Source organism: Anomaloglossus baeobatrachus, chromosome 11, assembly GCF_048569485.1.
Source record: "Anomaloglossus baeobatrachus isolate aAnoBae1 chromosome 11, aAnoBae1.hap1, whole genome shotgun sequence".
In the NCBI taxonomy this organism is placed as follows: Eukaryota; Metazoa; Chordata; class Amphibia; order Anura; family Aromobatidae; genus Anomaloglossus; species Anomaloglossus baeobatrachus.
Genome location: NC_134363.1, coordinates 154,855,115 through 154,927,203, shown reverse-complemented (window position 1 = coordinate 154,927,203; position 72,089 = coordinate 154,855,115).

The window sequence follows — 72,089 nt, the reverse complement described above, 5'->3', positions numbered from 1 at the left end:
TCAAAACTATGAATTAACACATGTGGAATGAAATACTTATCAAACAAGTGTAAAACAACTGAAAATATGTCTTATATTTTAGGTTCTTCAAAGTAGCCACCTTTTGCTTTGATTACTGCTTTGCACACTCTTGGCATTCTCTAGATGAGCTTCAAGAGGTAGTCACCGGAAATGGTTTTCCAACAGTCTTGAAGGAGTTCCCAGAGATGTTTAGCACTTGTTGGCCCTTTTGCCTTCACTCTGCAGTCCAGCTCACCCCAAACCATCTCGATTGGGTTCAGGTCTGGTGACTGTGGAGACCAGGTTATCTGGCGTAGCACCCCATCACTCTGCTTCTTAGTCAAGTAGCCCATACGCAGCCTGGAGGTGTGTTTGGGGTCATTGTCCTGTTGAAAAATAAATGATGGTCCCACGAAAACGCAAGCCGGATGGAATAGCATGCCGCTGCAAGATGCTGTGGTAGCCATGCTGGTTCTGTATGCCTTCAATTTTGAATAAATCCCCAACAGTGTCACCAGCAAAGCACCCCCACACCATCACACCTCCTCCATGCTTCACGGTGGGAACCAGGCATGTAGAGTCCATCCGTTCATCTTTTCTGTGTCGCACAAAGACACGGTGGTTGGATGCAAAGATCTCAAATTTGGACTCATCAGACCAAAGCACAGATTTCCACTGATCTAATGTCCATTCCTTGTGTTCTTTAGCCCAAACAAGTCTCTTCTGCTTGTTGCCTGTCCTTAGCAGTGGTTTCCTAGCAGCTATTTTACCATGAAGGCCTACTGCACAAAGTGTCCTCTTAACAGTTGTTCTAGAGATGTGTCTGCTGCTAGAACTTTGTGTGGCATTGACCTGGTTTCTAATCTGAGCTGCTGTTAACCTGCGATTTCTGAGGCTGGTGACTCGGATAAACTTATCCTCCGCAGCAGAGGTGACTCCTGGTCTTCCTTTCCTGGGACGGTCCTCCTGTAAGTCTGTCTCTTTGTAGCGTTTGATGGTTTTTGTCACTGCATTTGGGGACACTTTCAAAGTTTTCCAAATTTTTTGGACTGACTGACCTTCATTTTTTAAAGTAATGATGGCCACTCGTTTTTCTTTACTTAGCTGCTTTTTTCTTGCCATAATACAAATTCTAACAGTCTATTCAGTAGGACTATCAGCTGTGTATCCACCAGACTTCTGCACAACACAACTGATGGTCCCAACCCCATTTACAAGGCAAGAAATCCCACTTATTAAACCTGACAGGGCACACCTGTGAAGTGAAGACCATTTCCGGTGACTACCTCTTGAAGCTCATCAAGAGAATGCCAAGAGTGTGCAAAGCAGTAATCAAAGCAAAAGGTGGCTACTTTGAAGAACCTAGAATATAAGACATTTTTTCAGTTCTTTTACACTTTTTTAAGTATTTTATTCCACATGTGTTAATTCATAGTTTTGATGCCTTCAATGTGAATCTACAATTTTCAGAGTCATTAAAGTAAAGAAAACTCTTTGAATGACAAGGTGTGTCCAAACATTTGGTCTGTACTGTGTGTGTATATATATATATACACAAATTCATTCCTACTGTAACAATTCAATGAGATTTTTCCAGGAACTGTCTCACCTCCCTCACTGTGGTCGGTCTTGGCCAGTCTGGGGGGGCCATTGGTGTCTACTCCTGAGAATTGGCCCTTGGCCCCAGGGGTTGCTCGTTTAACGGGCATCGCCTAGAGTAGTGGCCAGGCTTGCTGCACCTGTAACAAATAGGAGGCCCATACCGTGAGTCATTGGTCCTTCTCTGCTGCATCCAGGGGACGTCCTCTGGGCTGTCGGCGAGCTGGATCCTCCCTGGGGGCTTGACTCTTGTCGGGAGCTGGAGTGCGGCGAGGATCTTGGCTAGGTCTCCATCCATACGGCGGACCAGGGCAGCTAGCTCCTCCATCATCCCGACAGGCGCTGCAGGGGCCGGTAGAGCCAGGAGAGGAGGTGCCACCATGATGGGAGCGGTTTCAGCCGGCCATGGGGCCGCCTCATGAGCGTCGGGCGTTGGGGCCTGCAGGGCCTTGATGGCCCGCTCCTTCAATACTGCAAAGTCCAAATTGGGGTGTTCCAGGGCCCACAGCCGTAGTTGTTTGCCGTCTTCCGCAGACCCCAGCCCTTGCAGGAATTGCTCCACTAGCATCTTATTGCTGTCCGCATCATTGATAGTGTCCACCCGCTTCAGCGTACGGAGGGCTGTTTGCAGACGCAGGGCATAGTCTCTTATATTGGCCGCAGGCCACTGTCGACACTGATAAAACTGCATCCGCAATTCCGCTTCCGTGCGGGTCTCAAAAGCGATTTGGAGTTTCTCAAAAATGGTAGTCACTGAGGCCCGGTCCGCGTCGGTCCAGGTCTCCGTTTCCTGCTCAGCCGCGCCAGTTAGCTGCCCTAGCACTACCGCTGCCCGTTGCCTATCAGTCAAGGGATATAAATCAAGGACCGGGCTAATCTTTTTCCGGAACACCTGCAAAGCATCAGGCTTCCCATCGTACTGCGGTAGCCAGGTAGCACCGGGCACATAGGGCAAGGAGAACGGCATCACCTGAGTGACCGCTGGGCCCGCGACCTCCCCCGCTCTTGCGGCCGGAGCACGGGCTATCCCATTTCCATCTATGGGCCTCTGCACAGACATCCTTTTCCCATCCCCCCTTGGTTCTTTCCAGCACTTCCGCTTGTTGGGGGCGGGGCTTAGCTTTTGCGCCTTCCCTGCTCGGGGAGGACGCTCGAGTGGGAAATCTCCACGCCAAAGATGGCGGCGCTTCAAATTTTTCACCTCTACCGGTAGGTAGATCGGTTCAATCCTGTTCGCTGATGCCAAGTTGTCGTGGGCGGAGGAGACGCGCTCGCCACGCTCGGGTCCGGGGCTTCTGCTGCTGCTGCTTGGTGGCTCGAGTGGTGGACCGGACCCAGGGACTCAAGCAGCGCTCCTCACCCATGAGTGAAAAGGGGTGGTATGTTTAGGGAGATTGTTCGTGACGCCACCCACGGGATGTGGTGATGATAGCACCACCGCTGCTGATAACGGGGATCCCGGGAGAGATGGTAGGGTGCAGCTGGAATGTTGTCCCCTCCGTGGGTAGGGGGGTTGGTGATCCCAGGGCCCGGTGGTGTAACGGGGAGGCTGGATGACTGGGGTGCAGGGTTGCAGGGACAGCGCGGCGCGGGGCCGGGCGGCACTGGTGTACTCACTCAGACAATCACTGACAGAGTCTCTGGTAAACCAAAACGGCCGGATGGACGGGTCCCACAGCCAGCTGCAGTGTTGTTGTTGTGCTCTCCCCGGACGGCTGATGGTGGCTGTCTTTCCCTGCACCTTTTAGAATGTTCTGACTCCTGTGGTTGCCCACCGGTAGTCCGCTCTCCGGTGTATAGGTGCCGTAGGAGCCCGTTTGCCCGCAGGCGCTGGCCCTTGTATCTCTAGCCTGTGGCGGTGGCTGTATATCCTCTCTGGGTGGACTATTGCTTTCAATCGGGACTTGGTTGTTAGGAAACCCCTGAGGTTCCTGTCACATTCGGATTTGACTATTGACAGCGGCTCCAAGCCTGGTCGGGGTCCGATGGCCCTGCCTGTGTGCTTAGCTTCACTCCGTTCCCCGGTCCGGTACCGGCGGGCCGACGCCCGACCCCGGTCCTTACGGCTCTGCGGAGTTCCACCACTCCTGCAGACGGCCACCACCGTCTGCCAACCTTGCTGTCAGTGCCTGGGCTCCTACCCAGACACCTCAAGTGTTTAATCCTCTCACTTTCACCTCCAAAAACTGATCTGACACTTTTCCCGCCTCCAGGCCTGTGAACTCCTCGGTGGGTGGGGCCAACCGCCTGGCTCCGCCCCACCTGGTGTGGACATCAGACCCTGGAGGGAGGCAACAAGGGTTTTTGTCTGACTGTTGTAACTGTCTAGGGTGGGTGTGTGTGTGTTGGTATGTATGTGACTACCTGGCTAGTCCAGGCGTCACACTATGTACAGTGCTATCCCTTTTTATATAGGATCATCTCTTGTTATGTATAGTACCATCCCTAAAAGAGTCTATTCTCTTGTTTTTTTTCTTATTTATAGCGCTCTTTCTTTATTACATACCATCCTCTTTTATTATTCATAGTCTGCTCTTATTTACTGTGCCATCCCTTATTATGTAGCATCATCTCTTGCTATGTATAGCACCATCCCTTATTACATAGCACCTCTTCTGCTATGTACAGTGCTGTCCCTTATTATATAGGATCATCTCTTATGTATAGTACCATTACTTAAAGAGTGTATTCTCTTGTTATTTTTCTTAGTCATAGCACTCTCTCTTTATTACTTACCATCCTCTCTTATTATTCATAGTCCTCTATTATTATTTACTGTGCCATCCCTTATTATGTAGCATCATCTCTTGCTATGTATAGCACCCTCCCTTATTACATAACACCTCTATGTACAGTACTTTCCCTGTGCAGTACTTTCTCTTATTATATTGGATCATGTCTTGCTATATATAGCATCATTCCTTATTACATAGCACCTCTTCTGTTATGTACAGTGCTTTCCCTTATTATATAGGATCATCTCTTGTTATGTATAGTACCGTCCCTTAAAGAGTAATTTCTCTTATTTTTCTTATTCATAGCAATCCCTCTTTATCACATACTCTCTTATTATTCTTAGTCCTCTCTTGTTATTTACTCTGCCATCCTTTATTATGTAGCATCTTCTCTTGCTATGTATAGCACCCTCCCTTATTACATAGCACCTTTTCTATTAAGTACAGTACTTTCCCTTATTATATAGAATCATGTCTTGTTATGTATAGCACTGTCCCTTCCCTTATTACATAGCACCTCTTCTGTTATGTACAGTGCTTTCCCTTATTATATAGGATCATCTCTTGTTATCTATAGCACTGTTCCTTATTACATAGCACCTCTTCTGCTATGTACAGTGCTTTCCCTTATTATATAGGATCATCTCTTGTTATCTATAGCACCGTGCCTTATTACATAGCATCTCTTCCGCTATGTACAGTGCTTTCCCTTATTATATAGGATCATCTCTTGTTATCTATAGCACCGTGCCTTATTACATAGCATCTCTTCTGCTATGTACAGTGCTTTCCCTTATTATATAGGATCATCTCTTGTTATCTATAGCACCGTCCCTTATTACATAGCACCTCTTCTGCAATGTACAGTGCTTTCCCTTTTAATATAGGATCATCTCTTGTTATGTATAGTACCGTCCCTTACAGAGTGTATTCTTTTGTTCTTTTTGTTATTCATAGTGCTCTCCCTTTATTACATACCATCCTCTCTTATTATTAATAGTTGTCTCTTGTTATTTATTCTGCCATCCCTTATTATATAGCATCATCGCTTGCTATGTATAGCACCCTCCCTTACCTAGCATATTCTCTTGTTATTTTTGTTATTCATTACACTGTCTCTGTATTTCATAGCATCCTCACTTTTTACTCTTTATTATGACATACTCTTTATTACAATGAGTCCTCTTTTTTATGTACAATGCTAGCCCACCTAACGTAGCATTCTTTCTTGTTATTAATATAGCACCGTCCCTTACATAGCACATTCTCTTGTTATTTTTTAAACCCAAGACGAAACCTATAAGAAGTTATGTACCCGCTATCTAGTCTATATAGCTGTCACCAGATGGCTGTTAAGTAACAAAACATTTGAGAAGAACTAGTGGTCCCTCTCATTGAACTGGTTAGTGTACCGCCCTCGTGGAAGCAGACGAGCCGCTCGGATCCGTGTTCACTCTGGCTCGAGGGTCTCCGGACTCGGGGATCGTGCGCGCACTCGAATGTAAAGGGGGGAGAGTATTTACAGGGGGTTGTAGTTCGTGACGCCACACGTGGTGTGTGATAATTAGGAGTATCACCGCTGCTGTTGGGAGTACCCGGGGATGATGGAACGGGGCAGCAAGGTGTTGGAACCTTCCACGGGTAGGGGATGTCCTGGGACTCGGTGAAAGGGGGGAAGTGCCGTGGAGATGAAGGGGTCACTCTCGTACTCACTCAGTCCATAAACAGACATCCACAACCGGATAAACCAAGTCTCTGGATACCGCTGCCGCTGAGGGGAGCTCGTCCGGGTCCCGTCCCCAAGTGGTGCTGCCTGGTGGTCCGTGACCTGCCTCCTGGCACTTAGTTTAGACTTTAACTAGATGGTCCTGTAGCTTGGAACTAGCCGGGCCCCGCTCCCCACTATGCTAAGTGAGGGAGCTTGCTCTCAGGGCTCACGCTTGGGATTTGCTGGACCGTTTTCGGTTGGAAAGTCCTATCCCCCTCGTTGTGCTAATGCCCCGATTTTGGAGCGGGTGGGAACGGATCGTGAAGACTCCGTTCTCCTCAGGTGAATTGTCGGGCTGCCTGAAGCTACTCTCCTACTTAGCATCAAGTCCTGGACAGCCAAAACCATTGGCAACATGTGCCCTGCGAATGTATCTACTCCCCAACACAAGTCCACACACTCAGCCAGGACTCCCTCTTTCATGTAACGTGCCGGAACGTGAGAGATTACTACCTCGCCCACAACTACCGCCCCGTGTAACATCACATACATAACAGGAGAGGACACTATGTAATAAAGGGCAATACCCAAATAAATAGTTATACCAATATTAAGAACAGATACAGCTGTTGGGTACTGTACAAGGATTGGTTATCAAAATCTTGTGACCAGACAACCCCTTTAAGCTGGCAAAAACACCCAGTTTTGGATAGTACATTAACACTAACCCTTTCAATATTCACCCTTGCCAAACTTGATTAGGTGTCTCCTTAAAACTTTGCTGTCTCAGGCTTGAGCCTTAAGGGGGTGTTACATGCAGCGATATCGTAGGTGAAAGCATCCGTCCCCTTCGTTTGTCCGTCACGGTCAAATCGCTGCCCATGGCGCACAAAATCGTTAGGAGCCGTCACACGTACTTACCTGCCCAGCGACGTCGCTATTGCCAGCGAACCGCCTCCTTTCTAAGGGGGGCGCTTCGTGCGGTGTCACAGCAGCGTCACTAAGAGGCCGCCCAATAGAAGCGGAGGGGCGGAGATGAGCGGGATGTAACATCCCGCCCATCTCCTTCCTTCCGCATTGCCGGCGGCCGCAGGTAAGCTGCAGTTCGTCGTTCCCAAGGTGTCACACGTAGCGATGTGTGCTGTCTCGGGAACGACGAACAACCTCAGTCCTCTACAATCAACGATTTTTTAAAAAGGAACGACATGTCAACGATGGACGATAAGGTGAGTATTTTCCATCATTAACGGTCGTTCCTTGCTGTCACACGCAACGACGTCACTAACGATGAGGGATGTGCATCACGGAATCCGAGACCCCGGCGATATATCATTAGATCCGTCGTTGCGTGTAAAGGGGCCTTTAATGTCTTTGGAAAATCCAACTCTGCATTGATATTCTTCCAAAATAACTTACTTTCCTCCATTTGCTTTCATGAAATATATACTTTATCAATAGATGTTTCTCAAGTCTTACTATTTGTTCTATATTTTTAGAACATGTTTTTTCCTGTAGAGTGCTGAAACTTTTCTAAAGGTCGCAATAATCAGAATTTACGACTCCTCTTCTACCACAAATGCTCAGTTTTGTAAGATTAAATGCATCTATTCCATTCTGCTGTTGGAATTATGTCTTTTTCTCAAGTCATATATTACACTGAGTACTACATTCATCCCCTTTTTTTCAGTTCTGTGTGCAATCAATAACCAAAGACCAAGAAATTTAGAATATAGACTACATCTTGTTATTTCTTTCAAATTTTTGCATTCTGTCATATTAAAAAAAATGATAATGGACTTTGCTCCGAAATTGGAATTTCTCAGTTATACACGGTAGACAAAATTGTTGGTTCCCTTTTGGTGGAGTAAGAAAAATCCATAGTAGTCACTGAAATAATTTAAAAATGACAAAAGTAATTTTAAAATTACCGAATATCAAATAATGAAAATCAGACATTGCATTTGAATTGTGGTTTAACAGAAAAGAAAAGTAATGAAAATGGTTGACAAAAATCATAGAAAAATGTCAAATATTTTGACCATATGGACATGTGAAACTGTGTCCTGGTATTAGCATCACAGGTATCTACAAACTTGTTTCAATCAGTCAATCTGCTTATTTAAAGTGTGAAAAGTAGTCATTGTGCTGTTTGGTATCATGGTGTGTGCCACACAGAATATGGACCAAAGAAAGCTATGGAGAGAGTTGTCTTAGGAAATTGGAAAGAAAATGATAGACAAACAGGTTAAAGGTAAAGGATGTAAGAACATTTAAAAAAAAAACCCACATCCATTTGATATTCCTGTTATTAAAGTTACCCATATTGTTCAGACGTTTAAGGTGTATGGGACTGTAGCCCTTGGGTGTGGCTACAAGAGGAAAATTGATGACAATTTTTTCATTTACTTGGCACTCATCCCATTTGGCACAGGCATTTTTAATTAGCAGGAGACTGCAAGAGGGGTTCTGCCTTTTTTGCTCTCAGTTCACAGTCTGGGAGCTTGTGGAAGGTGAGTTGTCCAGCTCCTTTCACAGAGTGCTGGTGCTGTGTGGCAGCCATTGTTGCGGTGGTTTTGTGTATGTGGGTCCATGTAGCATTAGTGCTCTGAGGCACCAGGTAATCTGCCCTGCCGGTACATTGTCATTGCAGCGGTCGTTATAAGGCATACATAATGTAGGTGACCACTCAGAGGTTCGCAGTGACATGGCAGTGGGCTTCATACAGTCCGATCAGAATGCTAAACTAAGAACCTCATGTTCAGTTATATACATTTTTGCCTAGTGGCACTAGATCAACTGATGATTTTTGGATGTGCAATCCATGCCTTTATCTTCAGCTATTGCAAAGTAGTCATTGTGCTGTTTGGTATTAGGGTGTGTACCACACATAACACGGACAAAAGAAAGCTATGGAGAGAGTTGTCTCAGGAGATTGGAAAGAAAATAATAACCAAGCAGGTTAAAGGTAAAGTCTGTAAGAACATTTTCAAAAAATACATCCATTTGATGCCCCTGTTACTGCAGTTGCCCCTATTGTTCAGAAGTTAAACTGAACCACTCATATCTATATCTTCAATTTGACATCAATTTTCCTCTTGCAGCTACATCAAGTATGGGACTGTAGCAAACCTCCCTGGATGTAGCCGCAAGAGGAAAATTGATGTCAAATTGAAGACATAGATATGACTGGTCACCAAAGTGCCCAGAACAGCTTCCAAAGAGATAACAGATGATCTCCAAGGTAAAGGTCCATTAATGTGCAAGTCTTTCTCCTTACCCTTGTTCAAGATATAATGAAATCTCAAGATTATCAAGGCATTCTAAAGCAAAATGTGCTTCCCATTGTCAGAAAGATTGGTCTGAGTTGGGGTCATGGGTCCTCAAGAAGATAATGACCCATAACTCAGATAAAAACATCCGAAAATGGATGAGAGCAAAGCTCTGGACTATTCTTAAGTGCAGTATATGAGCCCTGATCTAAATTCTATTGAAAATCTGTGGAAGGAGCAGAAATGTGCAGTCTGGAGAAAACACCTCTATACCTGAGCAGTTTGCTGATAAGAAGTGAGCCTAAATACCCAAATTGTATTGGATATTTTGACCCGTTATGTTTCTCTCTGAAAATCTGTCTCTAGAGCTTATTTTCAAAGAAATGAGCATTATAGTGAGACATGTAGGTCAGGAGAGCAGACTGTCAGCCATTATGTCTCACACCTTCATTTAAAATAAACTCTGAAGGCAGATTTCAGGGAGATCTATGTCCGGCCCATAGATCCTAACAGCTCATTTATATATTAAGAAAAATGTGGATTTCTCTGGAATAATACTCAGAACGCAAATATCAGGGTATCATTTTATTTAACATTTTATGCCGTGCATGTTCATATAGACAGCTTAGGTAAGTTGATGCTAAATGCTGGGTTTTAGAGGAATATAGTAATGACAGGCATGGGGGTCTATAGCAGACCCTCAGGTGTTATGGCAACCTATTGGTGCCCTGAGAGCACATGATGGGCGTGCAGATGGGAAAGTGAAATGATGTGCCTACCTGCCTGATTGATAGTGGCATTTAATAGCTTATCAGCACCGCTCCACACATGGCTGTTAAAAGCACATGATGGCTGATTAAATCAGCCATCATCTGCCTGGAAAGGTGCGGACTCAGCTTGTGACCCCACATCAAAGGCAGGGACCCGACCTTTGATGTACATGTATGTGAAAGGTCGTGAATGGGTTAAGAACATGGGAAAGCTGGCACAGGGAGACTTATATGCTATGCAATGCTCTCTTGGAAAATGGTATGCAAAAAGCCTATTCACAGAGGATGTGACCAAAGTGTCTATACGTCCCCTTACAGCAGCTTGGCAGTCTCCTTAAAGGGGTTTGTCATGCTGTACAAAGGGCTGGAAAGAGGTAGTACTCATAATCCCCACTAGGTGGCAGCAGAGTAGTGAAGGAGAGTCAAAGTAACACTGTAACAGGAGTGAGACTGAAGTACAGTAGAGTAACTTCAGCAGAGAGTTCACAGGCAAACCACCAGGGGGCAATAGAGTAGTCAAGCAGTCAGGGTCAAGCTGGTATGTCTCATTAGTGTAGAAGAAGGATTAAGATCAAGTCAGAAAACAGAACCGAGGTCGGATGCCGGGAGATCATGTATGCAGAGGGAAACACAAAGGGCAGGGGAAACAGAAGACAAGACTGGAGGCGAGGAGACACAAACACGGGAAGAGGACGAACCAGGATGGGTGAACAAATGACAGGACCAGGCAGTAAGGGACTGGGACAGACAGGCGAACAGAGGAGGGTACAAGTCAGGGAAAGGTAACTAGGAATCAGATTAAACAGGGAATCTCACCAGAGCCAGTCACAGGCTGCAGGGCAAAACTATAACCAGCACTGGAATGATGCTGCAGCACCCAGATATAGTGTCTCTTGAAAACTGGAACGAGGCCGAGGGGAGCTAACCCCTGACATGACCAGGCCGAGTCTGGGAAACTTTGGAGCCGGGAATACCGGTCCTGGATCATGACAGGGTTGTTGTCGCTACTAATATATTGAAAATGCTTGCCTCCGGAGAAAGGTTCTACAGTAACACTCAGCTGGACTACAAGCAGAGATTTCACATATTGTGCTCCAAAACCAGAGATGTATACCAGAGTATTTTTGCAGTGGAGAGACACGTAGCAAAAAAAAAAAAGCAAAATCAGGGGAACTCAGGAAATTTGACAAGGTATTCCATTCAAACTTTTTAGTGCAAATAACAGATACTTAATAACTACTGTTCCCTATGATATGTTTGCCCTATAGGTACCAAAATGTTAATGGCATGCTTTAAAATAGTGCAACTTTTTCTAAATAGATATAAACTGCACATACGTAGGTATTACAGTAGTTCTTTCCAATCATCTAGAAACCTTTATAATCTGCCTAAACCTGAATAACAGGTACAGTCATAATATTACTGGACAAAAAAAGCTAATGGTTAAAGCAGTGGGAATACAATGATCCACGATGGGAATGACATCTCGGCCCATGAATCATACCGTACCATGAACAACATTTTGTAGCACATGACATTTCCTTGACAGTTCCTTTTACATATAATTTCTGTTTTTATAAATGGATTTTCTGTTACCGGTTGATTCATTTCTATTGAGATTACTAGGGAGGAGAGACAAGTTAATTGATTTCAAACAAATAATTTTTTTTTATCGGATTTTGTACAGTGTTTGTCAGTAGAAATGGGCAATAATTTGTTCTGAAGCTTATTGCACTGAGGAGGTTAAAAAGGCAGGAACATATCTGACCACAGATTCATTACATCAGAGAGTCAGACCAAGGTGTAAGACATGCCCAGGCTTTGTTCACCCGCTCCCTAAAGGCCACTTTACACACAGCGACATCGCTAGCGATATCGCTGGTGAAAGCACCCGCCTCCGTCGGTTGTGCGTCACGGGCAAATCGCTGCCCATGGCGCACAACATCGCTAACACCCGTCACACTATACTTACCTGCCTAGCAATGTTGCTGTGGCCGGTGAACCGCCGTTCGTGCAGCGTCACAGCGGTGTCACTAAGCGACCGCCCAATAGAAGCAGAGGGGCGGAGATGAGCGGGAGAAACATCCCGCCCACCTCCTTCCTTCCTCATTGACGGTGGCCGCAAGTACGATGTTGTTTCTCGTTTCTACGGTGTCACACATAGCGATATGTGCTGCTGCAGGAACGACAAACAACCTGCGTCCAAAAGCAGCAACGATATTTGAGATTAGAACGATGTGTCAACGATCAACGATATGGTGAGTATTTTTGATCGTTAACGGTCGTTCCTGTGTTTCACATGCAACGACGTCGCTAACGAGGCCGGATGTGCGTCACGAATTCCGTGACCCCAACGACATCTCGTTTGACGTTGCGTGTAAAGTGGCGTTTAGGCTATAATAGTGTCCAATATTAGAAGTCACCACTTCCCCAGGAAGCAGTATTACTACTTTGTCGTGTTTGCAATACAGGACAGTGGTTTTGCACATACTTCACAGACTGTCATGGCGGCATTGGACTCTGTTCAGATTGCAGATTCTGACACTTCGCCGATGGTTTCTCTGGTATCTGGGATCAACACAGGCAGACTCAGGTGTCGACCTGCTGTGTGCTGATTCATTGGCAGGCTAACAAGAGTTAATCTCTCCTGGCCTGCTTGCTCCTTTGATCACATGTTGTGGGGAGGCCAATCACATCTGCTCCCCTCCTATTTATGTTATGGTCTGTGTGATGCGGTGTTCCAGACTATCTGGTGACCATTGTGCTCCCTGCTTGGTGTGGTTGTGGAGTTTACCCCTGTTGTTTTGTAGCTTTCTTCCTGTTCTTGTTTTTCCTCCTTACCCACTCATTGTCTTACCTTTTATGTAAGCATGCTGTTACGTCACCACAGGAGTCCGCTCCAGCGACTTCTGCTCCGATCGCCAGGCGACGCCGTGTTCCTGCCGTGGATGGTGCTGGTGATGGGAGAGGAGTAGATGCCAGTGGAACCGGTGGGCGCAGGCTCCGATCATCCACTGAGCTGGGTTATCTTGGGATCTGCAGTACCACTGGCTGACTGTTGGTGGCGTGTGTCTTCCAGCTGAAGTTGCCAGCGTTCAGATACGGCCAATAGGAAGACACCACACCCTTCTTAGCTCCCCTCCTGTCTGCTGACCTCTGCCAGAGAGAGTTCTGATTTCCTGGCTCCTGAAACGCCCTATTCTGTTTTGTGATTCCTGTGTGCTGACTTCTGCGTGTTTTCTGACTACCCTTCTGCCTGCTGTTTTTGTACCTCGCTGCCCGATCCGGATTTGACCTCTGCTACGTTTTCTGATTACGTCCTTGCCTGCCGATTCTGTCCCTGTTCTGCTATTCCTGGTTTGACCCTGCCTGACGACTACTCTCATCGGACTGCAGCCTTCCACAGGTAGTGATATCCAGGGCCCTGTGTAATTCCAAATCCCTGTATAGGGGTTAAAGGGTTTCAGGGTTCTGGGGGTCCTGCTTGGTGAGTGGCTTCCCTCTAGCCTGTCCATTACAGCCTGTCTGAGTCTGTTGATCCAGGCAGGTGTTACACATGCTGTGTGACCGAGTTTTGTTTTTTCCCTGTCTGTCTTTAGTTGTGGGTTTCATCTCACTCCTGCCCCGTCCCTCCCTCTAGAAGAGGAGGTGGAATAAGAGCAGGACTGGTTAGAAGAATTGCCAGGAAAGAGGCTCAGGCCTCTCCATCATAACTAGTATCCCTGAGCTTAGGGATAGCATAGGACCCCCTATCTTGAGGGACAACTTAGAAGCCCTGGTATCATGCAGTGTTCAACTTTGAATTAGCAGGGTGTCATCGTGGCATCGGACTCTATTCACACCACAGAGTCTAACATACAACTTGAGGTTTCTTAGTTACTTAGCCTGACTCGAGCATCAGCTGTATTAGCTTCACTGCTCTCTAGTCCAGCAGGAGTTAATTCCTGCTGGCTTTGTGAACTGCTGCTAGGAGCTCAGGCTGCTTTGACCATTCACAGCCATCTTCACTCTTTATAAGGTACTGGATCCGGTTGCCCATCACCGAATATAATTCAGCAGTGAATACTGGTCCCATTGTAGTGATCCAGAGCCTAGTGATCTGTCGTATGCTTTCCTGAAATATTGTTGTTGTTAGTTTATTTCCTCCATGTGTTTTATTTCCTCCTGGGCACTGATTGTCTCTCCCCTGTGTCTTATTGCAATGGGCATGTGTTTTGGTTTCTCCCCGTCTGTAGTATTTGTGGGATTTGCTTCTCCGGTTCGGGCCCTCTCCTGGGATGAGAGAGAGAGGGTCTTAGATCAGGGTTCGACAGGAGTTAGGGTCATGCTGGCGGTCCAGACCTGTCTACCATCAAGCCTACCTCTGTGATAAAGGACAGTGCAGGGTCCCTATTCTGAAGGCCAGTTTAGAGTTCCCTGCTCCAGTTACCCCTACATTTCCATCACACCTGGTTCTTCACTATCCCATAGTCATCGTGGCACCACTGGTTCATCAGGTGGGATTTTACAGATGAGTAATGTTGTAATTTCCTGCAGCTGGGTTTATTTTTTAATCTCTTTGGACAACCATCTTTAACTTCTATATTTGTGGTTGCAGAAGGAACAAATCCATTGAAGACATTTTTCATAAAATTGGAACTCTTAGGCAGGAAAAGTGGTTGATATTGAACGGGTAAAATTGTGACATGACTGGCAGTAGCTAAGAAGAAGCCGAGAAAGAAAATAAATGACTGGGATGTATGCCATGTACTGTACATGTTTATTCTGCTCTCTCATGCCAACTATTAGTGAAGAGTACTGCTCCATGACAGTGCATACAATGAGCTCGGGTGGCACATTCACATCCTGGGCAGAACTCTGTGCCTGCAGCAGAATTGAAGCTCACACTGTCTTTGTACCTAATTTACAATGAAGACAACAGAGACACATTTGTATGGTTGAGTTCATGATGTTCCTTTGATCTCTTTTCATGTAACATTTGTGTGAATATGATCTAAAACATGGCAGCATTTGTAATGAACATTAACATTATACATCATTGCCAGAAGATTGGCTTTCATATTGCCAAACCCATCAACCTATCAACTAACTAACCTGCCAGACAATCAAAGAGGTTATCTAATGCGGGCTTTACACAAGACGAGCTATCGTGCGATGCATCATCGGGGTCACGGTTTTCGTGACGCACATCCGGCATCGTTTGCAACGTCGTCTCGTGTGACACCTACGAGCGACGCAGAATCGCTGACAAATCGTGAGTCATGTATTCGTCGCTGAGTTTTAAAAAATTGCTTATTTAACATGGTGCCGGTTGTTCATCGTACCCGGGGTAGCACACATTGCTCCGTGTGACACCCCAGGGACGATGAACACAGCTTACCTGTGTCCCGCGGCAACCGCCGGCAATGCGGAAGGAAGGAGGTGGGCGGGATGTTTACGTCCCGCTCATCTCTACGCCCCTCCGCTTCTATTGGCCGGCAGCTGTGTGACGTCGCTGTGACGCCAAACGTCCCTCCCCCTTCAGGAAGAAGATGTTCGCCGCCCACAGCGAGGTTGCTCAGCAGGTAAGTGCGTGTGACGGCGGTTTAACGACTTTGTGCGACACAGGCAGCGATTTGCCCGTACCACACAAACGACGGGGGCGGGTACGATCGATCGTGCAATCGCACGATAGATCGTAACATGTAAAGCCCACATTACATTTATCACCTATCCAACAGTATAGATGAGAAATATAACATTACTTAGGTTCTGACACTTGAGACCCCACTGATCCCAAAATGAGAGGTCCGAAGTTCTCTGTTTAAAGATGAGCAAATCAATTTAAGACAGATCAAAACTGTCCTAAATTTGACCAAAAATTCAGATTTGTCTGAGCATTTTGTAATTCCATTTTTTGCCAAGGCATAAAAAAAATTGTGTGCTAAAATAGATGTGGTTCTGCGCCACCGCTGTATGACCTGTTTTCAATCCTGGGGAGACGTGGATTAGAAGCAGTATTCCCTTAGTAAGGCTCCAGTCCTGGGTGCTCGCTGATGAAACAGGATAGCTGTAGGTGTATGAAACCATATAGAAAAAAGTCCAGCGGCACACCGAATCTCCGGTAAAAAAACTTTTCTTTTTTTATTAAATTAAGCGATGCATATTAAAAGGGCAGTGAAGGAGCCAGGTGCAGGATGAGGGATCCTGCACCTGGCTCCCTCACTGCCCTTTTAATATGCACCGCTTAATTTAATACAAAAAAAAGAAAAGTTTTTTACCGGAGATTCGGTGTGCCGCTGAACTTTTTTTCTATATGGTTCCATAAAAAAAACTGTACTCACTCATCTCTTAACTGTTGCACTGCAGAGACGCTTCATCTTCCTGTTACACTGCAGAGACGCTTCATCTTCCTGTTGCACTGCAGAGACCCTTCATCTTCCTCTTGCACTGCAGATACCTTTTGTTTTCCTGTTGCACTGCGGAGATCCTCCTTTTTGTTGCACTGCAGAGACCCTTCATCTTCCTGTTGCACTGCAGAGACCCTTTGTCTTCCTGTTGCACTGCAGAGACCCTCCTTCTTCCTGTTGCACTGCAGAGACCCTTCGTCTTCCTGTTGCACTGCAGAGACCCTTTGTCTTCCTGTTGCACTGCAGAGACCCTTTGTCTTCCTGTTGCACTTCAGAGACCCTTCGTCTTCCTGTTGCAATGCAGAGACCCTTCATCTTCCTGTTGCATGCAGAGACTCTTCATCTTCCTGTTGCACTGCAGAGACCCTTTGTCTTCCTGTTGCACTGCAGAGACTCTTCATCTTCCTGTTGCACTGCAGAGAGCCTTCATCTTCCTGTTACACTGCAGAGACCCTCCTTCTTCCTGTTGCACTGCAGAGACCCTTCGTCTTCCTGTTGCACTGCAGAGACCCTTCGTCTTCCTGTTGCACTGCAGAGACCCTTTGTCTTCCTGTTGCACTGCAGAGACCCTTTGTTTTCCTGTTGCACTTCAGAGACCCTCCGTCTTCCTGTTGCAATGCAGAGACCCTTCATCTTCCTGTTGCATGCAGAGACTCTTCGTCTTCCTGTTGCACTGCAGAGACCCTTTGTCTTCCTGTTACACTGCAGAGACGCTTCATCTTCCTGTTGCACTGCAGAGACCCTTCATCTTCCTCTTGCACTGCAGATACCTTTTGTTTTCCTGTTGCACTGCGGAGATCCTCCTTTTTGTTGCACTGCAGAGACCCTTCATCTTCCTGTTGCACTGCAGAGACCCTTTGTCTTCCTGTTGCACTGCAGAGACCCTCCTTCTTCCTGTTGCACTGCAGAGACCCTTCGTCTTCCTGTTGCACTGCAGAGACCCTTTGTCTTCCTGTTGCACTGCAGAGACCCTTTGTCTTCCTGTTGCACTTCAGAGACCCTTCGTCTTCCTGTTGCAATGCAGAGACCCTTCATCTTCCTGTTGCATGCAGAGACTCTTCATCTTCCTGTTGCACTGCAGAGACCCTTTGTCTTCCTGTTGCACTGCAGAGACTCTTCATCTTCCTGTTGCACTGCAGAGAGCCTTCATCTTCCTGTTACACTGCAGAGACCCTCCTTCTTCCTGTTGCACTGCAGAGACCCTTCGTCTTCCTGTTGCACTGCAGAGACCCTTCGTCTTCCTGTTGCACTGCAGAGACCCTTTGTCTTCCTGTTGCACTGCAGAGACCCTTTGTTTTCCTGTTGCACTTCAGAGACCCTCCGTCTTCCTGTTGCAATGCAGAGACCCTTCATCTTCCTGTTGCATGCAGAGACTCTTCGTCTTCCTGTTGCACTGCAGAGACCCTTTGTCTTCCTGTTGCACTGCAGAGACTCTTCATCTTCCTGTTGCACTGCAGAGAGCCTTCATCTTCCTGTTGCACTGCTGAGACCCTTTGTCTTCCTGTTGCACTTCAGAGACCCTCCGTCTTCCTGTTGCACTGCAGAAACCCTTCATCTTAATGTTGCACTGCAGAGAATCTTCGTCTTCCTGTTGCACTGCAGAGACCCTTTGTCTTCCTGTTGCACTGCTGCAGAGACTCTTCATCTTCCTCTTGCACTGCAGAGACCCTTCGTCTTCCTGTTGCACTGCAGAGATCCTTCATTTTATTCATTTCAGTCTTCACTGGCAGGTGCTAGAAGATGTTGAAATGGCCCAGTGAAAACAGGGCTAAATAAGACAGTGAAAATGGAGCGAGGCTGCGTGACGGGACAGATGAAGGCTGGTTGAGTAAAATTTGATTTAATTTTGTACCTATATTTATTTGGTTCTAGGATCAGGAGTGAACTCAAAGTATAGTATACAATTTCCATCATATCCACAATAAGTTCAATGGTAAATTACATTTCTGGACAAATTCAAGCAAATCTACTAACTCGAATTTTTGCAGATTTGCTGATTCTAACTCCTGTTGGTTTAAGGGGGTATTGAGCATGTGTGACCACCACTCCTATAGACAGTGCATGAAGCAATAGTGGTCACACCGGCTTACCATCACTCCATTTAGACAGGGGAAGTTGGGACCTTAATTCTCATGATTGCTGATGATTAGACCCTTATCACCAATCGTACAATACATAAAACATGTTGTTTATGGGATAATCCCTTAAAAATTCCATTTGTCTAACACTGATGACTAGAGATTAGAGATGAGCGAACCTGTTGAAGTTCGGTTTGGGGGGTTCAGCCGGACTTTAGATAAAGTTCGGTTTGGTACCCGGACTTGACCGCAACCCCAATGGAAATGATGGAAGTGACTAATTGGGCAGTTCAGGTCTCCGCCCACATGCAGCCACCCATAAACATATCACTTTTGGGGAGGGTGGGTGGGGTTTTTCCTATAATCTAATATATATGGGGTCTCTTGACCCTTATCTGACTTTTGTTGTTGATAAAAAGCAAGAAAGTTGGGTATTCCATATTATATCGATGACCTATCTTGTGGATTGGTCATCAATATCAGACCAGTGGGGGTTCAACATCAAGCACTACCACCAATTGGCTTGCTGATATGCAGTATCCTGCAGCCACTAAACAATGTGATAGAGCTGTGGTTTTCTGCTCCATATTCTGATTACAACCAGCCACTGCTGGGGCTGATTGGTGGTGGTGTTGGTTGTCGGACCCCCTACCAATCTAATATTGATAGTTTGGCCTATGGATAGGTCATCTATATATTGGTAGTGGAAAATCTCTTTAAGTATGATGGATTTTAACATACCATATTCATATTTATCTTGAAGTATAACGCAGAGGAAACCCATGCAAACAACTGGAGAGTATTCAATTCCTTGCAGATGTTGTCCTTGAAGCTGCTAAGTAATAATATGGGTTACTGACCCACCATGGTATTGCAGCCTTAAAGGGGTATTTCCATGTTGTAAAATTTCTTAAGTTATTTTAACAGCAAAAAAATAAGCAAGTATGCAATTGACTTGCCTTTTCTATTGGCTGTCAACCTTTTTCTGTGAGAGCTTTTATCTTACACAGGGCACAGCTCATTTCCATGGAGCTTGGCTACCACAGCCTGTCTATGTATGTGCAATAGTTACATTCCAGAAGTTAACTTTCTCCAGCCCATTGATATTAATGCAGCAGTTAGCTGCTCACCTCTCTCCATGTCATGCGATGTTTGGTTCCAGACTCATTAGATATCATGGCAGCATCAGGCTCTGTTCACACTGTAAAGCCTAACAGCTAACCTGATGTCTCCTACCGGTAGCTGTTCAGCCAGAGCTGGACATCGGCTGTTTCATGTATTGTGTTCCTCAGTCCTGCAGAAGTTAATTCCTGCTGACCTGGGAAACTCTGCTAGGAGATCAGTTGCTAATTACTAATAATAGCAGTCTCCTTCCTATATAAGATTATGGATCCTCTTACTCATACTCAGTGCCGATGATAGCTCGTGTACCGCCCCGTGCTCGGCAGCCGAGCCGCTCGGATCCAGACCTTCAGTGGGTGGCTCGAGGGTCTCCGGACCCGGGGGTCCTGCGGTCACGTCGATCAAAAAGGGGTTGGTGGTTTGGGGACGTAGGTGTACGGCCGGAGCCGTGGTTAAGTTCGTGACGCCACCCACGGGATGTGATGAAGGTGGACACCACCGCTGCAGTTACGGGGCACCCGGGGAAGATGTTGCGAAGCAAGTTGTTAACCCTTCCGTGGGCAGGGATGGTGCCTCAGGACCCGTTGGGGGTTGGTTGGCGGTGCAGGGAGATGGGCGACCGGAGGGCACTGATGTTCTCACTATTAGTAAACATACAAGTCTCTGGTAAACCAAGGTGATGGTGGCCAGTGCCCGCAGCCGGCTGCAGTCTGGTGCCCCACCCAGTTGGTGGTCTCCGTCTTTCTCCTGCACCTGTTTGTGATGGTGGACTACCTGCGCCTGCAACGTCAGGAGTCCGCTCCCGGCTTGTGGTTGCCTGAGGAGCCCTTTTGCCCGCAGACGCTGGCCCATGGGGTCTCTGAGCCGTGGTGGTGGCGTTCTATCCTCCTCGTTGGGCTGTTGTCTTCAGCTGGGACTTTGGGTGGGACAGGACCTCTAGTCCTGGCCGCAATCAGTTAATTAGCTAGCCCCCAGTAGCTTCTGGACCTAGCTTCAGGGTCTGAGTACCCCCCTTTGTGCTTTGTGCTCTGGTTTCCGAGTCGGTTCCCCGGGTCGGTACCGGCGGGCCACTACCCTGTCCCGGTCCACCTCGGTTCCACCGAGCCATGTTCCTGGCTCCTGCAGACGGGGACCACTGTCTGCCTCCTAGTCAGCAGTACCAGGGCTCCTACCCTGGAACCGGTTCAGTTTTGGGGTCTCTCCTCTGCTGGAGCTGCACACAGCTCCAACCCACACACCTCTCCACTTGACCTCTAGAGTTCACTTTCTGAACTAGACTAAACTTTCCTGCCCCAGGCTGTCTGAGACTCCTCGGTGAGCGTCTTCCAACCGCCTGGTTCCGCCCCCTGGTGTGTCCATCAAGCTCTGAGGGAGGTGACTAGGGTTTTATGTGTGTGGCTGCTGTCATCTTGTTAGGGAACGGTGTAGTGCGGGGCCCTATCTGTGACTACCTGGCTGGCCAGGGCGTCACACCAGCTTGTGCAGTGATTCTGGTCTATTGTGGGGATCCAATTCTAGTGATCCGTGGTGTGCTTATTGTGCGGTGTGGAAGTTTCCCGGTTGTCTGTTTACCTCCTCCATTTTATGTTATCTTCCCCTGTGCATACATAGTTGCTCCTTTGTATTTGACTGTCGTGTGTATGAGTTTTGATTTTTCCCCTGTCTGTGTTTAGTTGTGCGGTTTGTGACTATGGTCCCAGCTCACCCCTTGGGTGGAGGAAGGGGAAGGGGAGTTACACCAGGGTTTGGACAGGAGTTAAGGTTATGCTGATGACTCAGACCTCGCTACCATCAAGCTTACCTCTGAGCTAAGGGACAGAGCAGGATCCTCAGTCTAAGGGTCAGCCTAGGTGTCCCTGTCCAGTCATCAAATCCCCGTGACACTCTGCCTCCCTTTCAGCTCCTGACTAAGGTGCTCTTATCAGTCCTTTAGAATCACAATCCCTTAGTACCCATCATGAGAATTTTGTAGAGCAGTTTTACTAATAACGACTCTCTTTCCCAAGCTATGTGCTTGTTCACATGCCCTGTAGTCAATATATGTAAATATAGTGATAACAGTGTAGTGTCACAATGAGGACTGATAGATGCTAGTGTGTATTGACAGAATGAAGCTACTCACCTGAACTGTCACTCAAGAAGAGTGCCCATCCCCCAAGGAACCAAAAAGTAAGGAAACTGTAATGAGACTGCAGAGCTTTGAGCTGCTCAAAAAACAATCTACAAATACCCCTTTAAGGCCCAAACTAAGTAACAAATAATCTGTTTATATGTAGAAGACGTGAAATTCAGGAATTTATGACCAGATTTATATATTCAAAAGAAAAAAAATGGAGTACTTTAAATCTAACACATCAGTCGACATTTCTCATATCTTTAGCCAACATGTAAACTATGCTAAATCCTTATCATCTAAATGCATTCTGTTTGAATTACTCGCTTGGCCCATTTTTCACCCTCTGAGTAATCATTTTTGGACTTTGGAAACTTTCTTTGGTTTCCTTAAACTTTATATTCTTTGATGCCAGTTTCAGTTTATCAGTGAATAAAAAAAGTCAAATGTAAACCAAATGTGCACATTCAGGTTATGGGGTAATTTATGAGCAACGGAATTTGTGAAATCAAAGAATAGGAGACAATGGATGTAGTCCGCACTGCCGGTGATTCAATGGAGTTCTGACCAGAGAGTGGAGAACCTGTGGTTTACTGAAGCCTACGCGCTGCGAAACCAGTGGGTAATGACTTTTTTAGAAATGGGCTGAATATGATGACTCATACAGTATATCTAATATATAAAGCTGAGTGTATGTGTGTGTGTGTATGTATGTGTGTGTGTATGTCCACGAAAGGAATCCGCACCGTTACATTTACAATCACAAAATTTTGCACACACGCCTCATGTGACTCAGGGAACGTCATAGACTATGTTTTGAGGGGAAAAATTAACCCTGCACTTTACAGTTATTCGCCAAAAACCTGTTTACATTAAAGTAAGTGGAGCTACGAGCCACAGATCATTAATAGGAGCTGTGATTGGTTGCTATGGGCAGCAAAGGATATTCATAGTATAAGAAGCGTATGTGTGAGGTAATATGATTTCTGTGGAGAGACAGAGAGAGAAAAAGAGAGAGACAGAGAGAGACAGATGGAGAGACAGAGAGACAGACAGCGAGATAGAGAGAGAAGGAGAGAGACCTACAGAGAGACAGAGGCAGACAGGGAGACAGATAGAGGAAGATAGAGACAAATAGAGACAGAGAGAGAGACAGAGAGCGATGGATAGACAGAGAGACAGACATAGACACAGACAGAGAGACACAGAGAGAGAGACAGAGAGAGATGGATAGAGAGAGAGACAGAGAGACAGAGATAGACACAGACAGAGAGAGACAGAGAGATGGATAGAGAGACAGAGATAGACACAGACAGAGACACAGAGAGAGAGACAGAGAGAGATGGATAGAGAGAGAGACAGAGAGACAGAGATAGACACAGACAGAGAGACACAGAGAGAGAGACAGAGAGAGATGGATAGAGAGAGAGACAGAGAGACAGAGATGGACACAGCCAGAGAGAGACAGAGTGAGAAACAGAGAATGAGACAGAGAGAGGTGGATAGAGAGAGAGACAGAGAAACAGACAGCTAGAGAGACAGAGAGAAAAACAGAATGAGAAAGAGAGAGACGGATAGAGAGAGAGAGAGACAGAGAAAGACAAATAGAGACAGTGGGATAGAGAGAGATGGCTAGAGAGAGACAGACAGAGACATAGAAAGACAGACAGAGAGACAGACAAAGAGAGACAGGCAGAGACATTGACAGAGAGCGAGACAGAGAGTGAGAGAGACAGAGACAGTCTAAGGCCCCCTTCACACGTCCGTGATACACGTGCGTGTTTGGTCCGTTTCCGTATATACCGGAGACACGGCCAAACGTGCACCAATGTTAATCTATGATTGTGGTCACACGTGCGTTATTTCATTATGTCCGTGTGTGCGTGTCCGTGATCTGTATGTGTTTGCGTTTTGCACGGATGCATGTCCGTTATCTGCACGGAGCACGCACACGTGGACACAATGAAAGTCTTTGGGTATGTGCACACACGTTAGTAAACACGTATGCATCTACCTATAGTCCGTGTCCGTTTGGTGTTTTTATTTCTAGTGATGTCGGCTATTCTTTCTATTTCTGTGTATGTCGGTCAATCTCCCTGAGTCCGTCGGTCGGTCTCTCTGTCTCTCTGTCGGTCTCTCTGTCTGTCTGTCCCTCTCTCACAGTCTGTCGGTCAGTTTCCCCCCCTCTCTCATACTTACCGTTCCCCGATCTCCGGCGCGGCTCTGCACGGCATTCACACTGCTGCGGCGGCTTTTACTATTTTGAAAAAGCCGGCCGCTCATTAAACAATCTCCTATTCCCTGCTTTCCCCGCCCACTGGCACCTATGATTGGTTACAGTGAGACACGCCCCCACACTGAGTGACAGGTGCCTCACTGCACCCAATCACAGCAGCCGGTGGGCGTGTCTATACTGTGCAGTAAAATAAATAAATAAATAAAAAAAAACGGCGTGCGGTCCCCCCCAATTTTAATGCCAGCCAGATAAAGCCATACGGCTGAAGGCTGGTATTCTCAGGATGGGGAGCTCCACGTTATGGGGAGCCCCCCACCCTAACAATATCAGTCAGCAGCCGCCCAGAATTGCCGCATACATTATATGCGACAGTTCTGGGGCTGTGCCCGGCTCTTCCCGATTTGCCCTGGTGCTTTGGCAAATCGGGGTAATAAGGAGTTAATGGCAGCCCATAGCTGCCACTAAATCCTAGATTAATCATGTCAGGCGTCTATGAGACACCCTCCATGATTAATCTGTAAATTACAGTAAATAAACACACACACCAGAAAATTTTTTTTATTAGAAATAAAAAACACACACATATACCCTGGTTCACCACTTTAATCAGCCCGAAAAAGCCCTCCATGTCCGGCGTCATCCAGGATGTTCCAGCGTCGCTTCCAGCTCTGCTGCATGGAGGTGACCGGAGCTGCAGCAGACACAGCCGCTCCGGTCACCTCCACGCAGCTAATGAAGACAGCCGCGCGATCAGCTGAGCTGTCACTGAGGTTACCCGCTGTTACTGGATCCAGTGACAGTGGGTAACCTCAGTGACAGCTCAGCTGATCGCGCTACTCACCTCATTTGCTGCGTGGAGGTGACCGGAGCGGCGGTGTCTTCTGCAGCTCCGGTCACCTCCATGCAGCAGCGCTGGATGCGACGCTGGAGCATCCTGGATTCCGGCGGACATGGAGGGCTTTTTGGGGCTGATTAAATTGTTGAACCAGGGTATATGTTTGTGTTTTTTATTTCTAATAAAGGATTTTTTCTGGTGTGTGTGTTTATTTACTGTAATTTACAGATTAATCATGGAAGGTGTCTCGGGGAGACGCCTGACATGATTAATCTAGGACTTATTGGTAGCTATGGGCTGCCATTAACTCCTTATTACCCCGATTTGCCAAAGCACCAGGGCAAATCGGGAAGAGCCGGGTACAGCCCCAGAACTGTCGCATATAATGTATGCGGCAATTCTGGGCGGCTGCTGACTGATATTGTTAGGGTGGGGGGCTCCCCATAACGTGGAGCTCCCCATCCTGAGAATACCAGCCTTCAGCCGTATGGCTTTATCTGGCTGGCATTAAAATTGGGGGGGACCGCACGCCGTTTTTTTTTAAATTATTTATTTATTTATTTTACTGCACTGTATAGACACGCCCACCGGCTGCTGTGATTGGGTGCAGTGAGGCACCTGTCACTCAGTGTGGGGGCGTGTCTCACTGCAACCAATCATAGGCGCCGGTGGGCGGGGAAAGCAGGGAATAGGAGATTGTTTAATGAGCGGCCGGCTTTTTCAAAATAGTAAAAGCCGCCGCAGCAGTGTGAATGCCGTGCAGCGCCGCGCCGGGGATCGAGGAACGGTGAGTATGAGAGAGGGGGGGAAACTTTAGTCACTCGGGGGATTAGCGGTCACCGGTGAATCCTTCACAGGTGACCGCTAATCAGTACTCGACACAGACAGAGCCGCGGTATGAGGATAAAGTCTGGTGAAGTTCACCCGAGTTCATTCTCATCGCGCAACTCTGTCTGCTGTCAGCCGACATTTATAAACGACATTGTGCATCACACACACGGACATTCCACACGGACATTCCACGTACACATACACGTTAATTCCACACGCACACACGGACGTTCTACACACAAACACGGCTAGCATACGCAATTCACACAGGTGCCACACGGACCATAAAAACGGACACAAAAACGGGACACTGACCCGAAAAACGGCCCGTAACACACGTGCGTGTTTTTCACGGACGTGTGAAGGGGGCCTGAGAGAGAGACAGAGAGAGATGGATAGAGAGAGACAGAGAGAAAGAGTTACTCTCCTGGGCAGCACCGAATACTACAGCTAGTGTGTATGTGTGTGTGTGTGTGTATATATATATATATACAGTTAGGTCCAGAAATATTTGGACAGTGACACAAGTTTTGTTATTTTAGCTGTTTACAAAAACATGTTCAGAAATACAATTATATATAATATGGGCTGAAAGTGCACACTCCCAGCTGCAATATGAGAGTTTTCACATCCAGATCGGAGAAAGGGTTTAGGAATCATAGCTCTGTAATGCATAGCGTCCTCTTTTTCAAGGGACCAAAAGTAATTGGACAAGGGACTCTAAGGGCTGCAATTAACTCTGAAGGCGTCTCCCTCGTTAACCTGTAATCAATGAAGTAGTTAAAAGGTCTGGGGTTGATTACAGGTGTGTGGTTTTGCATTTGGAAGCTGTTGCTGTGACCAGACAACATGCGGTCTAAGGAACTCTCAATTGAGGTGAAGCAGAACATCCTGAGGCTGAAAAAAAAGAAAAAATCCATCAGAGAGATAGCAGACATGCTTGGAGTAGCAAAATCAACAGTCGGGTACATTCTGAGAAAAAAGGAATTGACTGGTGAGCTTTGGAACTCAAAAAGGCCTGGGCGTCCACGGATGACAACAGTGGTGGATGATCGCCGCATACTTTCTTTGGTGAAGAAGAACCCGTTCACAACATCAACTGAAGTCCAGAACACTCTCAGTGAAGTAGGTGTATCTGTCTCTAAGTCAACAGTAAAGAGAAGACTCCATGAAAGTAAATACAAAGGGTTCACATCTAGATGCAAACCATTCATCAATTCCAAAAATAGACAGGCCAGAGTTAAATTTGCTGAAAAACACCTCATGAACCCAGCTCAGTTCTGGAAAAGTATTCTATGGACAGATGAGACAAAGATCAACCTGTACCAGAATGATGGGAAGAAAAAAGTTTGGAGAAGAAAGGGAACGGCACATGATCCAAGGCACACCACATCCTCTGTAAAACATGGTGGAGGCAACGTGATGGCATGGGCATGCATGGCTTTCAATGGCACTGGGTCACTTGTGTTTATTGATGACATAACAGTAGACAAGAGTAGCCGGATGAATTCTGAAGTGTACCGGGATATACTTTCAGCCCAGATTCAGCCAAATGCCGCAAAGTTGATCGGACGGCGCTTCATAGTACAGATGGACAATGACCCCAAGCATACAGTCAAGGCTACCCAGGAGTTCATGAGTGCAAAAAAGTGGAACATTCTGCAATGGCCAAGTCAATCACCAGATCTTAACCCAATTGAGCATGCATTTCACTTGCTCAAATCCAGACTTAAGACGGAAAGACCCACAAACAAGCAAGACCTGAAGGCTGCGGCTGTAAAGGCCTGGCAAAGCATTAAGAAGGAGGAAACCCAGCGTTTGGTGATGTCCATGGGTTCCAGACTTAAGGCAGTGATTGCCTCCAAAGGATTCGCAACAAAATATTGAAAATAAAAATATTTTGTTTGGGTTTGGTTTATTTGTCCAATTACTTTTGACCTCCTAAAATGTGGAGTGTTTGTAAAGAAATGTGTACAATTCCTACAATTTCTATCAGATATTTTTGTTCAAACCTTCAAATTAAACGTTACAATCTGCACTTGAATTCTGTTGTAGAGATTTCATTTCAAATCCAATGTGGTGGCATGCAGAGCCCAACTCGCGAAAATTGTGTCACTGTCCAAATATTTCTGGACCTAACTGTATGTATATATATATATATATATATATATATATATATATATATATATATATATATATATATATATAATTTGTTGCAAAATTTGTTGGTAGTCTTCAGACTTCATAATGCAATGCACACGGTCAAGCAGTCCAGTGCCAGAGGCAGCAAAGCAACCCCAAAACATCAGGGAACCTCTGCCATGTTTGACTGTAGGGACCGTGTTCTTTTCTTTGAATGCCTCTCTTTTTTTTCCTGCAAACTCTATGTTGATGACTTTTCCCAAAAAGCTCCACTTTTGTCTCATCTGACCAGAGAACATTCTTCCAAAACATTTTAGGCTTTCTCAGGTAAGTTTTGGCAAACTCTAGCCTGGCTTTTTATGTCTCGGCGTAAGAAGTGGGGTCTTCCTGGGTATCCTACCATACAGACCCTTTTCATTCAGACGCCGACGGATAGTATGGGTTGATACTGTTGTACCCTCAGAGTGCAGGGCAGCTTGAACTTGTTTGGATGTTAGTCGAGGTTCTTTATTCACCATCCGCACAATCTTGCGTTTAAATCTCTCGTCAATTTTTCTTTTCCTTCCACATCTAGGGAGGTTAGCCACAGTGCCATGGGGTTTAAAATTCTTGATGACACAGCGCACCGTAGACACAGGAACTTTCAGGTCTTTGGAGATGGACTTGTAGCCTTGAGATTGCTCATGCTTTCTCACAATTTGGATTCTCAAGTCCTCAGACAGTTCTTTGGTCTTTCTTTTCTTCATGCTCAATGTGGTACACACAAGGACACAGGACAGAGGTTGAGTCAACTTTAATCCATGTCAACTGGCTGCGAGTGTGATTTACTTATTGCCAACACCTGTTAGGTGCCACAGGTAAGTTACAGGGGCTGTTAATTACACAAATTACAGAAGCATCACAGGATTTTTCAAACAGTGCCAATACTTTTGTCCACCCCCTTTTTTATGTTTGGTGTGGAATTATATCCAATTTGGCTTTATGACAATTTTTTTTTTCCATTGAAGACAAATTAAATGAAGATAATACTACCAAAGAATTTGTGATTGCAATCATTTTCATGAAGAAACTTGTTACGGGGGGCTGTCTGATAATAACTTAAAGGAGTATCAGACAGTCAGGGTCCACCGTGCAAAGACTCTGCTGCAGACTATGGCAGAGTGCAATACCTCTGTTAACTCACAGAAGGATATAATAAGTAAGTAAAGCAATTCCTCCCTTACTTGGAGGGTGTGTGGAATGATCTCTGTTAATAATCACAGAGACAAAGGCAATGTGTGCGAAATGGCACCTACCTAGGTCCGCTCTTCTAGTGGTGCAAAAGAGACGAACAGCAGCGTAAGCCGCACAAAGCTCCTACCTGCGTTCGCTCCACTAGTGTGCGAGGACACGAACCACTAGATATGGCACCTGCCTAGGTCCGCTCCTCTAGTGGTGCAAAAGAGACGAACAGCAGCGTAAGCCGCACAAAGCTCCTACCTCTGTTCGCTCCCCTAGTGTGCGAGGATACGAACAACTGCCAGATGCAGTATAAGGAACGTTACCCTAGCGGCAACGTCCACCTACGAGTCGAATCACAAGGCCCAGCCAGACCATGTGCCTCAGGCACCTGCCTATGTCCGCTCCCCTAAGAGGTAAGGATACGGACAGCAGCCGAAGCTGTAAGGTATAAGAACGCTACCCTGCCGGTAGCGCTCACCTTGCATAGACAGAGGAATGCCTAGAGGAACGTGCACAGGGCGTCTACCCTCATGCATGAACCAAGAGGACTGAGCGCCATGCGGCGTGTGTCAGGGTCTTATATAGACTCTGTGCCTCATCCAAGATGGAGGACACCAGAGCCAATCGGCTGCCAGAACGACAAGAGTGACGTCATGCTGGCCTATCACCGAGCAAGGCGTCACAAGCACATGACCAGCGACCAATCGGCATAGAAGGTGTCAGAGACATGTGACCTCGTGTCAGCGATGATGTCACCCGCACATGTGCAATGGCTCCAAGATAGGACTTAGTCTCCAGCGCTCGCACATGTGCAGTAGCAAGAAATCTGGACTTAGTCTCCAGCGCTCGCACATGTGCAGTAGCAAGAAATCTGGACTTAGTCTCCAGCGCTCGCACATGTGCAGTAGCAAGAAATCTGGACATAGTCTCCAGTGCTCGCAGCAACCGTAACAAAACTGAGTATTCTCTGACAAAATTGCAGGGGTGCCAATACTTTTGGCCAGCACTGTATATACAGTACAGACCAAAAGTTTGGACACACCTCATTCCAAGCGTTTTCTTTATTTTCATGATTCTGAAAATTGTAGATTCACATTGAAGGTATCAAAACTATGAATTAAAACATGTGGAATGAAATACTTAAAAAAGTGTGAAACAACTGAAAATATGTCTTATATTCTAGATTCTTCAAAGTAGCCACCTTTTGGTTTGATTACTGCTTTGCACAGTCTTGGCATTCTCTTGATGAGCTTCAAGAGGTAGTCACCGGAAATGGTCTCCCAGCAGTCTTGAAGGAATTCCCAGAAATGCTTAGCACTTGTTGGCCCTTTTGCCTTCACTCTGCGGTCCAGCTCACCCCAAACCATCTCGATTGGGTTCAGGTCTGGTGACTGTGGAGACCAGGTCATCTGGCGTAGCACCCCATCACTCTCCTTCTTAATCAAATAGCCCTTACACAGCCTGGAAGTGTGTTTGGGGTCATTGTCCTGTTGAAAAATAAATGATGGTCCAACTAAACGCAAACCGGATGGAATAGCACGCCGCTGCAAGATGCTGTGGTAGCCATGCTGGTTCTGTATGCCTTCAATTTTGAATAAATCCCCAACAGTGTCACCAGCAAAGCACCCCCACACCATCACACCTCCTCCTCCATGCTTCATGGTGGGAACCAGCCCATGTAGAGTCCATCCGTTCACTTTTTCTACAAAGACACGGTGGTTGGATCCAAAGATCTCAAATTTGGACTCATCAGACCAAAGCACAGATTTCCACTGGTCTAATGTCCATTCCTTGTGTTCTTTAGCCCAAACAAGTCTCTTCTGCTTGTTGCCTGTCCTTAGCAGTGGTTTCCTAGCAGCTATTTTACCATGAAGGCCTGCTGCACAAAGTCTCCTCTTAACAGTTGTTCTGGAAATGAGAAGGTGTGTCCAAACTTTTGGTCTGTACTGTATATATTATTTGATTTTTTGAACTTGCCTGTAATAAAATGTATTTTAGAATTTGTCATGTTTTCTTATATATTCCAGTGATCTTTTTATTTTTTTTTTCTAATCCCTTAGACAGTTTTTGAATTAGAATTTTATTTTTTAATTTTAATGTACTACCATACAGTTACGTGATTAGCCATTGTACACACATGTAGTTGTTAGTGCGTACCTAAGTATGCCCTAAAAATAAGAAATATGGCCAGATCTCCCCAGGGGTGTTTTCAATTGACCTATGGCATGGGTATGTGAAGCCCCACGGGGATAGTGTCAGTGTCGGTGCATTACCTTCAGGGACTCCACGTTGCTGGATCTCCGTCACTGGTAGGAAATCTTCTTGTTTGATCGTGACTAGAGATGAGCGAACCGGTCCCGGTTCGGCTCGAGGCGGTTCGCCGAACGGGGGGTCTGGCTCGAGTTCGGCTCGTCGAACGTTCGACGAACCGAACTCGAGCCCATAGGAAACAATGGCAGGCAATCACAAACACAGTAAAACACCTAGAAAACACCCTGAAAGGTGTCCAAAAGGTGACAAACAACTCACAACATAACACAAACACATGGGAAAGTGACAAGGACATATACTCATGTGAAAACAAAACAGCTGGACAAGGAAAAAGAGGGAGACACACAGATATATGAGTATATGCAAAGAAACATCGATTCCATTATTGTGCAACTTGAGCCCTGCTCATTTTAGGCTTCCAATCTGGATAAATTGCCTGAGCTCGCCACGTACGCCTTGAGGATCTTGTCGTGTCCTGCAGCCAGCGTTCTCTCGGAACCTGTCTTCAGTGCTGCTGGGGGTCTGCTGGCAGATAAGCACACGTGTCTGTCCACTGACAATGTGGACCTGGCTCTCAGAGGACTTTTCTTCCCCTGGGTCAGCCAGGGGAGGCGAAAGGCACGCGTATTTTTGAGAGTGCTTCATGCAAAGCATCTTTTTCTTTGTCAAAAGGGGGGCTCAACCGATGCCAGTCAAGTGGGGTGTGTGTGGCCCAGTTAGTGGCAACGAGGGAGACTGTGGTTGGAGTCCCCTCGCTGTGTCTCTAAAAGAACCAAGATGAACAAGTCATGGCTCTCAGAGGACTTTTCTTCCCCTGGGTCAGCCAGGGGACGGGAAAGGCACGCGTATTTTTGAGAGTGCTTCATGCAAAGCATCTTTTTCTTTTTCAAAAGGGGGCTCAACCGATGCCAGTCAAGTGGGGTGTGTGTGGCCCAGTTAGTGGCAACGAGGGAGACTGTGGTTGGAGTCCCCTCGCTGTGTCTCTAAAAGAACCAAGATGAACAAGTCATGGCTCTCAGAGGACTTTTCTTCCCCTGGGTCAGCCAGGGGACGGGAAAGGCACGCGTATTTTTGAGAGTGCTTCATGCAAAGCATCTTTTTCTTTTTCAAAAGGGGGCTCAACCGATGCCAGTCAAGTGGGGTGTGTGTGGCCCAGTTAGTGGCAACGAGGGAGACTGTGGTTGGAGTCCCCTCGCTGTGTCTCTAAAAGAACCAAGATGAACAAGTCATGGCTCTCAGAGGACTTTTCTTCCCCTGGGTCAGCCAGGGGACGGGAAAGGCACGCGTATTTTTGAGAGTGCTTCATGCAAAGCATCTTTTTCTTTTTCAAAAGGGGGCTCAACCGATGCCAGTCAAGTGGGGTGTGTGTGGCCCAGTTAGTGGCAACGAGGGAGACTGTGGTTGGAGTCCCCTCGCTGTGTCTCTAAAAGAACCAAGATGAACAAGTCATGGCTCTCAGAGGACTTTTCTTCCCCTGGGTCAGCCAGGGGACGGGAAAGGCACGCGTATTTTTGAGAGTGCTTCATGCAAAGCATCTTTTTCTTTTTCAAAAGGGGGCTCAACCGATGCCAGTCAAGTGGGGTGTGTGTGGCCCAGTTAGTGGCAACGAGGGAGACTGTGGTTGGAGTCCCCTCGCTGTGTCTCTAAAAGAACCAAGATGAACAAGTCATGGCTCTCAGAGGACTTTTCTTCCCCTGGGTCAGCCAGGGGACGGGAAAGGCACGCGTATTTTTGAGAGTGCTTCATGCAAAGCATCTTTTTCTTTGTCAAAAGGGGGGGTCAACCGATGCCAGTCAAGTGGGGTGTGTGTGGCCCAGTTAGTGGCAACGAGGGAGACTGTGGTTGGAGTCCCCTCGCTGTGTCTCTAAAAGAACCAAGATGAACAAGTCATGGCTCTCAGAGGACTTTTCTTCCCCTGGGTCAGCCAGGGGACGGGAAAGGCACGCGTATTTTTGAGAGTGCTTCATGCAAAGCATCTTTTTCTTTTTCAAAAGGGGGCTCAACCGATGCCAGTCAAGTGGGGTGTGTGTGGCCCAGTTAGTGGCAACGAGGGAGACTGTGGTTGGAGTCCCCTCGCTGTGTTTTACATGCTTTTAGAAGGGCATGAAATGGCTTGGAGGTTGACTTTCATCATATGCAAACTGTTGGCTACCAAAATGCTGCCTTTCCAACAACTGTGGTTATAGGCAATGAGGAACATACTGATGAAGATGAGACGCAGATACCCGATTGGGATGACAACTTAAATATTCGGTCAGGGCAAGAAGAAACTCGGTCTGAGGGGTAGGGGAGTGCAAACACAACAATTGATGATTAAGTTCTAGATCACACCTACTGTCAACCCACAGTCAGACACTCGAGGAGGTCAACAGAGGCGGTGGAGGAGGATGCAACCGACGTCGAAGTAACCTGGCGCCTTCCTGGACACAGTCGGAGCACTGGTAGCACGTCTACAACTGCATCCTCAGCCACCACTCTGCCTCTGAGCATTATTCGGGGTGGATCAACAGGTCGCATGGCCTCTAAGCCTTGCCTAGCCAGGTCCTTTTTTGACATAGAAAAAGATCGCCCAAATTATGTGATCTGTAAAATTTGTCATGGTTCTCTTAGTAGAGGTCAAAACCTCAGCAGTTTGACAACTTCTTCCATGAATCGTCACATGAATAAATATCATATGGCCCGATGGGAAGCTCACCGTGCTGCAATGCGGCCTAGCGGAGCGAACCATCCACCGCCTGCCCCTTCCAGTGCATCCGCGCGCTCGTCATCTTCTAGGACTGTGGGGACAGCTGTCACACCTGTTTTTCCACCCACAACTTCCACCACTGTAACCGCAACAGGCAGTTTGCTTGGTAGGTCGTCAGTTGGTTTGGAAGGGGAAACAAGTGAGTGTGTACAGCTCTCTCAGACATCGATAGCACCAACTTTGGATGAAGGCAACATCATGTCTCCGCCTGCACTTTCCTCACAAAGCTGCATTTTTCCAGGGACACCCGACTCAACACCGTCTACACACAGCAGCCAGATCTCTGTCCCTCAGATGTGGTCAAATAAAAGGCCACTTCCTGCGACCCATGACAAAGCGAAGAGGTTGACTCTATCCCTCTGTAAGCTGTTGACTACAGAAATGCTGCCTTTCCGCCTAGTGGACACACAGGATTTTAGAGACCTTATGTCTGTCGCTGTGCCCCAGTACCAGATGCCTAGTCGCCACTACTTCTCTAAGAAAGGTGTGCCCGCGCTACACCAGCATGTCGCACACAACATCACCGCTTCCTTGAGAAACTCTGTGTGTGAACGGGTGCATTTCACCACCGATACTTGGACCAGTAAGCATGGACAGGGACGTTACATGTCGCTGACTGGCCACTGGGTAACTATGGTGATAGATGGTGAAGGGTCTGCTGCACAAGTCTTGCCGTCCCCACGACTTGTGTGTCAATCCTCTGTCTGTCCAAGTTCCGCCACTGCTTCTGCATCCTCCACCTCATCTGGGTCCTCCACCTCCGCCCCAAGCCTGCCTGGTCAGGCCACCAGCGTTCTCACTGCGCAGAAGGAATCACGCACCCCTCATTACTATGCTGGTAGCAGAGCGCAACGGCATCAGGCGGTCTTTAGCTTGACATGTCTTTGAAATAGGAGTCACACAGCGACTGAGTTGTGGGCAGCTCTGGAGACTGATTTTGATAAATGGTTGTCTCCACTCAACCTGCAGCCTGGTAAGGCCGTGTGCGACAATGCTGCAAACCTGGGTGCGGCCCTTCGCCTGGGCAAGGTGACACACGTGCCTTGTATGGCTCACGTGTTTAACCTTGTTGTCCAGCAATTTTTAACACACTATCCCGGCCTAGATGGCCTTCTGACCAGGGCACGGAAACTGTCTGCAGTGCTCACTTCCGCCGTTCAACCGCCGCACCTGAGCGACTTGCATCGCTCCAGAAGTCTTTCGGCCTGCCGGTTCATCGCCTGAAATGCGATGTGGCGACACGCTGGAATTCAACTCTCCACATGTTACAGCGACTGTGGCAGCACCGGCGAGCCCTGGTGCAATACGTCATGATGTATAGCCTGGGCCAACGAGATGCAGAAGTGGGGCAGATCACCCTGATGGAGTGATCTCAGATCAAGGACCTATGCACCCTTCTGCACAGTTTCGACATGGCGACGAATATGTTTAGCGCTGACAATGCCATTATCAGCATGACGATTACAGTCATTTACATGCTGGAGCACACGCTAAACACTATTCGTAGTCAGGGGGTGGGACAACAGGAAGGGGAGGAACTACAGGAGGATTCATATGCGCAAGACACAACAACATCACCAAGGTCCAGACGTTCATCATCACCAACGCGGCAGGCATGGGACCATGGGGGACAGGGATCAACAAGGGCGCATGGTAGCAGGTGAGATGTTGAGGAAGGTGCAGGAGGACATGAAGATATGGAGGACGAACTGTCCATGGACATGGAAGACTCAGCAGATGAGGGGGACCTTGGTCAAATTTCAGTTGAAAGAGGTTGGGGGGAGATGACAGAGGAAGAAAGAACGGTTAGCACCTCTATGCCACAAACACAGCGTGGACTTGGTGCGCATGGCTGCGCAAGACACATGAGTGCCTTCTTGTTGCACTACCTCCAACATGACCCTCGTATTGTCAAAATTAGAAGTGATGATGACTACTGGCTTGCCACACTATTAGATCCCCGGGACAAGTCCAAATTTTGTGACATAATTCCACCCATAGAAAGGGACGCACGTATGCAGGAGTATCAGCAGAAGCTGTTACTCGATCTTAGCTCGGCTTTTCCACCAAACAACCGTGCAGGTGAAGGGAGTGATTCTCCCAGTTGTAACTTGACAAACATGGGACGGCCTCGTCATCTTCAACAGTCTACCCGTACCAGTAGGACCGTATCTGGTGCTGGTAACAGCAATTTTATGGAATCTTTTCATAATTTTTTTAGACCCTCCTTTGCAAGGCCACCAGAGACAACAAGTCTGACACATAGTCAACGGATGGAGAGGATGATACAGGAGTATCTCCAAATGAACATCGATGCAATGACTTTGCAAATGGAGCCTTGCTCCTTTTGTGCTTCAAATCTAGAAAAATGTCAAGAGCTCTCCAGTTACGCCTCGAAGATTTTGTCGTGTCCAGCTGCCAGCGTTGTCTCTGAACGTGTCTTCAGTGCTGCTGGGTGTGTGCTGACAGATAAGCGCACGCGTCTGTCCAGTGACAATGTGGACAGACTGACGTTCATCAAAATGAACAAGTCATGGATCCAGAAGGAATTTACTACCCCTGTGTCATCCTGGGGAGAGTAAATGCTTGTGGATTTGGAATGTGCTTGATGCAAATCAAAACATCCTGTTTGCAACTAGGGCACAAGTGCTGCCACTGATAAGGTGTCTGTGTGGGGCCCAATTTTTGGAAAAAAAGGGAGACTCCGCTTGGAGTAACCCTTGCTTGCTGTGTTTTTTAAAAATGATACAAGATGAACAGATCTGAAGGCAAGATGAAGCCAACATCATGTCTCCGCCTGCACTTTTCTCACAAACCTGCATTTTTCCAGGGACACCCTACTCAACACCGTCTACAGACAGCAGCCAGATCTCTGTCCCTCAGATGTGGTCAAATAAAAGGCCACTTACTGCGACCCATGACAAAGCTAAGTGGTTGACTCTATCCCTCTGTAAGCTGTTGGCTACCGAAATGCTGCCTTTACGCGTAGTGGACACACAGGATTTTACAGACCTTATGTCTGTCGCTGTGCCCCAGTACCAGATGCCCAATCACCACTGCTTCTCCAAGAAAAGCATGCCCGCGCTACACCGGCATGTCGCACACAACATCACCACTTCCTTGAGAAAATCTGTGTGCGACAGGGTGCATTTCAACACAGATACTTGGACCAGTAAGCATAGACAGGGTCATTACATGTCACTGACTGGGCACTGGCAAACTATGGTGAGAGATGGAGAAGGGTCTGCTGTACAAGTCTTGCCGTCCCCACGAGTTGTTTCAATCCTTGTTCTGTATGTAGAAGTTAATACACTGCTTCTGCCTCTTCAACCTCGTGTGGGTCCTCTACCTTTGCGCAAACCCTGTGTGGTCAGGCCACCCTTCCTTGCAACTGCGCACAAGGACTACCACACACCTCCTTACTATGCTGGCAGCAGAGCTCAATGCCATCAGGCGGTCAAAGTTTTACTTTGAAATGTATGGGAAATGTGAGTCACACCGCTATTACAGAGAATAGTAGTCAGGCAGGGTCAAAACATTAATTGAGGAACAGGAACAGAATGGGACGGCCAGGACTTAATCAGAAAACAAGCAGAGGTGAAATGCGTATCGGCCAACAAGGTACATAAACAGCAAGCAGGAAAAGTAGTCAGGTAACAAGCACACAAAATCATAAAACTGAACTGGGGGTAAAATTAACCAGAGGTTCATAGCTATGTCTGGCAGTGGTCTGCAGACAGGATGGGCATAAAAAAGGGTGTGGTGTCTTCCCATTGGTTGTAGCTGAATGATGGTATTTCATCTGTGAGATACCCACCAGCTACATTCAGCCAGAGATTCTGCATCTGTCAAGGTAATGCAGCCCAGTGGGTGAGCATAACCTGCGTCCACCTGCGCCGCTGGCATCGACTACTCTCCCATCATCAGCACTATTCATGAAAGGAACACGTTGTCACCTGGCGACCGGAGTACAAATTGACGGAGCGGACTCCGTTGGTGACTTAACAGCCGTGTGCGGCAATGATGCAAACCTGGCTGCGGGCCATCCTCAGGGCAATGTGACACACGTGCCTTTTATGGCTCACGTGTTGATCCGAATTCTCCAGCAATTTTTAAAACACCATCACGGCCTACATGGCCTTGTGCAGCGGGCACGCTCGCTATGTGCTCACTTCCATCGTGCGCACACAGCAGCTCAACAACTTTCATCACTCCGGAAGTCTTAGGGTCTGGCAGTTAAACGCCGGAAATGCGATGTTCCGACACGCAGGAATTGGAATCTGCACATGTTGCAGCGTGTGTGGCAGCACCGCAGAGCCCTGCTGAAATACGGTAAGACATATAGCCTGGGATAAGTTGATCCAGAGGTGGTGCAGATCACGCTGCTGGAGTGGTGTCAGATCAAGGACCTATGCACCCTGCTACACAGTTTTGAAATGTCGACGAAGATGTTTAGCACTGGCAATGTCATTCTCAGCGTGACAATTCTGGTCATCTACATGATGGAGCACACTGTAATTATTATTCGGAGTCAGGTGTTGGGACAAGAGGAAGGGGAGGAAGTACAGGAGGAGTCATATGCGGAAGGGATAACAAGATCTACGAGGTCCAGATGGTCAGCGGCACCTATGCGGCAGTCATGGTGAGGGAGAGGGATTAACAAGGGCGCATAGTATCAGCAAAAAGTGTTGATGAAAGTGCAGGAGCCCATGAAGAAATGGAGGACGAACTGGCGATGGGCATGGAAGACTCAGCAGATGAGTGAGAGCTTGCTCACATTTCGGTTGTGCGAGGTTGTGGGTAGAGGGCAGAGGAAGGATGCACGATTCTCACCTCTCTGCCACCAACACACCAAGGACTTGGTCCTCCTGGATGCACAAGACACATGAGCGCCTTCTTGCTGCACTACCTACATGACCCTCGGATTGTATGAATTTGAAGTAATCCTGAATACTGGGTTGCCACACTGTTAGATCCCCGGTACAAGACAAAATTTGGCGAACTAATTCCTGCCATAGAAATAGACGCACGTATACAGGAGTATCTGCAGAATGTGGTACGCAATCTTAGATCTACTTTTCCACTAAACACCAGTGCTGCACAGAGTGAATCTCAACACTTTGTCATGGATAGGAGGAAATGGTCTTTTACTTGTCCACATCGGAGGGACCGAGGGATGGCTGCTGTGCTGAGATGGCGTTGAGTACGGTGTCCCTGCACAGTTGCACTTTTGGTCATATCCCAAAATGAGTTGAAAAAGGACAGATGCTGTTGGAAAGGGGAACAGGTGTGTTGGAAAGGGGAAAAAAATTTTGGTCCGTGGATTTGGTGGTTAAACAACTGTAACATTTGCTGAAGAAACAACATCTGTTACAGTGGGACTGGCAGATTTGGATAAAGTGGTATATAATCTGTGACCGCTATATAACAAAAATTAATAAGAAAAGAAAGAGAAAGGTATATATCACCTTCAGCAGTCAGTGTCCACCGTGCTCCCAGTTGGAAAAGGAGAGGTTGGCAACTTGAAGGTTTGGTGGAGGATACAGAGCTGTGTGGCTATGAAACTAATAGTAGCCTGAACCGAGTTAGACGCCATTCGGATCTGGAGACTGTGAGCCCTGTTAGCGTCACAGGGTCCACATGCCCACCCAGCCCAGGAACTCCCTGTTAACAACACAGGGGCCATTGAGTACGCTGACCGTGTGCGTAGGGGCCACACCTGTGGACAGCAGGCGCATCAGCAGCAGCAGGCCTGTTAATGCCACTGGGCTGCACAAGCAGGACTGTTAGGACAGGAGCTGGTCTTAACCGTTCTGCGTTACCAACTGTGGTGGTGGCCTGCATCCACCACCCTATCCCTGCCTACCTCTGGCCTAAAGCCGCAATGGGTTCAACACATGGAGGTGTGCTCTTTCGGAGCATAATAGAAGACTGCGCACCTCCTTGTTGGCTCCAGCCCCTTTTATAACCTGGGTCCGCCCCAAACCAGGGTGAACCACAATGCACCTCCTGGAGACAAAAGCAGAGTGACACGTCATGAGTGGCATAACTAGCGTCCTATTTGGAAACGCAACTTCAATGATGACCTCATGGCTGCCATGACCCAAACACCTCACCAGTCATCGTCTGACCATCAATAATGCGGTGACAAGTCATAGGTGTGGGCCTCTGCAAGCCATTTGGGAGGACACCTGATGCCCTGTGGTCTATATGGGACCCCCACATCAGGGCCAGGGCCAAAGAGTTCATTACCGGACCTAGTCTCTGATGCAGGAAGTGCCTGAGCATGCTCAGTAGCATGAAATACAGTCTCTGAAAAAAGACTATCAGCTTTAGCATGGTGTCTAGGCACAAAACAGGACTTAGACCCGGCACAGAATGCAAGCACCTGTGCAAAGAGGCTTTTCACACTTAGTGTGGGAGCATGCGCTGTATCCCGAAATGAAGACTTAGCGTCAGGAATGGCACAGTCAGGCTGAGCATACTCACTAGGCGAAACACTGTAATTATGCTGCAGCTGGGGTACATCGGCACACGCATGCGCACTAGCTGCCTCTCCACACTTAGACGTGGAGGGGAAATTTGTCTTGGAGATGCTGTCTATGAACAGAAGGAAAAGCTAAAGGAAGCCTGACTTTCTATCCCTCCGAATTATGAAATGCAGCAATGAATTCCATGAGTTTGCTATAACATTAGCGTAGCTAAATGTGCATGAGGGTGTGATGTAGAGGTGCTAGAAATAGCTTGTCACCAGTGGGGCACTAATGGAATACAACAGCCAGTTCTATGATGCCACAAAATGGCAGTATTTTGTGCTATCATTATAGCTTATTAAAAACAGAGCACGAGGTTGTCATGCAGAGGTGCTGCACATAGATTTGCAGTAGTGTGAATAGACAAAAGTACAATAGCCACGTTTAGGATACAACTAGGTACACTGAGTGTTTGCTACTATAAATGGCTGAGTTTAAAAAAGTTTGAGTGTGCAATGCAGGCAGACGTGCTGCAAATAACGTTCCAATACTGTGAATTGACAAAAGTACAATAGCCACGTTTAGGATACAACTAGGTACAGTGAGTGTTTGCTAGTATAATGGCTGAGTTTAAAAAAGTTTGAGTGTGCAATGCAGGCAGACGTGCTGCAAATAACGTTCCAATACTGTGAATTGACAAAAGTACAATAGCCACGTTTAGGATACAACTAGGTACAGTGAGTGTTTGCTAGTATAATGGCTGAGTTTAAAAAAGTTAGAGTGTGCAATGCAGGCAGACGTGCTGCAAATATCGTTCCAATACTGTGAATAGACAAAAGTAAAATAGCCACGTTTAGGATACAACTAGGTACACTGAGTGTTTGCTAGTATAATGGCTGAGTTTAAAAAAGTTAGAGTGTGCAATGCAGGCAGACGTGCTGCAAATAACGTTCCAATACTGTGAATAGACAAAAGTACAATAGCCACGTTTAGGATACAACTAGGTACACTGAGTGTTTGCTACTATAAATGGCTGAGTTTAAAAAAGTTTGAGTGTGCAATGCAGGCAGACGTGCTGCAAATAACGTTACAATACTGTGAATTGACAAAAGTACAATAGCCACGTTTAGGATACAACTAGGTACACTGAGTGTTTGCTACTATAAATGGCTGAGTTTAAAAAAGTTTGAGTGTGCAATGCAGGCAGACGTGCTGCAAATAACGTTCCAATACTGTGAATTGACAAAAGTACAATAGCCACGTTTAGGATACAACTAGGTACACTGAGTGTTTGCTAGTATAATGGCTGAGTTTAAAAAAGTTAGAGTGTGCAATGCAGGCAGACGTGCTGCAAATATCGTTCCAATACTGTGAATAGACAAAAGTACAATAGCCACGTTTAGGATACAACTAGGTACACTGAGTGTTTGCTACTATAAATGGCTGAGTTTAAAAAAGTTTGAGTGTGCAATGCAGGCAGACGTGCTGCAAATAACGTTCCAATACTGTGAATTGACAAAAGTACAATAGCCACGTTTAGGATACAACTAGGTACAGTGAGTGTTTGCTAGTATAATGGCTGAGTTTAAAAAAGTTTGAGTGTGCAATGCAGGCAGACGTGCTGCAAATAACGTTCCAATACTGTGAATTGACAAAAGTACAATAGCCACGTTTAGGATACAACTAGGTACAGTGAGTGTTTGCTAGTATAATGGCTGAGTTTAAAAAAGTTTGAGTGTGCAATGCAGGCAGACGTGCTGCAAATAACGTTCCAATACTGTGAATTGACAAAAGTACAATAGCCACGTTTAGGATACAACTAGGTACAGTGAGTGTTTGCTAGTATAATGGCTGAGTTTAAAAAAGTTAGAGTGTGCAATGCAGGCAGACGTGCTGCAAATATCGTTCCAATACTGTGAATAGACAAAAGTAAAATAGCCACGTTTAGGATACAACTAGGTACACTGAGTGTTTGCTAGTATAATGGCTGAGTTTAAAAAAGTTAGAGTGTGCAATGCAGGCAGACGTGCTGCAAATAACGTTCCAATACTGTGAATAGACAAAAGTACAATAGCCACGTTTAGGATACAACTAGGTACACTGAGTGTTTGCTACTATAAATGGCTGAGTTTAAAAAAGTTTGAGTGTGCAATGCAGGCAGACGTGCTGCAAATAACGTTACAATACTGTGAATTGACAAAAGTACAATAGCCACGTTTAGGATACAACTAGGTACACTGAGTGTTTGCTACTATAAATGGCTGAGTTTAAAAAAGTTTGAGTGTGCAATGCAGGCAGACGTGCTGCAAATAACGTTCCAATACTGTGAATTGACAAAAGTACAATAGCCACGTTTAGGATACAACTAGGTACACTGAGTGTTTGCTAGTATAATGGCAGAGTTTAAAAAAGTTAGAGTGTGCAATGCAGGCAGACGTGCTGCAAATATCGTTCCAATACTGTGAATAGACAAAAGTACAATAGCCACGTTTAGGATACAACTAGGTACACTGAGTGTTTGCTACTATAAATGGCTGAGTTTAAAAAAGTTTGAGTGTGCAATGCAGGCAGACGTGCTGCAAATAACGTTCCAATACTGTGAATTGACAAAAGTACAATAGCCACGTTTAGGATACAACTAGGTACACTGAGTGTTTGCTAGTATAATGGCTGAGTTTAAAAAAGTTTGAGTGTGCAATGCAGGCAGACGTGCTGCAAATAACGTTCCAATACTGTGAATTGACAAAAGTACAATAGCCACGTTTAGGATACAACTAGGTACAGTGAGTGTTTGCTAGTATAATGGCTGAGTTTAAAAAAGTTTGAGTGTGCAATGCAGGCAGACGTGCTGCAAATAACGTTCCAATACTGTGAATTGACAAAAGTACAATAGCCACGTTTAGGATACAACTAGGTACAGTGAGTGTTTGCTAGTATAATGGCTGAGTTTAAAAAAGTTAGAGTGTGCAATGCAGGCAGACGTGCTGCAAATATCGTTCCAATACTGTGAATAGACAAAAGTAAAATAGCCACGTTTAGGATACAACTAGGTACACTGAGTGTTTGCTAGTATAATGGCTGAGTTTAAAAAAGTTAGAGTGTGCAATGCAGGCAGACGTGCTGCAAATAACGTTCCAATACTGTGAATTGACAAAAGTACAATAGCCACGTTTAGGATACAACTAGGTACACTGAGTGTTTGCTACTATAAATGGCTGAGTTTAAAAAAGTTTGAGTGTGCAATGCAGGCAGACGTGCTGCAAATAACGTTACAATACTGTGAATTGACAAAAGTACAATAGCCACGTTTAGGATACAACTAGGTACACTGAGTGTTTGCTACTATAAATGGCTGAGTTTAAAAAAGTTTGAGTGTGCAATGCAGGCAGACGTGCTGCAAATAACGTTCCAATACTGTGAATTGACAAAAGTACAATAGCCACGTTTAGGATACAACTAGGTACACTGAGTGTTTGCTAGTATAATGGCTGAGTTTAAAAAAGTTAGAGTGTGCAATGCAGGCAGACGTGCTGCAAATATCGTTCCAATACTGTGAATAGACAAAAGTACAATAGCCACGTTTAGGATACAACTAGGTACACTGAGTGTTTGCTACTATAAATGGCTGAGTTTAAAAAAGTTTGAGTGTGCAATGCAGGCAGACGTGCTGCAAATAACGTTCCAATACTGTGAATTGACAAAAGTACAATAGCCACGTTTAGGATACAACTAGGTACACTGAGTGTTTGCTACTATAAATGGCTGAGTTTAAAAAAGTTAGAGTGTGCAATGCAGGCAGACGTGCTGCAAATATCGTTCCAATACTGTGAATAGACAAAAGTACAATAGCCACGTTTAGGATACAACTAGGTACACTGAGTGTTTGCTAGTATAATGGCTTAGTAACAATGAGTTGTAGTGTGCAATGCAGGCAGACGTGCTCTGCAAATGTCTTTGCACTAGTGGGACTATAGCAAAGTCCAATAGCCACGTTTAGGATGCCACTAGGTACACTGAGTGTTTGCTAGTAAAATTGCTTAGTTTAAAAAAGTTGGAGTGTGCAATGCAGGCAGATGTGCTCTGCTAATATCTTTGCACTAGTGGGACTATAGCAAAGTCCAATAGCCACGTATAGGATGCCACTAGGTACACTGAGTGTTTGCTAGTATAATGGCTTAGTTAAAATGAGTTTGAGTGTGCAATGCAGGCAGACGCGCTATGCAAATGTCTTTGCACTAGTGGGACTATAGCAAAGTCCAATAGCCACGTATAGGATGCCACTAGGTACACTGAGTGTTTGCTAGTATAATGGCTTGGTTTTAATGAGTTGGAGTGTGCAATGCAGGCAGACGCGCTCTGCAAATGTCTTTGCACTAGTGGGACTATAGCAAAGTCCAATAGCCACGTATAGGATGCCACTAGGTACACTGAGTGTTTGCTAGTATAATGGCTTGGTTAGAATGAGTTGTAGTGTGCAATGCAGGCAGATGTGCTCTGCTAATGTCTTTGCACTAGTGGGACTATAGCAAAGTCCAATAGCCACGTATAGGATGCCACTAGGTACACTGAGTGTTTGCTAGTATAATGGCTTAGTTAAAATGAGTTTGAGTGTGCAATGCAGGCAGACGCGCTATGCAAATGTCTTTGCACTAGTGGGACTATAGCAAAGTCCAATAGCCACGTATAGGATGCCACTAGGTACACTGAGTGTTTGCTAGTATAATGGCTTGGTTAGAATGAGTTGTAGTGTGCAATGCAGGCAGATGTGCTCTGCTAATGTCTTTGCACTAGTGGGACTATAGCAAAGTCCAATAGCCACGTATAGGATGCCACTAGGTACACTGAGTGTTTGCTAGTATAATGGCTTAGTTAAAATGAGTTTGAGTGTGCAATGCCGGCAGACGCGCTATGCAAATGTCTTTGCACTAGTGGGACTATAGCAAAGTCCAATAGCCACGTATAGGATGCCACTAGGTACACTGAGTGTTTGCTAGTATAATGGCTTGGTTTTAATGAGTTGGAGTGTGCAATGCAGGCAGACGCGCTCTGCAAATGTCTTTGCACTAGTGGGACTATAGCAAAGTCCAATAGCCACGTATAGGATGCCACTAGGTACACTGAGTGTTTGCTAGTATAATGGCTTGGTTAGAATGAGTTGTAGTGTGCAATGCAGGCAGACGCGCTCTGCAAATGTCTTTGCACTAGTGGGACTATAGCAAAGTCCAATAGCCACGTATAGGATGCCACTAGGTACACTGAGTGTTTGCTAGTATAATGGCTTAGTTATCAGTTGGAGTGTGCAGAGGACAAGAGGGTACAGTGGCAGGATTGTGGTGCTCTGGGTAGAGGAATGGAAGCCTGCCTTTCTATTCCCTCCTAATGGTGAAATGCAGGTAGGAAATCCCTGACCTGGGCTACACAGACGCTGTTGCTGTTTGCAGGACCTGTCACCTATGGCTCTCTGACCCTGCCGGTTGGAGCCCTTAAAAGGACTGCTATAAAGTGCTCTCCCTAAGCTGTCTAACGCTGTGTATGCAGCGCATACAGCTGTATCGGCTATAGGACTCAGGAAGACGGAGCTGCGACAGTGATGTCTGACACCAAAGACGCAGAAGGCAGATAATGGCGTCCGTGAAGAAAATGTCCGGTTTTATAATGCAGGGACATGTGACATGCAGATCCTATCACACATGCCGTTGCTTCTCTGGCTCAAAGTCCACTTAGCTGTGTGTGTGTCTGGGATTGGCTGACATGCTGGCCCGCCCCACAAGACGCGCGCACTTAGGGAAGGAAGACAAGAAAAAAAAAAAAAAAAAATGGCGATCGCCATTATAGAAACAGCAGTGATCTGAAGGCGCTGTTCACGCACACTATACACTGAAATGTGATAATAGTTTGATTCACAGAGTGACTTACACTATTACAGCAGAAACCAAGCTATGATTTAGCTGTTTTTTGGCTGCTAGAACCGTTCTCGAACGTTTCTAGAACTACCGAGCTTTTGCAAAAAGCTCGAGTTCTAGTTCGATCTAGAACATGCCCCAAAATCACTCGAGCCGCGAACTGGAGAACCACGAACCACGAACCGCGCTCAACTCTAATCGTGACGCCACTGTCAGTATTGCGGTCAGTGGGGACCGCCACTGCAGGTTAGGGGACGCCTGGGGCTGATGGTGGGTGCAGTCGGATGTAGTAGCCTCCTGAGAGTGAGGCAAGCCCCAGGGCCCTGTGTAGGTTTGTAGTACCACAAGTCGCAGAATGACTCACACAGGCAGAACTGTCTTTCAAGGGCTTTACTCACATTTGATGGCAGGGTGAGTAGCCCAGGCGTAGCTGGGATGCACCAGATGGGAACCAGGTATCCTTCAGGCTGACTTTATGAGGGTGACTACTGACTCGCCTTCCTTAGCCCTTGGTGGTTTGGGGTGACCCCGACTTTGAGTCCCTATGGGGGTCACCCAGGGAAGATGCTGCAGCCTCTCTCTCCCCTTCGTTCGCCGTATGCTTGTTCCCCGGACCAGGCCACTCCAGCCGCTTGCCTCCTGTGACCTATGGGCCCTCACTGTGGTTACGTGGCTGCGGCTTTTGTGGTGTTGTGGTGTGGGCTTTGAGAGCCCCACACCGGCAGGTTTAGCAGGGAAAGGTGGATCTATCCTTGCTTCGGGATCTGCCGCCCGGTTGGGCCTGGTGCTCTCTAGCAGTCTCCTTACTTCCCACTCCGTTGCACTCCCTAGCTGACCGTTCTCCCCCGTCTGTAGCCACTGCGCGGACGCTGTCAGATTGCACAGCTCCAGGGATCTGCTCCTCACTTGAGCTCCCTGGACTCTACACTGAACTGGCTCACTCCTCCTCCTCTCCTGTTCTTGCCTACGCCACCTAGCAACCAGACTCTCCACCACACCCCTTGAGAGGAGATGGAGGCTCTACCCCCTCCACTATTCCAGTGAAGGTGAAGGCTTGCCCCCTCCTGGGATCCCCAGGGGTCCTCTCATGGGTACATGTGTGAGACCTGATCACTATGCGCCTGTGTTCCACACCCCGGTCAGCCTTCTGGATTACCTGTGTTGTACTGTCCCCAGCATGGGTGCAGTACTCAGTGGTGCCTGACCAGGTCAGGGGCGCCACATTCCCCCTTAGTTATCACCAGCACGTCCTCGGGCTGCAAGACAACATTTTAAAATGCATAAAACATTAAAACATGTAAAACATTTTTAAAACCACCAGGTATCAGACATCACCACCCTCCACCCACAAGTCCGTTAACCCACCCAAAACCCTCTCAGGAGGCAGGTCACCGGTCCTGTTGGTAACCAGGTCTGGGCCATCCGTTTCCCCAGACCTTTCCTCCAATCTTCCTCTCCCGTTGGCCGCGACTTCAGCCACTTCTGGCAGGATGTAGAGGCGGCTTTCATGGGCTGGTGGTTTCAGGGTCTACCTGGCCTGGTGGATCCGCGCCTTCAGCCCCTTCTGGCAGGATGTAGAGGCGGCCTCCACAGTTGGTGCTGACCAGGTACCCTCTTTGTGGTGGTGAGCCAAGGCCCCATAAACAGGCGTGCTCTCTGGTCGCAGGTGAGCCAAGGCCCTATATACGGACGGGCCCCTCCTGGTTGCAGACGAGCCAAGCCCCTAAACAGGCTGGCTCTGGTGGCGGTGCCACTGGTGTAACTATTTACACTGCGAGAGTTTGTGGCTATAGCAAGTTCATAGCCTTGAAGTTTATTTCTCACAATAGTTTTTGTGGGCACATGCTTAAACAATAACGTTGCAAACTTTTCAACTTGTCAAACTGGTCAAACTTTCGGTACTTCTTTCTTTACTTTACTCCTCGGTACCAGGGCTTTGGCCTATTGGGCTACGGCACCTGCTGTTTTCTTGCTCCTTGTCATCCTCTGAGGTAGTTTCATCTGTAGGCTCTTTGTCTTTCCTTTCTTGATCTTCATCTGTTTCCTTTTCTGCATCTGTTTCTTTATCTCTGTCTTGTCTTTCTTCTTTGGGACTTGGTGCTACGTCTAAGGCATAGTAGCCCCTTTCTCCTTGATGCAAGGTGAACTGTACTGCGTCTCCAATTTTCAAATTTCTGCCTGAATGTCCTCTGGGCAGGTGGGCTTGAACATCTCTCCGATTCACAAATATGCCCTCTTTTATTCCTCTTACTACAATAAAGCCGTATCCGCTTTTCAAATTGAAGTCCTCTACTACTCCTCTGTAAAGGGGTCCTCTGACCTGGACTCTAGACCTTCTCAGTAATCTTTTCTCCTGCAGGTCTCTGGCGGTGACCTCTCTCTGCTCTGGAGACTGTGGTGTTGGAGGATACTTTGTTCTGCTACGCCGTGTCTTGCGGGCTGGGTTCATGCCTGCAGGCTCCCAGGTGAGGTCTTTGGGCTGATCTTCGTCAGCAGACGGGGTCAGATCTTCCTCATCCCAGCGTGAATAGGGCAGCATCTCCGGCTCTGAGTATAGATCCACTGCTGGTGGCTCCGGAGTCAGCTCCTCAGCTTCCTGGCCTCCTCTCCCCCTTAGTTCTTCGCTGCACTCTGGTTGTGGCAGTGCTGGGGATGGGCTTTCTTCAGCTGGTCTGGGCGGTGGACTCTCTGGCGCGGCTGCAGGGGTTGCCTGAATCTCCTTGGGGGTATGCGGAGGGAGCAGATACCGATCCACCATCTCTTGTGGGAACTGGGCCTCTAGGTCAGCCTTCAGCTTCCAGTATTCAGGGTCCTCTCCTATCAGGGTCTTCCTAGCAGGGACCTCTCTGGACTGGGGAGCGGTGTCTGCTCTGGCCTTGCAGGCCGGGGAAAATAGTGATGCAATCTCTTGGCGGGCCGCGCCCTGTATGGCGGCGGCCTGGTCTTGGCGGGCCGCGCCCGGCATGGCGGCGGCCTGGTCTTGGCGGGCCGCGCCCGGCATGGCGGCGGCCTGGTCTTGGCGGGCCGCGCCCGGCATGGCGGCGGCCTGGTCTTGGCGGGCCGCGCCCGGCATGGCGGCGGCCTGGATCAGTGTCGCTGTTGCAGGGGGCTCTGTGCAGGCTGGGCTGGACGTCGCTGCAGCGATCGGAGCTTGGCGGGCCGCACCCGGCGGGGCTGCGGCCTGGTTCAGCATCTCACTTGCGGCGCGGACGAGCGTCGCTGCTGCGGTGGGGTCTTGGCGGACTGGGCTCAGCAGGGTGGCAGCCTGGGTCAGTGTCACACCTGCGGCACGGATCAGTATCGCAGTGGTAGTCGGACCTTTGCGGGCCAGGCGGGGCATGGCTGCGGCGGCCTGGATTTGGCGGGCCGCATCTAGCGTGGCTGCGGCCTGGTTCGGTGGCGCCGCGCCGGGCGCCTCTTCTGGGACCGCGGGCGTGGCATCAGGGGTCGGGGCACTTGCGCTGGCCGGGGCATCACTCGACTCACCCATCGGTGGCAGCATCGGGGTCTGCGTCGTCGCCGCTCGGTCTGGCATGCGTCGCGCGGCTCCCTCCTCGTAGGTCCGCACCGCCGCAGCCATCTCCAGGAGCTCCGTGCGTTCTTCCCTGAGCTGTCGCACAATCCTGGCCTCCAGCTGGTCGCAGAAGATGGCAAGCTCCCGGCACCACCAGGCAGCAGAGCCTGGCTCTGGGTATCCACGTCTGGACTCCATTTCCTCTAGCACGCTACTGGCTTCTTCTCTGCTCCGCCGTCTCTGGACGCTTCCGCTTTCTTCATCAGCGAGGTCAGGACCCTGCAGGGGATCTCTGGGTAGCCACACCTCTTCGTGGGCGGTAACTTCTTCCAGCGCGGGCTGCTGTTGTTTTTCAGCGCGCTTTTCATGGTGGCAATATGGCGGCGCTTCCAATTTTTCAAGCGGACCGCCCAGGCACATGGTCACCTGTCTGAACAGGTCTAGTCCTTATCCTGTTCGTGACGCCAGATGTGAAGCCCCACGGGGATAGTGTCAGTGTCGGTGCATTACCTTCAGGGACTCCACGTTGCTGGATCTCCGTCACTGGTAGGAAATCTTCTTGTTTGATCGTGACGCCACTCTCAGTATTGCGGTCAGTGGGGACCGCCACTGCAGGTTAGGGGACGCCTGGGGCTGATGGTGGGTGCAGTCGGATGTAGTAGCCTCCTGAGAGTGAGGCAAGCCCCAGGGCCCTGTGTAGGTTTGTAGTACCACAAGTCGCAGAATGACTCACACAGGCAGAACTGTCTTTCAAGGGCTTTACTCACATTTGATGGCAGGGTGAGTAGCCCAGGCGTAGCTGGGATGCACCAGATGGGAACCAGGTATCCTTCAGGCTGACTTTATGAGGGTGACTACTGACTCGCCTTCCTTAGCCCTTGGTGGTTTGGGGTGACCCCGACTTTGAGTCCCTATGGGGGTCACCCAGGGAAGATGCTGCAGCCTCTCTCTCCCCTTCGTTCGCCGTATGCTTGTTCCCCGGACCAGGCCACTCCAGCCGCTTGCCTCCTGTGACCTATGGGCCCTCACTGTGGTTACGTGGCTGCGGCTTTTGTGGTGTTGTGGTGTGGGCTTTGAGAGCCCCACACCGGCAGGTTTAGCAGGGAAAGGTGGATCTATCCTTGCTTCGGGATCTGCCGCCCGGTTGGGCCTGGTGCTCTCTAGCAGTCTCCTTACTTCCCACTCCGTTGCACTCCCTAGCTGACCGTTCTCCCCCGTCTGTAGCCACTGCGCGGACGCTGTCAGATTGCACAGCTCCAGGGATCTGCTCCTCACTTGAGCTCCCTGGACTCTACACTGAACTGGCTCACTCCTCCTCCTCTCCTGTTCTTGCCTACGCCACCTAGCAACCAGACTCTCCACCACACCCCTTGAGAGGAGATGGAGGCTCTACCCCCTCCACTATTCCAGTGAAGGTGAAGGCTTGCCCCCTCCTGGGATCCCCAGGGGTCCTCTCATGGGTACATGTGTGAGACCTGATCACTATGCGCCTGTGTTCCACACCCCGGTCAGCCTTCTGGATTACCTGTGTTGTACTGTCCCCAGCATGGGTGCAGTACTCAGTGGTGCCTGACCAGGTCAGGGGCGCCACAGGTACATGTCTTGATTGCGTCACAGCAAGTCCTAATGATGCAACTCAAGGGGACCCCCCACTTTCTTCTTGAATACCACAATCAGCGTTAATTGTTGCATTCAAAGGTCTAAATGGTGGAGATTTAAGGTCCACTATTAGAAAAGTCTACATTTGTGTATTTGTAATAGTTCCCCAGTCTTGCATTGTCATGTGGTTAAAATACCCCCCAATGTAATTTAATGGCAGATGTTGGTATTTAGTTTTCTACTGGAAACATTTTCAAGTATGAATTTATGCATTTTTATGTATATTGAGTTGATGCAGAAGTAGCTGATCTCAAAGGAAAGCAAACTACATAGCATGGAAGCAGAATACAAATATAAGTAAGAAAATAAAGAAATATATTTTACTTTCTTACCATATCTAGAAATATTCACAGCGGCAAACTGTCCGGATCGGCATGCAAATAAATTGATGATGTTATGCGACTTATCAAGTATTCTGCTTATGGCTATTGTAAAGGAGTTTAATTAATCTTACTGCTGACAAGGACAGATTGCCAAAGAAAATGCAAATAGGATCGAATCCAAATGTTCTAAGATGCATTTTTACAAACTTCTATAGAAAAAAATATGTAAGAGCAAGAGTTGACCTGGAGCTGGATGCACAAAAAAGAAACAAACTTGTTCTTGTGTAATTCTGTGGAATAGAAGATCTGCATAGAGGACGAAGTGGTCACAGAACCAGACACACACAAAAATCTCCTTAGATCACATGCTGTGGGGGAGCCAGTCACATTTGCTCCCCTCCTATATATGCAGGCTGGACTCTTCCTTTAATGCCAGCTACAGCTTTTCTATACTGGTCTGGTGAGGTGCTGTGAGCCAGACTAAAGGGGGTGTTACACGCTAGCGATATCGCTGGTGAAAGCACCCGCCCCCGTCGTTTGTGTGTCACGGGCAAATCGCTGCCCGTGGCGCACAAAATCGTTAGGAGCCATCACACGGGACTTACCTGCCTAGCGACGTCGCTGTTGCCTGCGGACCGCCTCCTTTCTAAGGGGGCGGTTCATGCGGCGTCACAGCGACGTTACTAAGCGGCCGCCCAATAGAAGCGGAAGGACGGAGATGAGCGGGCGTAACATACCGCCCACCTCCTTCCTTCCACATTGCCGGCGGCCGCAGGTAAGCTGCAGTTCGTCGTTCCTGAGGTGTCACACATAGCGATGTGTGCTGCCTCGGGAACGATGAACAACCTCCGTCCTCCACAATCCATGCTTTTTTAAAAAGGAACGACGTGTCAACGATGGACGATAAGGTGAGTATTTTCCATCGTTAACGGTTGTTCCTTGCTGTCACACGCAACGACGTCGCTAACGATGCTGGATGTGCATCACGGAATCCGTGAGCCCAGTAATATATCGTTAGATACGTCGTTGCGTGTAACGGGACCTTTACTGTTAGTTGTAGAACTTTGTTGTTGTGAGCGGTTGTTTTGTTAACCATTGTTGCCCTTTTGTTTCTGCCTTCCTTTTTTTGTTTTTCTGCTACGTTTCTTACTTTTGTTAATGTGAGTTTGCATTGTGTCTGAGTTTTGTTTACTTCCTGTCTGCATAGAGGATGAAGCAGTCACGAAACCAGACACACACAAAAAAATACAGTATGCTCCTATATATGGTGGCTGGACTATTCCATTAATGCCAGCTATAGCTTCTCTATACTGGTTTGATGAGGTGTTGTGAACCAGACTTACTGGTAGTTGTAGAACTTTTTTGCTGTGAGCGTTTGTTGTGTTAACCCTTTTTGCTCTTTTGTTGCTGCTTCACTTCTCTTGCTTTTGTCCTTAGTTTCTTAGTGTTTGTTAATGTGAGTTTGCAGTGTGTCTGAGTTTTGTTTTTTTCCTGTCTGTCTGTCTTCATCTGTGTTGCCATCACACTCCTGCCCCTCCCTTCCGTGGGGTGGGAAAAGATTAGCTCTGGTCAGGAGAATAACCAGGCATGGGACTCCAACATCTCCCTCAATAGGGGTAATCCAGAGGCCTCTGTCACTCACTGCCAGTTGGAGGAACAGGTCTTGGATGTCATTGTTTGTAACCTATAGCTCATTTTTTTCAAATTTTGTGGCTGTCTTACTTCTCTTGCTTTTCTCCTTAGTTTCTTACTGTTTGTTAATGTGAATTTGCACTGTTTCTGAGTTTTGTTTTTTTCCTGTCTGCATAGAGGACGAAGCGGTCGCGAAACCAGACACACACAAAAAAATACAGTATCTGGATAAATGAAAGATAGGACGACCCCGAACACCAAGGCCATAACTGCAAAGATGTAAACAGGGCAAATTAAGAGAATCCTTGCACCGATATTATTCGGCGAATACTTTGTCTGCCATGCATAAACGTCTAGGACTCAATGCAAAATCTGAAGTAGGGCTACAACAACCAATATTCACAGTTTATTACTTATTTATATTAACTTTACTTTCATAAAACAAAAGATTTTTTGCCCTCCATTGTCACAAGGAGGTTTTTACAATCATCGCCAACTGTCATGGTGGCATCAGGATCTGTGGTGACTACAGATTTTGGCACTCTGTCTGCTAACTTCTCCGATATCTGTGATTAATGTAGGCAGACTCAGGCATCAACCCACAGACTTGAAATTCATAGGCAGACTAGCAAGAGTTAATCACTGCTGCTCTGCTTGTTAGGGGCACTTTGCACGTTGCGACATCGCTAGCAAATGCTAGTGATGCCAAGCGCGATAGCCCCGGCCCCCGTCGCACATGTGATATGTATTGCGAGCTGCTGTAGCGAACATTATCCCTACGGCAGCTTCACACGCACATACCTGATTGGAGACGTTGCTGTGACTGCCGAAGAATCCCTCCTTCAAGGAGGCGGTGCTTTCGGCGTCACAGCGACGTCAACGTGACGTCACCAAGCGGCCGGCCAATAGAAGCGGAGGGGCGGAGATGAGCGGGATGTAAACATCCCACCCACCTTCTCCCTTCTGCATTGCCAGTGGACGGCGGGCGCAGGTAAGGGGATGTTTGTCGGTCCTGCGGCTTCACACACAGCGATGTGTGGAGCTGCAGGAACGACAAACAACATCGTACCTGCGGATGCACCGACATTATGAAAATGAACGACGTGACACAGATCAGCGATTTTTGACTGTTTCACGCTTGTTCATCTTCTCTCCTAGGCTTTACACGTTGCGACGTCGTTACCGGTGCCGGATGCGCGTCACTTTCGATTTGACCCTGAAGATATCGCAGTAGCGATGTCGCAATGTGCAAAGTACCCCTTAGTTAGTCTCCTTTGATCACATGTCATATTCACTCCCCTCCTATATATGCTGGCTGAACTCTTCCTTTAATGCCAGCTATAGCTTCTCTATACTGGTCTGGTGAGGTGTTGTGATCCAGACTTAAGGCTACTTTACACGTAACGATATATCGCTAACGAGATATTGCTGGCGTCACGGAATTCGTGATGCCCATCTGGCCTTGTTAGCAACGTCGTTGCGTGTGACACTTACCAGCGACCTCTAACGATCTGAAAAGAGCCAAAAATCGTTGGTTGTTGACACGTCGTTCGTTTCCCAAAAATCGTTGCTCGTTTGGTACGCAGGTTGTTTGTCGTTCCTGAGGCAGCACACATCACTACGTGTGACACCCCGGGAAGGACGAACAACAGCGTACCTGCGTCCTCCGGCAACGAGGTGGGAGTGACGTTCATGCGGCTGCTCTCCGCCCCTCCGCTTCTATTGGTGGCCTGCTGTGTAACGTCACTGTGACGCCGCACGAAATGCCCCCTTAAAAAAGAGGTTGATCGCCGGCCACAGCGACGTCGTTAGGAAGGTAAGTTTGTGTAACGCGTACCAGCGATATTGTTCGCCACGGGCAGCGATTTGCCCGTGACGAACAAATGATGGGGGAGGGTGCGATCGCTAGCAATGTTGCAGCGTGTAAATCGGTCTTTACTGTTGGTTGTAGAACTTTGTTGCTGTGACCAGTTGTTGTGTTAACCCTTGTTGTCCTTTTGCTACTGCCTTACTTATCTTGTTTTTCTCCTTAGTTTCTGTTTGTTCCTGTAGGTTTGCAGTATGTCTGAGTTTTGCTTTCACCCTGTCTGTCTGTGTTAATCTGTATTGCCATCACAGTTCTGTCCCTTTCTTCCCAGGGGTGGGAACACATTAGCTCTGGTCAGGAGAATAGCCAGGCATGGAATCCCAGCATCTCCACCATCAGGGGTAAACTGGAGGCCCCTGTCCCTCACTATCCATTTTAGGAACAGGACTTGGATGTCATTGTAACTTATACCTCAGTTCACAAATTACTGCCATGGTTAAATCAATGCTGTTTTAGCCATTTTTACTTTTATAAAAAGAAAAAAAAAACAACTACAAAGGATAAATGCTAATAAAAATAACTTTATTTTAGCAAATAAAAAACAAATAAAAAATACATAAAATGACGAATGGGGGGGTCAATAGGTGATAACATCAATGGAAAAGAAGGAACAAAGTATAGAAAATGGTATTTATGCAATTAACTACCTAATTAGTTATGATGATTAAATACAAGAACCTGAGTATTCATGAATTAATAATTTCCATTTATTTTATTATTTTGTTTCCATGAATGGTTACCGATAAGACTCTGCGCTCAACTTGATTTCTTAAAGGGGTATTCCAGTGTTATATTACTTCCAAACATGCAAACGCCTCATAACAATAGCTTTTCTAATATACTTTTATTACCTGCACTTCTTCCTTTAGTGCATCTAGATCTAGTTCCTGAGATCCTTTTGTTCTCCTGCAGATAACAATGAAGACTGAGATGTGACCTAGCATGCTCAGATACCCTGTCTGCAGTGCTCGTGCTCTGACACATTGTCAATCAGCTCTGCCGCCACCAGGAACAGAGTCATGCTTTTTTCCTTCCACCCAAATCTTGTACCCAGAATATGGGCGAATCAGACATAAAAGAGCAAGAAGCAGTGTCTACATGTCAACAAAGGATCTTGTGATCCATGTTGAGATGTGCTTCGAGAAAAAGAGCAATTAATAAAAATATATTAGTAAATATAATGTTATGAAGAGTTACGACATAAGAAAATAGGGCAAATAAAATAAAAAATCCCTTTAATGGGAGTCAGGACCCTTTTACTAGCTTTGCTAGAAAACATTAGCACTAGTGATGAGCGGGCACTACCATGCTCCTGTGCTCAGTACTCGTAACTAGTGATGAGCGGGCACTACCATGCTCCTGTGCTCAGTACTCGTAACTAGTGATGAGCGGGCACTACCATCCATGCTCCTGTGCTCAGTACTCGTAACTAGTGATGAGCGTGCACTACCATGCTCGGGTGCTCAGTACTCGTAACTAGTGATGAGCAGGCACTACCATGCTCGGGTGCTCAGTACTCGTAACTAGTGATGAGCGGGCACTACCATGCTCGGGTGCTCAGTACTGGTAACTAGTGATGAGCGGGCACTACCATGCTCAGGTGCTCAGTACTCGTAACTAGTGATGAGTGGGCACTACCATGCTCCTGTGCTCAGTACTCGTAACTAGTGATGAGCGGGCACTACCATGCTCGGGTGCTCAGTACTCGTAACTAGTGATGAGTGGGCACTACCATGCTCGGGTGCTCAGTACTCGTACCTAGTGATGAGCGGGCACTACCATGCTCGGGTGCTCAGTACTCGTAACTAGTGATGAGCAGGCACTACCATGCTACTGTGCTCAGTACTCGTAACTAGTGATGAGCAGGCACTACCATGCTCGGGTGCTCAGTACTCGTAACTAGTGATGAGCGGGCACTACCATGCTCGGGTGCTCAGTACTGGTAACTAGTGATGAGCTGGCACTACCATGCTCCTGTGCTCAGTACTCGTAACTAGTGATAAGCGGGCACTACCATGCTCGGGTGCTCAGTACTCGTAACTAGTGATGAGTGGGCACTACCATGCTCGGGTGCTCAGTACTCGTAACTAGTGATGAGTGGGCACTACCATGCTCGGGTGCTCAGTACTCGTAACTAGTGATGAGCGGGCACTACCATGCTCGGGTGCTCAGTACTCGTAACTAGTGATGACTGGACACTACCATGCTCGTGTGCTCGGTACTCGTAACTAGTGATGAGCGGGCACTACCATGCTCGGGTGCTCTGTACTTGTAACTAGTGATGAGCGTGCACTACCATGCTCGGGTGCTCAGTACTCGTGACTAGTGATGAGTGGGCACTACTATGCTCGGGTGCTCAGTACTCATAGCTAGTGATGAGTGGGCACTACCATGCTTGGGTGCTCAGTATTCGTAACGAGCAGTTGGATGCTCAGATGAGCGCAACTCAAGTAGCCAAGTACAATGGAAGCCAATTAGAGACTAGAAAATTTTTCCAGGAAATCTTCTGCAAAAATGCTTGAGTTCACCATTGACTTCCATTATACTCTGTACTTGAGTCGCGCCCATCCAATCATCCAACTGCTCTTCACGAGTACAGAGCACCCGAGCATGGTAGTGCCCGCTCATCACTAGTTACGAGTACTGAGCACCCGAGCATGGTAGTGCTCACTCATCACTAGTTACGAGTACAGAGCACCCGAGCATGGTAGTGCCCGCTCATCACTAGTTACGAGTACTGAGCACCCGAGCATGGTAGTGCTCACTCATCACTAGTTACGAGTACTGAGCACCTGAGCATGGTAGTGCCCGCTCATCACTAGTTATGAGTACTGAGCACCTGAGCATGGTAGTGCCCGCTCATCACTAGTTACGAGTACTGAGCACCTGAGCATGGTAGTGCCCGCTCATCACTAGTTACGAGTACTGAGCACCCGAGCATGGTAGTGCCCGCTCATCACTTGTTACGAGTACTGAGCACCCGAGAATGGTAGTGCCCGCTCATCACTAGTTACCAGTACAGAGCACCCGAGCATAGTAGTGCTCGCTCATCACTAGTTACAAGTACTGAGCACCCGAGCATGGTAGTGCCCGCTCATCACTAGTTATGAGTACTGAGCACCCGAGCATGGTAGTGCCCGCTCATCACTAGTTACGAGTACTGAGCACCAGAGCATGGTAGTGCCCGCTCATCACTAGTTACCAGTACTGAGCACCCGAGCATGGTAGTGCCCGCTCATCACTAGTTACCAGTACTGAGCACCCGAGCATGGCAGTGCCCGCTCATCACTAGTTACCAGTACTGAGCACCCGAGCATGGTAGTGCCCGCTCATCACTAGTTACAAGTACTGAGCAACCGAGCATGGCAGTGCCCGCTCATCACTAGTTACCAGTACTGAGCACCCGAGCATGGTAGTGCCTGCTCATCACTAGTTACCAGTACTGAGCACCCGAGCATGGTAGTGCCTGCTCATCACTAGTTACCAGTACTGAGCACCCGAGCATGGTAGTGCCCGCTCATCACTAGTTACAAGTACTGAGCACCCGAGCATGGCAGTGCCCGCTCATCACTAGTTACCAGTACTGAGCACCCGAGCATGATAGTGCTCGCTCATTACTAGTTCCAAGTACTGAGCACCCGAGCATGGTAGTGCCCGCTCATCACTAGTTAGCACTAAAGAATGTTTCAAATTATTTTAAAATGTCCCAATTGTTAGCAATATGGTCGTTGTTGTAGCAGTGAGTGATGATGTTTAGTCCACAGCATCAGACACCTAGACTATAGCCAATGTATCCATTGAGTTAACATACGATTTGTGTCTGATTCCAGCCGCTCTTCCGGTCTTCTATCCAGACTATAGTTTCCACATTGTCTTGTCCTAGGTTATCAGTCTGGTTGAACCAGAGGAAATCTAATGTTACAATTATTGGTTCTGAGAAAATAATCCATAAATAATGAACTAGTGAAAAGGCGTGTAGCTTAAACCGTGGATTTACAAACTCCAGAAGTGGTGACATAATCAGGATGTGATGGATTAATATTGTCAACCATGACATGAAAAGGAGAAGATTGGGATGATTCATTTGTAGGTTACTGCCCATTATAGATACTGTAGTCTCAGTTAAGTGCTGCATCTACAGTGTTAAAAATGAGGGGTATTGGAGTGGATCACGTAGCTTGGAGGCATCATGTAGTACTATGGAGATACTGTATTAGCAAGATCAAGAGATGGGTCCTAATGATTGACTAATTACAGAAAATGAGTAGCCCTGTTTGTGCTTACTATGGGCTTATTACCTATAATGGGCAAGGATTAGGTAAATTGGCAATTCTTGTAATAAGTCTACTAATTAGGACAGGATGATGCTACAGGAAAAAAAGAAAATGAACATTTCTTTTAACTATTGTATAGATTGTTTGTGGCAGCAATGTCAGAAAAGACACTAACGATGAAAAGGAGATACTGCATAATTATTCAATTGCATAATTGATGTTTTAACAAAATAATAGCCACAAAAAAAGCTTACATGTATGGATTTACCTTTATTTCTAAATATATATATATTTTTTTTATTATTATTATTTTATTTTTATTTTTTAAATAAATTTTAGATTTTTATGACTTTTTTCAAAATGGTTCTCAAGACTGTTTTATAATCTAAAATAATAGACATGACATCACTAACTGGTATATTTAACAGTAGATTGATTGGAAATTAGCAAACTTTCAAAATGTATAATGGAGAGGAATTGGAGAAATTAGGCTTTTTTTGAAGCCCTATTCCAGCATTTTTCTTTTAATTTGACCACTGGAGTGGTGCTTTAAATCTAAAACCCCTGCCCCAAATATTATACGCACCTTGTGGCATCTTCATCTGTTTTCAGAGTCACATCCATCCGTCTCTGGCGATTTGTGACCTGCCGGTAGTTCCAATGTTTCACAGAGCCAGAGGTCACTATTTAAGACAAGTCTATGAGAGCATCGTTCTGGCCTCATTCTGGCCCCGATCTGATCCCATTTTGACCTCATTCTTGTCTCGTTCTGGCATAATTCTAGCCCTGTGAATGCCCCTTTCTGTCCAAGTTCTAGCCTCATTTTGGCCCTGTTCTTGCCCCTTTCTGTCTTCAATCTGGCCTCTTTCTGTTCCTATTCTTACCACGTTATGACCCCATTCTGGCACAATTCTAGCCCTGTGATGGCCCCTTTCTGGCCCCGTGATGGCCCCTTTCTGTCCCAGTTCTAGCCTCATTTTGGCACTGTTCTTGCCTCTTTCTGTCTTCAATCTGGCCTCGTTCTGTCCCCATTCTCCCATGTTCTGATCCCATTCTGGCCTGATTCTGGCCTCGTTCTGGCCCCTGTTCTGGTCCTGTGATGGTCCCTTTCTGGCCACGTTTTGGCCTTGCTCTGGACCAATTTTGGCCTCGTTTTGGTCCTATTCTGACCACTTTCTGGCTTCGAACTGGCCTCATTCTTGCCCCGTTCTGGTCCGATTCTGACCCCTTTTTGGCCCCGTGATGGCCCCTTTCTGTCCCAGTTCTAGCCTTATTTTGGCACTGTTCTTGCCTCTTTCTGTCTTCAAGTTGGCCTCATTCTGTCCCTATTCTCCCATGTTCTGATCCCATTCTGGCCTGATTCTGGCCTCGTTCTGGCCCCTTTTCTGGTCCTCTGATGGTCCCTTTCTGGCCACGTTTTGGCCTTGCTCTGGACCAATTTTGGCCTCATTTTGGTCCTATTCTGACCACTTTCTGGCTTCGAACTGGCCTCATTCTTGCCCCGTTCTTGCCCTGTTCTGGTCCGGTTCTGACCCCTTTCTGGCCCCGTGATGGCCCCTTTCTGTCCCAGTTCTAGCCTCATTTTGGCACTGTTCTTGCCCCATTTCTGTCTTCAATTTGGCCTCATTCTGTCCCCATTCTCCCATGTTCTGTTCACATTCTGGCCTCATTCTGGTCTTGTTCTTGCTCTGTTCTGGTCCGGTTCTGGCCCCTTTCTGGCTCCGTTCTGGCCTCCTTCTGTCTGCATTCTGGCCTCATTCTGGCCCATTTCTAGCCCCTTTAAGGCCTTATTCTGGCCCCATTTTGCCCAATTTTGGCCACTGTATATCTCTTATAGACTTGCATTGAGAGCTTTTGACTCAACTTTTGACTTCTGGCCAATCAGAAGTTACAGGCACAAGATGGCACCTCGGGATCGGAGCAGAATCAGTAAAAGGTGAAAATGCGTGAGTATAAGACCTAGAATAGGGAACTTGGGGTTAAACACTAGAAGTCCCAGAGAGTGGTCATTTAACATTTCTACCATTGGAACCCTATGGAGCTCGAAATTTCTGGGACTTCTAGTGTTAAAGCATCACTCCAGTGCTGAAAAAAACAAAATGCTGGATTGGTGCTTTAAGAAAAAAATAATATGATTGCTATTAGAAAAAGATTGTGATAAGCCAACATTTTTTCCAACAGCAGTGGGGAAATTCCAAAGATTTGAAAGTAGAAAAACAGCTAAAAAGGATGGATAAAAGCGAGATAATAGGAAGCCTAAAGGAACTATAAACAAAGTAACAACATTTTGCAGAAACGCGATTCAATTACTCCTCAGGACTGAAATTAAAGGGGTTTTCCACCCTATTTTTCTTAAATTTTATGTTCCCCCTTTTAAAATAATACCATCTGTTACCTCCTCCCATACTAGCGCTGCTCCAGCGATGTCGGGTCTGTCGAGTCTCGCATGACATTCATGCCTCGCAGGCGATCAGCGGCCACCATCGGGCTACTGCTCCCCCACTTCCTTCGATGAACGTCAGACGCCTGAGGAAGTGTGATTGTCATGTGTTCTTATTCCATAAGGAGGAATAAAGTATTAAAGATGCTTTTGTCTGAGTAGAGCATGAACCTCTTTGACTTTGAGTAAGCCTATGTTCACACATGATTTTTGTCAGCTTTTATTGACCAAGAAAACACATCTAAAAACTGCAGTATTTAAAAAAAATAAAAATAAAAAAAATAAATAAATATATATATATATATATATATATATATATATATATATATGTATATATATATATACCGTATATATATATATATATATATATATATATATAGTTGAGGACTTGCTTTTTTTTTTTCAAAATCAAAGCCACAAAACAGCTTATTTTTAACTGTTTTAAATGGAGGTTATATTTATGTATTCATATTTATTTCTAAATGTATCATATTTATAGTAAATAATAATGTATTTATTCTTAGCATTACTAATATTATCAATAATACTATTTTTTATTATTAATTGAATAATTTATCATTTTTATTATTGTCACTACCATTATTATTATTATTATTATTATTATTATAATTAGTAGTAGTAGTAGTAGTAGTAGTAGTAATAAAACTATTTGTTATTATTACTAATTAGGCAATTTATCATGATTATTATTTGTCAATGTTATTATTATTATTATTATTAATAATAATAATATTAATAATAATAATGTCATTATTATTATTTTATTATTATTATTAGTAGTAGTAGTAATAAAAGAATATATTATTATTATTAATGATAATAATAATTAAGTAATGTATTATTTTTATTATTGGCACTACATTTTTACTATTATTAAGTATTTTATTATTATTATTATTATTACTCAATGTTCCATTACTATTATTTTTTTATTATATCTTTATTATTTGTGATGTTATTCTTAATAATGCTATTTATTATTGTTATTGTTATTATTATTATTATTATTATTATTAGTAGTAGTAGTAATAGTAGTAGTAGTAGTAGTAGTAGTAGTAGTAGTAAGAATGTATTATTATTATTAATAGGTAATTTATTATTTTTATTATTAATTGTTAAAATAAATTATTGATATTAGTAATAGTAGTATTAATAAGATTATTTATTTTTATTATTATTATTTATTATTATTATTATTATTATTATTATTATTATTATTATTATTATTATTATTATTCATTTTTATTTATGGTGTATATTTCCTATGGTCACCCAGCAAAAAATTAGACATCTTTTTATTTTAATGAAAAAAAAAGTGCTGAGAAAAAATGCAAGAAAAAATACCTGTAAAAGTGACATGTGGGAAAGCACCAATAAATGTAAAATTATATAAATATCATAATTCGAAAGATATGAAGAGTAACAACAGCTCTTGTAAAATAAAATAATTCTGTGAAGGAGGACCTAGTTGTCTCTTACATGTACTCAGGAGCAGAGTGCCGTCCGTCTTCCGTCCACAGATGGACTTTTTCCCACTTCAGTGTTCCTGCGTCGCGCACTGGATTACGAGCAGACAGTTCTAGTGCTATAATCGCTGCTAATTGTACAGGCTCTACTGTAGAGAACGGAAGAGGTGGATTGTCATAAGTCCCTGAAGAAAGGTTAATAAATACAAATTTAAGGTTAAAGACTTGGTATAAATCATGGTTATAGAGTCTAACAAAGGATTCTTAATAAGTCAAGATGAAGGTTAAAAAGTTCCATTGTTATCAGCGCTGTTTATACTAAAAATGGAGGTTCTTATACTACAACAGCAAATTAACGTAAATCCTTGTAACATGTGGGCGGAAAAACCAAAATGCGCTTCAAAAATCTTTATGAGATATTATATTGTCTGTGAGATAATACAAGCCATTTTGTATGGTATAGAAACCATCTTGTCTTATAACTGAATGTCCTAGAGTTCAGCTAGCACTGATGGGTAGGGAAGTTTCACATTTCTGCACACACCTTTGTGGCTCTTATTGGTGTATGGTAATTTCTTTGTGTGAGGTACTATATAAGCTAATCCCATCATGTAATAAAGCAGAAACTCTCAGTACACCACAGATGGTGTGTGCTGTATTGCTTTCTCCAAGTGCTTCTAAAAGTAATTTGGAGTTCCAAGGGCATAGAAGTAAAGTATTTCGCTCCCACGTCCAACATAGATTTGGTCACCTTCATCTGACAAAGACCATTCAGGCCTCCCGGTTGCCAGTGTACTCATTTTAGTTAGTTCATGCATCAGATTACGCTATCTACAGTGCCTGGTTTTACTGAGGATACAAGTTGCATACATTATTAAAAAAAAGTTTTAGACTTGATGAGACTGCTATACTTATTCCATGTTAGAATTTTTGTATGAGCCTGATATTAAAATGAGCATTGCATGAGCCCAATTTAGGAATCAGAGAGCTTCTGAGTCCGAGTTTTTTCTATTTCTGCTTTCCCAGCCAGGAGCTTCTGCTGAGCAGTGTGAGATCTCAGCAGCAGCATCACCAGGAACGAGGGACTCAGAGGAGCTGTCAATCAGTGTAAATGCCCAACGACTGAGTTTCAACTTCTAATAAGGATTCTGCAGCCATTTTAACATGGATTTTTTCAAAGTAAGTACACCTGTCTCATCAGGTCTAAGAGATTGTTTTAATGATGTATGTGATATATAGTGACAGATCCATTTAAAGATTCTGAATATCACAATAAAAATTACCAAGCAACTTCTAAACAGACTTTAAAGGGATCGGTCACCAGGTTTTTTCCTTATAAGCTGCCACCACCAGTCAGCTCTTATATATAGCATTCCAGAATACTGTATATAAAGAGCCCAGGCCATTCTATAGAATGTAAAAAACACCTTTATTATACTCCCCTTGGGGTAGTCTGGTCCGATGGGTGTCACTGCTCTCAGTCCCGCGCCTCCTCCATCTTGTGCAGTTGCTGTCCTCCTTCCCAGCTCCGTGTGGATGATGCATCTGACATCAATCACACAAAGAGGTCTCCATTGTGCTTCACTTGTCTCTGGTCTCGGTCCGTTGCCTCCTCTCTTTTGTGCAGTCGCCGTCATCCCTCTCAGTGGATGACACATGCTACATCATCCACACAAAGTCCCCCATTGCTCTCCTGCGCAAGTGCACTTTGATCTGCCTGGCTGAGGGCAGAGCATAGTGTGCCGCCCCCGCATCAGCAGCCGGGCTGGTCGGATCCGATTCCGCGGTGGCTTGAGGGGCGTCCGGACCTGGGGGTCGTGCAGCCACTCAAATAAAGGGGGTATTTACAGGGGATGGTGTAGTTAAAGTTCGTGACACTACCCATGGTGTGTGGTAAGGTGGAGTACCACCGCTGCAGCTGGGAGTACCCGGGGGCGATGGAGTGGGCAGCCAGGTGTTTAACTCCTCCACGGGTAAGGGCATGCCCCAGGACTTGGTGATGGTGTTGGGGAGTGCCGTTGAGAGTGAAGGGGTCACTCTCGTACTCGCTCAGTTCACACAGCTGACACAGACAACTTAATAAACCAAAGTTCTGGACACCGCTGCCGCCGAGGGGAGCACGTTTGGGTCCCATTTCCGCTGGTGTTGCCTGATGATCTGTGACCTTTCCCTTGGCACTCAGTTCACTTGTCAATTGGTCCCTGTAGTGTAGAACTAGTCGGGTGCCGCTCCCTAGTGTGGCCAACTGAGGGAGCTTGCTCTCAGGGTTCATGCTTGAGATTTCCTGGACCGTTTTAGTGGAAAGTGCTATCCCCCTCGTTGCGCTAGTACTCAGATTCTGGAGCGGGTGGAGAGCAGATCTTGAAGGCTCCATTCTCGTCGGGTCAATTGTCAGGTTTCCTGAAGCTACTCCCTGACCTAGTGTCCACGTACCCCGTCGTGCCCTGGTCCCAGCTCGGTGATGATACAAGGCCGCCGGCTGTCCTCCTCGACCGTTCCGTGCCCCTTGTCATGATCCCCTGCGACCAGGGGTCCAGCTCCTACCAGGCTCCTACCAGTCTGCTACCTAGTAGCTTCCAAGGAGCCCAGCTCCTGACTTCCTCTCTCCTTCACTCTCTAACTCTCACTGACTGTCTCCTGACACTCCTGACCTCCCCTTACCAACCCTCCAAGTGGGTGACCCTATTCCACTCAGGCCGTCCACTGGTGTGTCTGGTGGGTGTGGTGCAGAGTGTTCCTAGGATTTTGATCGGCTGATGTTGGCAACACCATTAGTTGGGAACCCGTAACCAAAGAGGAGGTGGATATTGCACAGAAGGGCAGATTGTACAATACCCTGTGATGACCTGATAGGCCAGGGCGTCACAATAGAATTGTAGTGCGCATGCGCGGATGGTCTTTGACCTTTCCTCGCGCCTGCGCATTACAGTTTTTTGCTCTGCCTTTAGCAGTGCAGATCAAAGTGCACGACCCTTGGGTCCGGACACCCCTCAAGCCACCGCGGATCCGGATCCGACCAGCCCGGCTGCTGTTGCGGGGGCGGCACACTATGCTCTGCCCTCAGCCAGGCAGATCAAAGTGCGCATGCGCAGGAGAGCAATGGTGTCCTCTGTGTGGATGATGTAGCATGTGTCATCCACTGAGAAGGATGATAGCGACTACACGAAAGAGAGGTGGCACCGGACCGAAACCAGCAGCGACACCCATCGGACCTGACTGTCCCCTAGGGGAGTATAATAAAGGTGTTTTTTACATTATACACAGCAGCATGACCTCTTATATACAGTATTCCAGAATGTTGTATATAAGAGCTCACTGGTGGTGGCCGCAGGTTATTGGGGACAAATCTGGTGACATTTTCCCTTTAAGATTTCAGCTCTGAAGCCTAGAGTTCTATGAAGGCAGTTATTGGATATCATACAAGTTGTGACCCAGGGTCAGTGTGTGTAATGTAATATTATAGTATTTATAATAGGAGTCAAACATTTCTGTGTATTATATGTAAAGTGTAAAATATGTGCAAAGGTAAAACATACAGTATAGGGAAAATAAGAATTTAGGAATTAAGCTAAAAATATATATTAAGAATGCTGTTTCTGGACATTTGATGGTGGGTGGTATCCCTGCGAGTCATTATAATTTTTGGAATTTTTCATTCTAGCATTTACAAGCCGTAGATACTATATTGTAGCACCTAGAATCACCTCTATATTCTATAGGTGATCAGCAGAAAAGAACTGATTAGTCAAAAGCCTAAGTGCTAAGCTGACATTATATTCTTGTTATCTCTGTGCTGACAAAATAATCAAAACCAAAGATTTACAGAAGCTTGATGTAAAGACGTCTATACATGAAAGACGGCGCGTATGTATAAAGCCTCTACAAATATCCACAGTAGGCAGATCTGTCACTTGCAGATGTTTCACACTATCTAGGTTTCATCGGAGCACAACAGTCTTATCGGAGAACTTTCTCTTGGGCTATATAACTGTGTTAATTGAAGTTCACATCCCTGCACTAAATCACGCAAAACAGGTATATACAGTAAAAAAACAGCTAAAAGAACAAGCGTGCATGTAAAGTGCAATAGATACAATGCTAGGATAAATACATGCAATGTAACATTATCACATTAAAAATATAGAGACTAAACAAATTATGAAGGTCGGCATCAAATAAAGGCATGAAGCTGTTATTGTCGAGATACTGTGTTTTCTCTTTTTAAATCATAATGACAACCAAAAACATCCAAATGATCAAAAGTTCACACACCCTGGTGATTGTGGCCTGATAACATGCACAGACGTTGAGACAAATGGGTTTGAATGGCTAATAAAGGTAAGATCCTCACCTGCGACCTGTTTGCTTGTATGTCATCTGGACCCAGGACTGCCCGGACTCAGAACACATCAGATTATACCTGTCCGTACCTACCAATTGCAGTGGGATCAGACTGTTGCAGATTTCAGCTTTCAGCAGAATCATCAGCCAGACAAGAGACCACGAAGCAGGTAGCAGAGGTAGTGGAGGCTACAGCTAGACAGGAGACCACGAAGGAGGTAGCAGAGGTACTGGAGGCCGCAGGCATAAAAGAGACCACGAAGCAGGTAGCAGAGGTAGTGGAGGCTACAGCTAGACAGGAGACCACGAAGGAGGTAGCAGAGGTACTGGAGGCCGCAGGCATAAAAGAGACTGGGAGGCAGGTAGCAGAGGTAGTGGAGGCTACAGCTAGACAGGAGACCACGAAGAGGTAGCAGAGGTACTGGAGGCCGCAGGCATAAAAGAGACTGGGAGGCAGGTAACAGAGGTACTGGAGGCCAAATGCAGACAGGAGACTGGGAGGCAGGTAACATAGATACTGGAGGCTGAAGCCATACATGAGACTGGGGAGTAGATAGCAAAGGTACTGGAGGCTTCAGACAGAAAGGATTCAGAACAGTAAAAGTCTTTATACCAAGACATGGGTGTGTGTGTTGGTGAGCCTTATGAAGGCCCAGGCAGAGGATCACACAGGAACACACCAGGCCACCTACAAAGCACAACATGGACCACAACAGAGTTTAAGTCTATGAACACTTCATGCATGTAATTTTGCAACATTCCAGTGCTAAGTCGTAATAGGGCACCCATTTACTGAAAACATGCTCTATCAGTGCAATATCTCAGACTGACTGGTGTTTTTATCCAGTAGTAACTGTAGTACCCAGCGTTGCCCAGGATATTAATTGTCTCTTTGTCTCTCTCCCTCTCTGTCTGTCTCTCTCTGTCTCTCTGTTTTTCCATCTCTCTGTCTGTCTCTGTCTGTCTGCCTCTCTGTCTGTCTCACTGTCTCTGTCTCTTTCCCTGTCTGCCTCTCTCTATTTCTCTCTCTGTCTCACTCTTTCTGTCTCTCTCTCTATCCACCCCTGTCTGCCTCTCTCCCTCTGTCTCTATCCGTCTTTCTCTGTTACTCTCTCTCTGTCTGATTCTCTCTTTCTCTGTCTAGCTCTCTCTCTGCCTCTCTCTCTGTCTGTCTCTCTCTGTCTCTGTCTCTCTCTGTCTCTCTATCCATCACGCCACCGATATCATATTACCTCAGACAGAAGCTTCTTATACTAAGAATGTCCTTTGTTGTGTGACGCCCTGGGCAAGCCAGGGGTCACAGGTCACAACACAACACGCACCCCACATTCCCTGCAGGTACACCGAGGTCAAAACTTAAATCCTTATTGCCTTCCTCCAGGGGCTGGTGTCCACACCAAGGGGTGGGCCAGGCGGTTGGCTCCACCCACCGAGGAGTTCACAGCCCTGGAGGCGGGAAAACCAGGCAGTTTAGCTCAGGGACAGCTTGAGTAAACAGTGGAGAGTCGAGTCCAGCTAGGGCAGTGAAAGAGAAAGGAAGTGAGAGTGAAGCTGGTGAAGTGGTAAAGGAGGAAAGTGAGAGAAGTGACAAGAGAAAGTGAAGAAAGTGACAGCAAGAAGCCTGAAGTCGGTCCGGGTGTGTGCCCCGGACTGAGACAGCAAGGTTGGCAGACAGCGGTGACCGTCTGCAGGAGAGGCTGCTCGGAGGTTGCCGAAAGGACCGTGGACGGGTGGTGACCCGGCAGTACCGGAGCGGTATACAAAGAACAGTCAGCACCAGGGCAGGGGCCTTTCGGATCCCAGCAAGGCTAGGAGTCGCCATAATTTGCCAAATCCGTCAGTGAAGGGGACGACTGTCTCCCAACAACCAAGTCCCGATTGAAGGCAACAGTCCGACCGTTAAGGGGAGACACCGCCACCGCCAAGGCACCAGTTTCCCAGGGCCAGCGCCTGCGGGCAAGAGTGGGGCTCCTCCGGCCCATATCCAGGCTGGGGAGCGGGTTACCGGTGGGAATCCATCGCTACCAACAGACTACACATAGGTGCAGGGAAGAGACCGTCACCGTCAACTGCAGGGAACATCAGCACCGCAACCGTCCGAGGGACCCGTCCAACCAGCCGTTTGTTTACCGAGAACTGTGTCGTGTTTACTGGCTGAGTGAGTACCTCCGTGCCGTGTGGCATAGCGCTGCCCCTGCGCCCCTGCACCTCCACAGGCCCCATAACCCGCCTGTCCACCATCCCAACCCCATCACTGGGCCCCGAGACCACCAACCCCATACCCACGGAGGGGCAAATCAACAACTGGCTGCTCCATACCACCACTCCCGGGATCCCCAGCCAGAGCAGCGGTGGTGTCCACCTAATCACCACAACCGTGGGTGGCGTCACGGACAATAGACAATCCCAACTACCAACCCCCTTTCACTCACGGGCGAGGAGCGCCGCTAGAGTCCCCGGGATCTGGCCCATCGCTCGAGCCACCGAGCAGCAGCAGGCCGCGGCAGCCGGACCCGAGCAGTGGGAGAGCGCGGCGTCCCCTCCTCCGCCCGCGACAACTTGGCGTCACGAACAGGATCTTACCGCTCTGCCGTCTGGTAGAGGTGCGCCTTGTTACCGCCGGAGGTGTCCGGCCGGAAAATTTCAGAAGCCGCCATCTTTGGCGCGAAGAGTTCCCGCTCGAGCCTCTTCTCGAGTAGCAGAGGCGCGAAGGCCAAAACCCCGCCTTGATAGAGGAGGGGCCGGAAAGAAGCTAAGGGGGACGCGATGGCGACTGGCTGCATGTGAACGCAGCTATAAAAGCAGGGACGCCAGGACTCTGCAGTCACCCTGTTCCTGGAAGAAGTCGCCAGCAGCATGTGGATGCCGTCAGCCCCTGCGCCGGGAACCGCGGCGTGGGTGGAGAGCCGGACCGCGCAGCTCTATCAAAGGCTGCAGGTCAAAATGCAGCTCCTCATGGAGGAGTGGGAGGCCGACATTGCGGACGTCATAGCAACCGTGCGGAGACGCGAGGAGGAAGCTGAGGAAGGGAGGGTGAGTGACCCACGCCCCGATGCCCTTGAAGGGCCGGTCATCGCGGCTGCGGGACCCGGCCCAAGCCCTCTCGCCCTGTTACCTCCCTCGCCACCCGTCTCGGAAGCTGTGACCCCGCCACTAGGTCCGCTGCCACCGCAACCGGTAGCGATACCCAGCATGCCCGCCCCGGCGGGCCGACCTGTAGCCGGAGCCCGTAGCAAATCGGAGGTGCTGCCATGGAAGGCCCCGAAGTCTGCACCGGAGGCATCCCCTGAGAAGTCCCCCGAGCCGGAGCTAATAACCCGTTCCGAGCCGAAGGCCCAACTGCGGAAAGCCCCTGTGCCCATCCCCCACACCTCGGCTGAGGTTGCGCCGGGTTGCCGCTGCAAGGCGGCGCCCAAGGCCAAGACGCCGCGGGACCTGCCGCCTAGATCCCTGACAGTGGGCAGCGTCCAGAATGTCCCGCGGGGCCCGACCCGTGCGCCGGAGCTCGCAGCAGCGCCGTATTGGGACAGGGAGCCGATACCGCTGGGTCTGGAAATCGGTGAGAGGGAAAGGAAGAAGGCGGAGTTGGTGGCCCGTGCAAACCGGGAAAAGGAGAACCTCCGTCAGGCGACCTTTCGTGTCCGGGGCCCGCTGTATGAAGGGCAGGTGAGGCGGCTTGATGTCCGCCGCGGCTAAGGGTTTATATTATGAACCGGGCCTGGAGGCCGAAGTGTTTATAGCCCGGCGGGATGTGAACGCTCATCTGCCAGAGGAGCACCCCGGCCGTAACCTGATGCCGGGCGACATAGTCCAGTACACCTGGCACTGTGGAGAGAGGGGGTGGTTTGCCCTGGATGCGAAATTGAGGGGCAGCCAGGAGGCCCGTGTGAGTTCTGCACCCCCTCCCTCAGATGGAGCCGCCCTAGCTGAAGACTCTGAGTAGGGCAGCGGAGCACCGTTGCACCGTCCCCGTTGGGACCACCACTGTGTTTGTTTGAAAGTTTGGAAAATGATGATAAGTAAATGGAACCGAACAGTCATCTGATTTGTACCGTGATTGGGAAAACCGGCCGTTGCCGGCACCGTTGTCCCCGTGGGGACCGTTTAAAAA